Raw genomic sequence first — 65441 nt, forward strand, 5'->3', positions numbered from 1 at the left:
AAGCACTATCAATGCTGAACAGTATATAAAGGTTTTAGAACAACATATGCTCCCATCCAGACAATGTCTCTTTCAGAGAAGGCCTTGCATATTTCAGCAAGACAATGCTAAACCACATACTGCATCCGTCACAACAGCATGGCTTTGCAAAGGAAAAGTCCAGGTGCTGAACTGACCTGCCTGCAGTCCAGACCTTTCACCAATAGAAAACATTCGGCGCATCATGAAGTGAACAACTGGGCAAAGAAGACCCAGGACTGTTGAGCAGCTAGAATCCTACATCAGACAAGAATGAGACAATATTCATTCCCAAAACTCCAGCAATTGGTCTCCTCACTTCCCAGACATTTACAGACTGTTGTTAAAAGAAGAGGGGATGCTACACAGTGGTAGACCCGGCCCTGTCCCAACTTTTCTGAGATGTGTTGCTACCATTAAGTTCTAAATGAGTTAATGTTTTTCAGGAAATGGTAAAATGTCTCACTTTCAACATCTGTTATGTTCTATGTTCTATTGTGAATTAAATATGGGTCTATGAGATTTCTGTTTTTATTTACATGTATTTACATTTTACACAGCGTCCCAACTTTTTGGGAATTGGGGTTGTATATACAGGACAAATAAAATAAAAATACAATAAATATAAAAAAGAAAAAGGAAAAAAACAGGAAAAAAAAAACAACTTGAGATCTGTTGTGAGCTTTCATTTCTCAGTCCTCCACATTACTGTCCTAACTGTCATTTCTCTTTTTTGTTTATTTTGGTGCCTTTGTCTCACAGACATACTTGAATTTTTTCTCCTCTACATCACAGAATCCATCCTGTAAAAAATATCTGTTGATGTTTAGAACCATCACAGCACAGTCCTCTCCTTCAGGATACTGACTGTTCCCCCCTTTCCAGTTATCAGGCTCCTTTCCAGTCCAGAGTCTGAAAACAAGAGAACAAAATAAATTACTCTAATTACTCTTCACACAGTGTGTCATTCTTAAAAATACATGTGAAAAGCACTGAAATAAATATCTAAAACTTTACTATAATGTTAAAAATGAAAGTCAGAAATCAGATCAGTGGTGTTTTACAGTCTGAAATGGATCTACTTTGGTGTCTGACTGAGTCGTGTTCCGTCTAACCAGCGCCAGTCTCCCTCCTTCACAGCATCAGTCAGACCCACCCAGTAGCGCTGATCATAAACACCAGGTTTTGATCTCTTTATAAAATCCTGTAACCAGAAACATCCTGCTGTATTTTAACTGTATAGAAAAAGTTAGACAACATGAGTATTATAATTATACAATAATACATATTGTAATGCTATGACAATATATACATTTTTATTTAATTTTATTTTTTATTGCTGTTAACACATTTAAACATTTAATAAAAGGAAATCAATAAACGCATTACTGAGCTTTATCACTTGACTATAAAGCACTTTAAGCTGCTACCTATTTAAATAACACTCCATAAATAGTTATTATGGTGTTGTTAAAGAAAATCGTCTTGGGTTTTTCTTGACGCAGTAACATACATCTTTTTTTACAAGATAAGAAGTCTGTTATGTCTTTGATTTAGTGCACTTCAGTCAGTGAGTGTTATGGAGTTACTCATTATATCTGATCATCATACCCAATCCTCTGTACTGCTGATAATCACTAAGTCTCCTCCTGCATCCACACAAGCATCTTTACTTGCTGTCCAGGTCTTCTTATTAGCAGAAAAGTAGTAGCACTTCCCTCTGAAGTACTTCCAGCCCTCAGCACAACAAGCTAGAGATGATAAGATCAGAACACACATCTGCAGTCATGTATTCTTTTTTAGGAGTTCTGTAAAACATCATATCTACATAATAATAGAGAATACATTATACAGGTGAAGATCTTACACCAAGGATCACAGGTCTCTTCTTCTTTTTCTTTTTGGAGCTGCTGAATGATCTTCTCATTCACTGGAAAGTCATAATGTCATGTAAGTGAAGGTCAGATTAATAACAGTAAACACTGAACACAGTCTAACATAGTTAAACAGAAACAAGCACACAAACAATTTAATTAATAATTATTCATAACAGTACTGACAGCACATTCTCATTGAGAAAGTTCTCAATAATGCATTTAATGGTCAGATTAGGAAATACAACAGCTTCCGTAAACAAAAGCTGCTTTGCAGTACAAGTTCTGTTCTTGGCCACATCATTTGGCCCCCTTGGCCCCCACCTTAACACATGGAGGCACATTTCCCTGATAACAGCAACAGAATGAAATGTACACATATTGACAATATCTGTCAGACTACTATCTTATTATGTGAAATTTTAAGGAGTAGTGTCATGGAAACCCACTGTTGGATCCCTAAACAACCTGTTGTTGGATAAGATCTGCAAGTGTGAAGGACTAATTTAAGTTTAATAGAAAACAGATCTTGATTTCTACTTTTGAAGCTGTTCATAATTCCTGGTAATAGAGAGAAATTAAGATATCAGTAACTAGTCAAGTCTTAATCATGAGTTTGCGCTATAATTAGTAATAAATAATGACCACTTTACTGGGAAGGACACAAAGTAGTAATTAATTAATAGCAATAAATCCGTAGATTAATGAAGAGATTAACAACACTAACTCATAAGCACTAGTTTGTCTTTATGTTACTTCCTTATGAGATTAAACACACTTATCAGTTCATTAGCAGTGTAATAATCAGCAGTCAGTACAGAGTAAATAAGTAATTAAGCTATGAACTAAAAACAAACTAAACTATCAGTTGACAGAGTATCCTTCCAAGTACTAATCAATAAGTAATAACTAATGTTTAATAAACTCATAAATCATGACCATTTATTTACTTGTTATCCATACAATTGTCAACTATAGTGTAAAAATGTGCTTTTTGTTTATTTGCCTGTTCAGTGCACTGCATTCTATGTAATATAGTTGTGCTATGCAATGAAGGAACTATATAAAAATGGCTGTAGTTCCTAAATGGTTAATGCAATATTTTTGTTAAACCACTTGAATTCAAGCCGAAGGTCTACACTTCACATTTTGACAGCTTCATTTCAAATCCATTGTGATGGTGTACAGAGTAAAAATTACAAAAATTGCATCACTATCCAAATACTTACAGACCCAATTGTATTGATTAAAATGAACAAATACATAATGTCAGTGTTGGGATAAAACCATTTTATTTTAGTTAATTAATTAACTTATTTGTCTAAATTTAAAACTCATAAGTGACCTGAGAGGCCTTTACCAAATTACCAGCCAAGTTAGTAATAAGCCAGAATTTCATCCTCTAGATTACCCTACTTGAAGACCATATCAATAATAGAGTTAAAGAACTACACACTGATATACTTTGGATTCTTATTTTACAGTTAATGGGCCTCATTCATCAACAAAATTGGTTCTTAAATTGGTTTTGAGAAAGGTCCTAAGACAAAGTATACATCAGATTTATGACTTGTTCTTAAACTGCAGAACTGTTTGCACCTTTGTGCTCTTGAGTGAGTGTAGATTATGTTCTTACCTAAGAACAGATCCCAAATAAGGAAACATTGGTGAAAGTTGGAATCTTCGTGAAAACTGCATAAGTGGGTTTTAAGGAGAAATTTCTTCTCAAGAATGATTGGTGAATGAGGCCCATTGTTACTAATTATCTGATGTGCATTAGGGCTGTCAAAGTAGGCCAAACATAATGTTGGATTTTTCCTTCTAAAAAACACTATTCAAATATATATTTTTGTGCATCATGTCCATAAGAGCGCACACCAGGTGAACAAGAGTGTTTCATCAGATTCAATTCCCCTCAAATTCATGCTCCCCTTCAGAAATTAAGTCTCCAGAAGCACACATTCACTGAGAAGAAATCAGCACCAAACAACACTGCAACTACAGAAAGTGATAAAAGGTTTGAGAATGGTGTAAATCTTCACTTTGCCACCAACTGGATTATTAAATTGAGGCATAAGACGTTCAAACGGACACGTATGCGAATTGTTGAATTGTTCATTCATTTCAGTTGGACCTTAAATTCATTTTAAATCATGAAAGTGACATTGCGTAACTCCTGTCAGTCATGCAGTGCATTTAGTGCAGCAGCCCAGGGCCACGTGCGAACTTGCAAGGCAGACATCTACAGTAATGCATTGAAGCTGAATGTCTATTTTTTATAATTAGATTATATAATTGAATTTAAAACATTTGTTGACAGCTCTAGTGCCTAGTGTAATAGATAAAAGTATACTATGCAGCATATTATGCATAAGTGATTTCTCAAGGGAACTACTGGGGTTTGGGGGGGGGGGGATCAGTGATCACTGTGTCTTTTCTTGTTTCAAATTTTTATCGTTATATTTCTCACTTCATTTTGAATCTGCTATGTGTACTTACTACTAATATCATCCTGTAAGTTGTTCTTCTCCTCCAAGATTGCTGTGTAGCTCTTCCTTGTCTCAGTTAGATTATTTTCCATCCCTGAAATACAAATGTACAATTATGAATCATGCACACCCAATTTATTCAGCAGTTGTTTTATATTATATTTCATGTTTAGCATTTTCTGTGATGGACTGGCAACCTGTCCAGGGTGTGTGTTTCTGTGTGTGTGTGCGTGTGTGTGTTTAGCATTTTATAGACATAAAATGTATCTTACATTGAAGTTCACTGGAAAGGTTTTCTTTTTCTTCTTCACACTAAAGTGTGAAAATTTAATCCCAAATAATAGACAGTTTATATAAGTGTGTGTGTGTGTGTGTGTGTGTGTTTGTGTATGTGTGTGTGTGTGATCATGGTGTCTTTTCTTGTTTCAAATTTTTAGGATCTATGAAAAGCCCAGTAAAGAAATTCCTTGTTGTATATAGTGAAATCTACTATTTACCTTTATGCCAAAGTGAATCATTTAATATATTTCTCCCTTCATTTTGAATCTGCTATGTGTACTTACTACTAATAATATCCCGTAAGTTTTTCTTCTCTTCCAAGATTGCTGTGTAGCTCTTCTGTATCTCAGTTAGATTATATTCCATCCCTGAAATACAAATATACAATTATGAATTCTGCACACCCAATTTATTCAGCAGTTGTTTTATATTATATTAAATGTTTAGCATTTGCTGTGATGGATTGGCAACATGAACAGGGTGTGTGTGTGTGTGTGTTTAGCATTTTGTTGACAAAGAAATGTATCCTACATTGAAGTTCACTGGAAAGGTTTTCTTTTTCTTCTTCACACTAAAGTGTGAAAATTTTTTCCCAAATAATAGACAATTTATATAATTGTGTGGTGTGTGTGTGTGTGTGTGTGTGTGTGTGTGATCATGGTGTCCTTTCTTGTTTCAAATTTTTAGGATCGATGAAAAACCCAGTAAAGAAATTCCGTGTTGTATATAGTGAAATCTATTATTTACCTTTATGCCGGAGTGAATCGTTTAACATATTTCTTACTTCACTTTGAATCTGCTATGATGTGTACTTACTACTAATAATATCCTGTAATTTTTCCTCCTCTTTCAAGATTGCTGTGTAGCTCTTCTGTGTCTCAGTTAGATTATTTTCCATCCCTGAAATACGAATATACAATTGTGAATCATGCACACCCAATTTATTCAGCAATTGTTTTATATTATATTAAATGTTTATGCATTTGCTGTGATGGACTGGCAACCTGTCCAGGGTGTGTGTGTGTGTGTGTGTGTGTGTGTTTAGCATTTTGTAGACAAAGAAATGTATCTTACATTGAAGTTCACTAGAAATGTTTTCTTTTTCTTCTTGGAGCTTCTTCATACTTCTCTCAATCTCTGAAAAGTCAACATGTTACATTAGCATACCAATACATGCAAATTACAAGGTGCCATATATATATATATATATATATATATATATGAAGTAACATTTACATAGTGGTTTGCAGCTTCTAGTTCACATTAATCACATTACTAAATAGATGTCACACTGCTTACTTTTCCTTACTATGAACACCTAATCTCAGCTAAGAGCTTACTGGCCACAACAGTATTATAGCAGAAATCACATGCTCAAAGTCCGCATTTATAAACTGCTCTCAGAAATCACTTTACAAATTTGTGATGAGAAAATGTATGCACATTCATGTACATATTTGACCGGTGTGGGAGAGTCTGTGGGACAAAGACACTAAGAATTTTATGATTTCATAAACTCCATATCCAAAAAAGTGGATGCTGTGTAAAATGTAAATAAATCTGAATGCAATGATATGTAGATCATTTCAATGCTATATTCAATTAAAATAGTACAAAGACAAGATATCCGATGTTAAAACTAAGAAATTTTATTGTGTTTTGAAAAATAAATGCCCATTTTAAATTTGATGCCAACAACACATTCCAAAAAAGTTGGGATGGGGCATGTTTACCACTGGGTTGCATCACCTCTTCTTTTAAGAACACTCTAAGTGTTTGGGAACTGAGGAGACCAATTGTTATAGTTTTTCCTGCTTGATATAGGATTTCAGCTGCTCATCAGTTCGGGGTCTCCTTTATTGTATTTTTCTTTTCATCATGTGCCAAATGTTTTCAGTGGTGACAGGTCTGAACTGCAGATAGGCTGATTTAGCAGCCAGACTCTTTTACTATGGAGCCATGCTGTTGTACATTTGATACTGTCATGCTGAAATAATCAAGGCCTTCCCTGAAAAAGACACCACCTGGATGGCAGCGTATGTTGCCAAAACATGTACATATCGTTCAGCATTAATGGTGCCTTCACAGATGTGTCAGTCACCCATGCCATGTGCACTAATGCACCCCTATACCATCATGGATGCTGGCTTTTGAAAACTAGTCATGTGGCATTTAGTCCAGAGGACGCAGTGCCCATGATTTCCAAAAAGAATTTGAAATTTTGAATCTAAGAGGCCACATGACAATTTTCCACTTCGCCTCAGTCCATCTTAAATGAACTCGGGCCCAGGAAGGTAGCGCTGGGTGCAGCGATGAACTGTGTTCACAGACAGTGTTTTTCAGAAGTGAACCCATGCAGTGATTTCCACTACATAATCATGTCTGTTTTTAATGCAGTGCTGCCTGAGAACCGAAAGATTGCAGCTTTTCAGCCTTCTCCCTCACATCAAGGTTTCTCCCGATTCCCTGAATCTTTTAATGATATTATGTAAACATAGACGAAAAAATCCCCAAGTTCTTTCCTATTTTATGTTATGTTGAGAAACATTATTCTTGAATTGTTTCACTATTTGCCCACGCAGTCTTTTACAGAGTGGAGAACCCCTCTTTATCTTTACTTCTGAAAAACTCAGCCTCTCTGGGATGCTCTTTTTATACCCAATCATGTTACTGACTCATTGGCAATTAACCACCAGGTGTTTTTTTTTTAGCATTACACAACTTTACCAGCCTTTTTCTGCCCGTTCAAACTTTTTTGAAACCTGTTGCTGGCATCAGATTCATAACGGATACTTATTTTTCAAAAACAACAACAATTCTCAGTTTTACCATTTGATATGTAGTGTGTGCTATTTTTAATTAAATGTAGGGTTTAAATGATTTGTACATTGTTGCATTCTGTTTTTACGTAACGGTGGCAGATGGAACCAGATGCTGGCAGAAGAGGCTTGAGTTAAGAACTTTAATGTCAAAGGGATTATCCAAAATCCAAGTTGAAAAAAGAAACAGAAAGTCAAGAACCAGAAATCTAGAACTGAGCAAAGGAGCAAGGCAAAAATCAAGGTCATAAATGTAACATAGGACATACACGGAAAAGAGATAACAAAAATGTGAGAACCACTCGGTATGCACAACAAAGTGACAATACTTTGCAAAGTGTGGTTACAAACAGGCTGATTATACTCAGGGAGAAAAAGGTGTGTGTGATTAGAAGTTTGGAGAAGCAGAGCACTGATAGGTGGATCGGTTATCCTGAGTCACGTGATTAATTGAGGGATTCTGGGAACTGTAGTCTAAGGTGGCTGCATTGGCTGTAGTTTCAATTTGTACACATAATGAGCCAGATTCATAAAACACAGTGCCACAGTGCTATGACTTTGACAGCAAACAGCGTGGCGGTAACACATTTGCTCAGTCATATGAGGATTACTGGCCTGTTGTGCTATGTAAGGCAGCATAAGGAATGGCAGCTCGTTTGCTGAATTTAAATATGCTGATTCATATCAGACATAGTTCTGCAAATAATAACACATGAACCACTGATGGTAATGTTCCCTGATAAGCAGCCAATCTTGATTAAATTATATTTTCTACAGTCTTCCCAAACGTTTGACCCCATATTCAACAATCACACACACACCCACACACACACACACACACACACACACACTCAGTTGATTAACCAACAGCATGTTTTAATCTATTTGGACTGAACATCATAGCAACCTTCTGTCGCAGGAGTACAAGAGGAAAAAAAAAGCAGGATTTTAGATTGGCAGTTTTAACTAACACCATACTGTACAGCCCCTGTTTTCTGCATACAATTTTATGTTTGATTAATCTAATTTCATTTTCATATGTGTAAACTGAAATTCTAGTTTAATTGTTTCATGTTTTTGTTTCTTTTGGCAGCCTACTGGTGCTTCACTAAGTGGGTCAATAATATGTATATGTTCATTTACATGTGGATTTTGATTGGCTTCTGCCCAGGACACTGTGAAAATAGTTTTAAAAACACTGGTGCTTTTTTCCCGTATCATATATAAGATCTATATGAATCTGCAGTTACATAGTAAGGGAGGATTGCTAGGTTCTGTTTAAAATTAAATTTAAAACTCAAGGAGTCCACTTCAGTCAATGAGTGTAACAGCTCTGAGGAAAAAGCTGTTGTCTAATTGTGCTGGTATTGATGAGCCTGAATCTTCCAGGACACCAACTGCTCAACTTTCTTTCTACAGGCAGATTCATCACCGATGGTTATGTGGCTAGCCATGGAGGTGTCATCTGCAAAATTCAGGATCTTCACAACAGGAAACATGGAGACACGGTCATTGGGGTAGAGACTGAAGAGAAGGAGTGAGAGTACCCTTGTGGCCCTCCACAATTAAGGGGCTGGGTGTCTGACAAGTGTTTTACTACATGCACCTGCTGTATCCTGTTTGTCAGGAAATCCATGATCCACTAGCAGACAGTTTGATGGAGTTAAAAGACTAGCTGAGGTCCACATAAAGAACTTTAGCATAGACCCCTGGATCATAGCATGACGTGCAGGGGCACGTTGCCTGAAGTTAGGTTGCCTGAAGTTAGGTTGTTAACAAAAATATGATGTTTCGTTTTCAAAAAAATTGATTCAACAAAACCACTTCAAATAGTTTGTTTGACAATTTTAACTTAGGAGAAAAAAAGATGTCTTGGTTTGTTTGCCAAAAAGCTATGGTAAAAATTCTGGTCACCAAGCTTGGCCAGCTGTTTACAACTTGATGGTCTTGATTATATTTCTAGTACTGTCTATGATGGAGGAGTGTGTTTTTAAATGCAGAAGGGATTCCAGGTGCCTTTGAAGATCACAGTTCAGAAAAGGGATGATAAAGTTTTCAGACAGACTTATTCTGTTAGCAAATTGTTGGAATAGTAGTTTAAAACCTTCATAGTGTACCTCAGTGGTGAGTATATGTATTTCTGTATTTTTAACATTATGCTTATTTGTTGCTGTCCTCTTCCCATGCTTTATAGTGAGGGTAACAGCACCTCGTTTAGCTCGAATACATGAAACTGGCAATTCTTTCCACATAACTTTTCTGGCTGTATCATTGTACCTGTGAATATCGGCCACATACAGTCACTGGTATCTTGTTGTTGACTTCTATTACTTGTCCAATGATAGCTAAGCTAATGTATAGTTTAGTTTAATGGAACTATTTTTCCCTTTCCAAGGGTAATATTTATTTTTACCACATCTTTTATATTCTTCGCACATGAAACACATGCTAAAATCTACATGCTTAATTGGAGTTTTTTGGCAGACATTTAAGCCACGCTAAATTGCATCAAACTTATCAGCCTAACAACAGGCTTGGCCCAATAAGGAGGCAAGAGGGTGGGACAGGGCCGACCAGCAATGGGGATTGGAGTGACAGGAATCTGGTCAGGGTAATGGCCAGGGACGAAGCACTGGCCTGGTAGTGGGGGGGCAGCTGAGTGGACTACTGGGAAACCAGGGTTTAAAAGTTTAGATTTGTCAGGGATAAACATAAAAAGTTTTGTGTTGAGCTGTGTTTTTACACCCAGTCTTTAAGTACATGTTATCCCAACCATAATGGTGTTTAGTGTTCCAGTGAACTAGTCTATTTACCGCCTTCTCTGTTGTCTTTATGGAGACTGATATTAGTGAATATCACCATTTCAAGTTCTCCTAAAGCAGATTTTCCATTTTCAGAATTTTACACTGTTTTCCATTCAGACACTAACCTGTGAGCCGGTGCAAGGTTTCTTTATGTGAAACGTTGCCAGAGATGACTGGTGAACAGAAACAGAAGATCCACAGTTTTCATATTCAGAAAAAATTGAATGAGAAGTTACAGTGAGTGTCTTTTCTCCTGACAGCAGCACAAGTTCATAAAGCAATGGCAAAAACAAGAAACTTAAATAGTAACACATTTTTTTATATATATTAGAGTTTAGACTCACAGAGCACTCCGATGATGAGGGCCCCAGCAAAAAGGAGAGCACAGAGAGAAATCCACAGTATTCTCTCTTTTGCCTGTCCAATTGTCACAACCTTTGACTCTGGCTCAGGTGAGGGGTCAGCAGGGTCCTCTGGTCTATGCAGGTCAGAGTGGCTAGGGCCAGCTGCCAGAACAGAAATGGTTTATAAGGAACATCATTAATGAAAGCCACTGACCAGATATTTCTTTTGGCAGTGGACTGTTGTCACCGCAGACGTTAGACATTAGAAAAAAAAAACAAAACAAAACATTTTTTAAGTAAAGTAATTAAACATAGAAATAAGATTGAATTTAAGACTGAAGAATGTAACGATGGTTTAGAAATTAAACGATGACCTATGTACTGCCTAAAGAAAGCCTGCAGGCCAAACTGATTGTTCAGTGTGGAGTTCAGAGGAAAATTTGTTTCAGCACTGGGGTGTAAAGAACACAAGGCCTAACGAACAAAGATAGAGATGACAGATTTAACACTGTTTGTCCTGTAGCCATGGAAGTAGATTCTTTAATTGTTGCTAGCTTGAGGCCAAGAATATCAGGACAAACTGCAAGTATTGAGAAATACTTAAATTGCTGTAAGATCAAAACCAAGTTGTAGAACTCAAAATTGCATCCCGACCAGAAAAATGTAGTCCCATTGAAGATAAACACATATTTCAGGACTGGAAATAGCCAAGAATGCTCAGATATTAGCAGGAAACAAGAGAATCTAGTGAATACTGACAAATATAGCCATATCCAAGATCATGCAGAGGTACCAGAACTTGAAGCAAATCAAAAAATTGGTAGCATGATTGCTGATAAAGTCTGGTCCAGCCTTAAAATCACATTTGTTAAAAGTAGACAGGACAGGCAAAAAAGACATATCATACAAGCACTCACTTTTCACTGAGTCATTTATAAATTAGTTAGGGTCTGTTAGAACAGGAGAAATTCAAACTTGTGTGTGCATGCAGGTTTCAGAAGGGGCTGGCAACCATGAGACCAAAGGTCTAAAATCCCTTTAACAATCATTTAAAATAACAAAATGTCTATTTTTCAAATATTAAACAACACTATGTATACGCCATGTCCATCCATCAATCAAAAGAGGCCAGCATAAGACCTTGACTGAGCAGATATTTTTTTGTCACTTCTAGGCCAAGGGCATAATGTGGTCTAACACTGAGGGGACCACAAGGGCTAGGGGATGGCTAACACAAATGACAATTGTAAAAAATAATAATAATAAAAAAATGATATATGTATTGTAATATATATTAAAGTTTCTAACTCTATGTCTACAAAGAACCAACTGGCAAAGAAAGTGTTTCTAACAAAGTGGCGTGTTACTATACACTTAACTAGCTTACACTGTGTAAACCTGCCACAGTGGTGGATCACCCATAGTGCACTGCGTTATGACATTATATTCCCAAGCTTGATTCTGCTCAGTTAACTTCACTTTTAAATCCTTGTCATGCTTGAATATTGGAAAAGATGAGCTAGCTCAGTCTGCTAAAGTAAAGATGCATATAAGAGGACGTGCAGACTGCATTTCTCTTTCAGCGCAAGGACATAAAGCTGCACTGGAAAATAGTCATCATAAGATTTAAATCACAATCTTAAAAAAATAATATAGTTTGAAATTAATAATAATAATAATTTTGTCACATTTAAAAAAGAAAAAGAAACAAAGACACAAGATGCGTTGAGCAGAAAATTTAAAGTGTGACAACATGACCCCCCCCCCAGCTTTCTCTGCTCATGGATGAAACTGACCAAGAAGATGTATGAATAGTTACACAGACTCACCTTCTGTAGAGAATCTCACTGTGGAGTAGATTAAATCCTCATTTTGTGCAACAGCTGGTAAAACATCAAAAAGAATGTGCAGTACAAACGGTTTAAAAGTTTTTACCTTATGGCAGTATATACCGATCAGCCATAACATTAAAACCACTTGTTTTTACAATCACTGTCCATTCTATCAGCTCCACTTACCATATTGGTGCCCTTTGTGCTGCTGGAGTTTTTAAACACCTCAGTGTCACTGCTGGACTGAGAATAGTCCACCAACCAAAAATATCCAGCCAACAGTGTCCTGTGGGCAGTGTCCTGTGATCACTGATGAAGGACTAGAAGACAACACAAAAACAAACTGTGCAGCAACAGATAAGCTATTGTCTCTGACTTTACATCTACAAGGTGGACCAACAAGGTAAGAGTGTCTAATAGAGTGGACAGAGAGTGGACACAGTGTTTAAGAACTCCACCAGCACTGCTGTGTCTGATCCACTCATACCAGCACAACACACACTAACACGCCACCACTACATCAGTGTCACTGCAGTGCTGAGAATGATCCACCCCAATAATACATGCTCTGGTGGTTGGTGGTGGTTCGGTAGGGGTCCTGACCATTGAAGAACAGGGTAAAAGGGGGCTAACAAAGTATGTAGAGAAACAGATGGACTACAGTCTGTAATTGTAGAACTACAACATGCTCCTATATGGTAAGTGGAGCTGATAAAGTGGACAAAAGAGTGGAGAAACAAGGAGGTGGTTTTAATGTTCTGGCTGGTTGGCATATGTGTTTTTAAAACATTTTATAACATTAGAATGTACATAATAAATGTAAATACAGTAAGAATATACCAACAATCCATTGTTTTCAGCAACATTATTGACATCTTGGTTAGAAGAACTTCTTAATGTACTCCAGTCACTGAATGGATTTGTTAAAATCCATCAGCAGCACCCATGATTTAATGTATTGATAAAAAAGTATTAATTATTTAATGGTAACTGTGAAGGAGAGGTTTGGAAATGGTTAAGCTAACACACTCACATCAAATCACTATGTACTCTTGTGTTTATCCTAATGTTATTAGGATATGTTATTAGCTACCGTGAAACCCCAGTTTCAAACCCAAAACTACTTTTAATCAATCAGGGACGACAAAGCATATCCAATGTGTGTGGAGGGGGCAGTGCATTCACAGTCTTAGTAACAAACACTATAATCTTATATTGAATATTGCAAGTGAACTGGAAGCCAACTGAGGGATGCTGAAACTGGGGTTATATGATCCCTCATCTCTGCATGCAACTGCAGTCTACATTCTTAACAATTAAAGTGGCACCAATAGGTTCTGTAAGTGATGCCACAGAAGAACCACTTCTGGTTCCCAAAAAACATGCTTGAAAAGGTGATTACACACACAAACCTTTTAAAAGCTTAGGTAGTATAAAAGTTAACAATTTATTGTGTATTTGCATCACACTCACATCTCCTTTACAAAATGGTTTCTTAAAGAACCATCCTTTTAAAGGTTCTTTAGGGGACTTAAAGTGGTTCTTCTGTGGCAATGCACAAAGAACTGGTTCTGGTACTTTTATTTTTTAGTGTAGCTCTAGCATTTTCAACAAACTGAAGGCATGCAAGACTGGCTAATGCTGAAATACTTTTTACAAAATACTTTTTCAATAATTCAGGCAGGATGAGCTTAAAATATGAATTACTTTATGTATATCTTTTGAAGTAAGAAATTCTATAATTTAGGTGAATCTTCTGATGACTTTGCATTTTTGCACATTTTACTTCACTTTAACAATGGTAGCAGCTAGACTCACTGTATCAACCAAGTACGGTATACTGTATATTGCTGCTCTGGTTCCTCATACTCTCAGTGCCCTGTACTGCCTGTGTTCTGTTTTGTATTTATTGTAAGTCTTTCATATTTATTTATTATACTGTATTGTCTGCTCTGTGTATATTGTATTTTCTCGCACTCATGTTCCTGTGTTACACCATGGCCCTGGATGAATGTTGTTTCGTTTCACTGTGTACTTGTATACAGCTGAAATGACAATAAAGCCTGACTTGAGACTTGTTATTATAAGAAAGCTAGCAGATTATTCAATTTGAATGATCTCTTTGCCTCACATTTTACTCTTAATAAAACAATGTTAAAGCTATGAAGCTTTCAGGAAACTCACTTTGTGTTTTTAACACATGCCACCCTTGTGTGGTACTTCACACATCCACTGAGATCCAGCTCAAACCACAACATGATCACAGAATTGCATTGTCCTTTATTGTACTTACTTTGCTTATATGACTTTTAATTGCATCAGCAATATTGTCTTTTCCGTTCTTTACAAACAATCTTTACAATCACGTATATTTTCTATTATTTTATTCTATTAAGTTATTTCCTGCCAGTGAAATCTTCACACTGCACTTAAAGTCTGGGACACTCTGCGAATTCTAACTTTAAGTGAAACAACACAAAATGTAACTACACTTTAGGATCACAACTCAGCAACACAATTCAACAGGTTTACAGCATGCATGACATGACATTAATGGCATGATATAACAAATACAACCCTGTTATTCTTGTCCCGTAAATGTTTTGCATTCATTAATGGAAAAAAAAAGAAATTCTAACTCACCTCTGGAAGGTTCATCCTCACCTGCCTTTCTTGTCCCACAGTTTTTAAATTTCACATTACAGTAGATGGCTGCCATTTATGTCGTGAGAATGTGTGTTTAGAAGATGCACTTACTGTAACTCAGAGTGAGAATACATAGACTAATTCTGATTCTCATTCTTTGAGAACGTCCAGTGAAGTGTGACACTTCTCCTTTCTCACATTTGGTGTGCTTTCAAAGACATACATGACATCAGACTGTACTGATAGCAGAGCACGGTCAACTAGTTTGTATCACATACAGAACACAAGAAAAAAAAAGAAGTGTAACGGTTGGGGTATGTTTAAGTGCGCCTTCCTGCACCACTCAGATATGCTTGTTCCTTTTTTCTATTTTTGTAGTGCTTCTGGTTCCTTTTTATATTCTGGAAAATAAACAAATTTAATTTTCCCAGAAGCTCTGTGTAAGACTACTGTATGACTTCGACAGAGTGCCACTAGTGGTTAACTCAGAGTGATAAAGGGAGTGATAAGTAATAGAAGGGAGTGCCAGAGTAGTAAAGGGAGCAGGTTCTTAGGTTGCTGAGATATGAGTTGCAATTGTTTTCTGCTTTCTGTTTTTTGCTGTAATCTATTCTATAAGAGCAATTATTTGGAGTTCATCTGGACTAAATTGCTTGAGCTTCTGATGGTGTGCTTAGTCATGTTGTTTTAGCTATCCACTGAAGGATGGCAGAGCAATGCTGATACTGAGGGTATTCCCCCAGAATCCTCCCGTCTTCTAGATAAACAAATTAGCTGGGCAGTGACTTCAACTAACATATCCAATTTTAATCTCATATAATTCCCAAGAGCTTCACTGTGGCTGAAGTTGGCCAGGAGAAACAATAAATGCCTAAATGCTGTGGCTCTTAAGGACAGGAAAATGCTTCAGGGACCCATGATCATTTTACTCACTTTTTTGATATAGTACTGTATATAAGCATTGTTTCAAAATGTACTATTCACTCACACGTCTATACAGTCTTTATATAGAAACTAAGCTGTGAAAACAGCCTATTTTGAAATCATTGGGCCTCATTCACCAACTGTTCTTAAGAAGAAATTTCTTAAAACCCACTTATGAAGTTTTCACGAAGATTCTGACATTCACCAGGGTTTTCTTACTTGGGATTTGCTCTTAGGTAAGAACAGAATCTACACACACTCAAGGCCACAAAGGTGTGAACAGTTCTGTGGTTTAAGAACAAATCATGAATCTGAACTTTTTCTTAGGATCTTTCACAACAACATATTTAAGAAAAAAAAACATTATTGATATTGAATATATTGGTGAATGAGGCCCAATGTTTTTGTGATGTCATGAAAAAGCCATTTACGTATGTCCACATATTCAGCCTACAGCAGTTTAACACTGCCCATTCACACTGAAGTTATAAAGATTGTTATAAGGAGGCACAGTACAATGATAGAACCCCACTACACATATCAGTCTTAAAGGCACAATAACAGAAACAATTTGTTGAAGAAATGGTCACATAAAAATAAATTATGACTTTTTCCTATGTAAACCCACACAAATGTTATAAGTGGACCATATATATATATATATATATATATATATATATATATATATATATACATTTAAAAAAAATTAAATATGAGATTAAATATGAGTAAAAATGATCTGAGATCCAGCGATCTGTGTTAAGAACCTAAATATACAGTATGAACTTCATATCCTCTTCAGGCCTCTCTAGACCTGCTGAAATGATCATAGCACAGCAAATATGAACCCAAAATAGTCAACTTAAAATGCTCAAGAATGAATTATGTTAAAAATACAGACACTGAAGCGTTTCACTGAAGCTTTGCTGTTAAATATCTAGGGGTCCTGACACACCATTGGCCATCATACACCATCATTGAGCGTCAGTGGCTCATTGTCACCCATAGTTTGTGTGGTATGTTAAGCACTGTTGGCTCTAGTTGGCTGTTGTCAGCTCTGTTTTGGTCAGTTGAGCATGTTAGATCAGTGTCAGCGGTCAGCCATTAGAAGGTTCTGAATCAACGCATGAGGAAAGAAGTGAAAGAGATCAAAGCAGGCAAACGGGATGATCAAAACTGCACGTGCACAGAGCAGCATGATTGTTCAACACCACTCAGACATTGTTGTCATGAGTTTTTCAGCTTGCAGGTCTGGGTCCTAATGGTCAGGATCAATATTGGCTGAGTTACAGTTGCAGTTCTATCAATAAAAGAGATTCATTCATAGTATCCAATTTTTTGAAAGTCTCTCTAGTTTTTGTCTTTTAAAACAAAACTTGAGTGCATGATCTAAACCACAATAGCCCTGCCTCCTACCCCTCTAGACTATTTTTAATAAGAGGAACCTGCTGCAGAGATTGAAGGCCTGATATGAACTTACTCAAGGGGCTCAAGTGTGGTTAGTGCCTTCCTGTGTTCAGCAAAAATATTTCCCATCTAGTAAGCAAAAATAGATTTGTCTGACATCTGTATATTGTCAGTTACATTGCATGACCTATGCTATCATCTATAAACAGTTGCATGCAAACGTTTGAACATCCCTGTTTTATGTTTGTATTTATACTACATTTTGCGTTTTATCCCTCCCCCCCTGTTAAATTCATCATCATCATCATCATCATCGTTGACCTCTTAGTCCAGCTAGGGTCACGGTAGCAGTTGGGAGAGCAGAGAATCCCAGACAATCCTGTCCCCCGCAACTTCCTCCAGCTCATTCCCGGGGACCCCAAGCCGCTCCCAGGCCAACCTGGAGATATAATCCCTCCAGCGCGTCCTAGGACGACCCCGGCGTCTTGTCCCGGTAGGCCGTGCCTGGTTCACCCCCACCAGGAGGCATCCAGGGGGCATCCGGATCAGATGCCCGAACCACCTCAGCTGGCTCCTCTCAATGCGGAGGAGTAGCGGCTCTACTCCGAGCTCCTCCCAGATGGCCGAGCTCCTCACCCTATCAAATAGAGTGTAGCCTGCCACCCTGTGAAGAAAGCTCATTTCCGCCACTTGTATTCGCGATCTCATTCTTTCGGTCATTACCCATAGCTCATGACCATAGGTGAGGGTCGGGATGTAGACCGACCGGTAAACAGAGAGCTTTGCCTTACGGCTCAGCTCCCTCTTCACCACTACAGTCTGGTACAGCGACCGCATTACTGCTGCTGCCTGTCCCAGCCTGCGGTCGATCTCACGATCCCTCTTCCCATCACTCGTGAACAAGACCCCGAGATACTTAAACTCCTCCACCTGGGGCAAGTCCTTTCCCCCTACCTGGAGTGGGCATGCCATCCTTTTCCGGGCTAAGACCATGGACTCAGACTTGGAGGTGCTGATCCGCATACCAACCACTTCACACTCAGCTGCAAACTGCTCCAGTGCGCGCTGGAGGCATCCATGTGATACAGCCAAAAGAACAACATCGTCTGCAAATAGCAGAGACGCCACCCTTCGGCCTCCACACATAATGCCCTCCTGACCACGGCTACGCCTTGACACCCTGTCCATGAATATCACGAACAGGAGTGGAGACAGGGCACAACCCTGGCAGAGTCCAATGCTAACACTGAAAGAGTCCGACTTAATGCCGAGTAAGGAACACAGCTCTCAACCCGGGAGTACAGAGATTGAATGGCCCGGAGTAGCAGCCCCGGCACCCCATACTCCCGGAGGACCTCCCACAAGATATCTCGGGGAACACGGTCGTAAGCCTTCTCCAAATCCACAAAACACATGTAGACTGGGTTGGCAAATTCCCTGGTCCATTGTTCCACGGGCGGGAAGGAATCCGCATTGTTCCTCCTCAATCCGAGGTTCAACTACGGTCGAAGTCTCCTTTCTAGCACCTTGGCATAGACTTTCCCAGGGAGGCTGAGCAGTGTGATACCCCGATAGTTGGCACACACCCTCCGGTCCCCTCTCTTAAAAATAGGGACCACCACCCCGGTCTGCCAGTCCAAGGGTACCATTCCCAAGGTCCATGCAATATTGCAGAGGCGTGACAGCCACGACAGCCCCACAATATCCAGAGCCTTAAGAATCTCCGGAGAATATCCTCATTTGAAGTCAGAGCTTCCCCACCCCTCCCGAATTCAGCTTGGGCGCAGCCACCCCGACCGCTCCTGAGTCACCGGACAGTCGTCCAGAACCTCCTTGAGGCCGACCGAAAGTCTTTTTCCATGGCTTCTCCAAACTCCTCCCACGCCCTGGATTTGCCACCGTTGCGGCTGCCACCTTTTTCGCCTGTCGGTACCTATCTGCTGAGTCGGGAGTCCTTTGGGCCATCCAGTCCCTAAAGGCCTCTTTCTTCAGCTTAACGGCCTCCCTCACCCCCAGTGTCCACCAGGGGGTTCTTGGGTTACCGCCCTGACAGGCACCAACAGGGGTTTTGAACAGGTTCAGACTCCATGTCCCCTACCTCCTCCGGGACATGAGAAAAGCTCTCCCGGAGGTGGGAGTTAAAATCTTTCTGACAGTCGTTCCCAGCACACCCTCCCTATTCGCATGGGCCTACCGGGTCTGACCATCGGTCTTCCCTGCCATCTGATCCAACTCACCACCAGATGGTGATCTGTTGACAGCTCAGCACCTCTCTTCACCCGAGTGTCCAGAACATATGGTCCCAAGTCAGATGAAACGACAACAAAGTCGATCATTGACCTATGACCCAAGGAGCTCTGGTACCATGTACACTTATGAACATCCTTGTGTTCGAACTTGATGTTCGTTATGGACAAACCATGCCTGGCACAGAAGTCCAATAACTATTCACCATTCGGGTTTAGATTGGGCAGGCCGTTCCTCCCAATCACGCCTCTCCAGGTCTCCCAGTCATTGCCAACATGAGCATTGAAGTCCAACATGAGCATTGAAGTCAGGACCCTTTCCAGAACCCCACCCACTTGCTCCAAGAAGGCCGAATACTCCGACCTGCTGTTTGGTGCATAAGCACACACAACAGTCAGAGTTTTCCTCTCTGCGATTTTAATTTGCATTGAGGCGACCCTCTCGTCCACCGGGACAAACTCCAACTGCACGGCTGCCAGCCGGGGACTCGTGAGTATCCCCACACCCACCCGGCACCTCTCACCCTGTGCAACCCCGGAGTAGGAGAGGGACCAACCCCTATCAAGGAGTTTGGTTCCAGAGCCGACATTGTGGGTGGAGGTGAGCCCAACTATATCTAGTTGGTACCTCTCAACCTCCCGCACAAGCTCCAGCTCCTTCCCCCCCAGTGAGGTTATATTCCACGTACCAAGAGCCAATTTCTGCCGCAGGGGCCTAGGCCACCAGGGGCCCCCCCGCAATCTCCCACTGCCTATACGGCACTGCACCACTCCCCCATGCTGGACCTTGCGGGTGGTGGGCCCACATGGTCTCCCCACGTTGCCTCTTCGGGCTAAGCCCGGCCAGGTTACGTGGGCTGCCCGGCCACCAGGCACTCGGCCTGGCTCCAGGGGTAGGTCCCGGTGACCCTCTCCCGGGCAGGGTACACGATTGTCTGTGTCCATTTTTCATAGAGGATTTTTGGATCGAGTTAGTCTGGGTCTTCACTCCAGACCTGTTCGCCCTGGGAGACCCTACCAGGAGTATACTGCTCCCGATGACTTAGCTCTGAAGATCCCTAGACCACACAAGCCCTTCCGCCTCGACAAGGCCCGATCCAGAATTATTATAAATTATACATACACTGATTATTTTTAATACTTGGATGCAAATACTTTGCAGTCAATGACTGCCTGAAGTGTGGAACCCATGGACATCACCATATGCTGAGTTTCCCCCCTAGAGATGCATTGCCAGGCCTTTACTGCAGCCGCCTTCAGTTGTTGCTTGTTTGTGAGTCTTTCTACCTTCAGTTTTGTGTTTATTAAGTGAAAATCATGCTCAGTTGGGTTGAGGTCATGTGACTGACTTGGCCATTTAAGAACATTCCATTTCTTTGCCTTAAGAAGCTCTTGGGTTGCTTTTAGCTGTATGTTTTGGGTCATTTCCATCTGTACTGTGAAATGCCATCCTATCAGTTTTTTTGCAGCATTTCACTGAATCTGAACAGAAAGTAAAATTCTGTACACTTTAGAATTCATCCTGGTACTTCTGTCAGCACTCACATCATCAATATACACCAATGATGCAGTTCCATGGGCAGCCATACATGCCAATGGCATAAAACTGCCTCCACCATGTTTGAAAGATGATGTGGTGCTTCAGATCATGAGTTCTTTCTTTCCTTCTCCATAAGCTTCTCTTCCCATCATTCTGGTACAAGTTAATCCTGGTTTCATCTCCACAAAGAATCTTGTTCAAGAACTGGGCAGGATTGTTTAGAAGTTTTCTAGCAGAGTCTAATCTGGCCTTTCTGTTCTTGAATGTTTCCTGTGGTAACATCTTGAAGTAAACCATTTGTCTTTATGTTCATGAAGTCTCTTGTAGACTTGGACAATGATATACCAACCTCCTCCAGAATGTCCTTGATTTGACTACATGTTGTGAAGGGGTTTTTCTTCACCATGGAAAGAATTCTTCACTTTAGTTGTCTTCCATGGTCTTCCAGGCTTTTGGTGCTAAGCTTGCCAGTGCATTACTTCTTTTTAAGAATGTACCAAATTGTTGATTTGACCACTCTTAAAGTTTCTGCTGTCTCTCTGACAGGTTTGTTTTGTTTTCTTCAGTCTAATGACAGCCCTCTTCACTTGCATGAACACCTCTTTGGCCTGCATATTGAGAGTTCCCCATGACCAGCTACCAAATGCATATTCATCACTTGGAATTAAGTCCAGACCTTTGATCTTCTTAATGTGTCAAGAAATACTGAGGGAACAGACCACACCTGGCCTTGCAACTGTTCAATAATGTTTGAGCCTGTGAAAAAGGAGGGACTATGTAAAAAATGGCTGAAATTCCTAAACGGATAATGCAATATTAATTATTTAAACCATGAATTAAAGCTGAAAGTCTACGCTTCAATCACATCTTGACAGCTTCATTTTAAATCCATTGTGGTGGTTTACAGAGCCAAAATTATGAAATCTGTCACTGTCTGAATACTTATGGACCTGACTATAAATCCTTGATTTTTTCAAAGTTGGTCTAAAGAACATAACTTTAATCTTTTTTCATTTCAACAATATTGTCTCATTGAGATACATTACAGAATGTTCATAAACTGTAAATATTCTGATAGCAGAAGCTGATGATGTCATAATGGCTCCTTCTCCTTCTCTCATTTAATCCATTATGATGTAATCAGCCTTTAACCTCATTGGCTCCACAGGTCCACATGGATAAAAAGCACTGAACACTCCTCCTCTGAACTGCATGGCAGTTTGTACTTCTTCACCAAGTCCTCAGTTAACACTAGTTAATAGATAATAGTTTCAAACTATCATTTTACTGCATTTGATTGAAACAACAGCCTCTAAGTAACATTTTATCTAGTAACAGCTAACTAATCCATACACAGTGTCTGAGTCTTGATGACCTGGAGCTATAGATGTTAGCTTGATGATCAGAGCTGTACGTGAAAATCACATCACACAGCATTTAAGGCTTTTAGCTGCAATATCTACACCAAAAAGTTGTGAAGTCATGATTTTGCCTGAAGGATGGTATAAATATTTAGTGTCTGACTCAAGTTAAAACAGTTAATGTTGTCCAACCTTTTTTGAGTTAGTAAAGAGTGAACCTGAACTTAGCGAACACTTACGTACTACTGGCCCAAGCACTCTACAGTAACACTATAACCTACCAAAATCAACCTACAAACCTACCATATCAATCATTATCCTTCATTCTTTCTTCAGTCATCTTTTATTCCTTTTTCCTCATTTACTTCCAACTTGTACCATGTTTAAAGTCTCTGAAGTCCTCAGTACAACACTTTCTACTGCCAATGTCCATGAAGATTGCATGGCTGTTTGATTATGTACTCTTGTTAGCAATGAATGTGGCTGAAACATCCGAACCTCTTTGGTTGATTAACACCTATGATGTCATAAAACGTCTCTCCTGTGATGTCATGAAACACATTTAGGATGCAGGTGTGAGTTAGGATGAAACTGCCAGGGTAAGGAGTTATAGTGGCTTTATAAATAACTGACAGATTGAGTCACAAGCCCACTTCATGTTGGGGGGCACTGAATATGAAAAGTCAGCGAGGAGCATTTAAAAGGTAATACAAAAAAGTATTCCGTTACTACCCCAATGATAAAATGTCCATACATATTCCACATTACTCTTATCCAGTCTGCATTGAAACATCTAATTTGATACATTTGATCAACACTTATGGGTTCTTTAGTGAAGAAATTGGTTCTGTATAAACCATGAACACTCAAAAAAACTTTTATATGATTAAGGGTTCTTTACATAGTATAATCGTTCTTCAGATTGATGGAGAATGTGCTGTAGATATAGAATCTTTTTGAAAAGGGTTCTATATAGCACAATGTTATCAAAATGTTCTTCTTTTGTGACAAGCTTGACATCGGAACAACAGAACCTTCTGTGTAAAACTGTATACATCACATTCTCCATCAATCTGAAGAGAATTTATCATTATTAATTACCACAACCCTTTAATCATTCAAATGGTTCTTTGAGTGTTCATGGTTCTATATAGTATACAGTACAGAATTTTCTTTACCAAAGAACTCTTGAAAAACCATCTTTTTAAAGAATGTACATTTAAAAAAACATCACAAATATCTAATCAGAACATACCTTTGTTTTTGGATTTGTTTTGTTTCATGACCTGTGAGTGAGTGACATCACTGGACTCATCGGCAGCATCACCTGATACAGAGTACAGTTAGTCAGTGCAAGACTGTAGGCGGAGTTAAACATATTTAACATGAAACAGTTACTTTTGCCACTGTTACCTGCTCTTTCAACAGTGTCATAAAATTGTACATCTCCTACACAAAAGAAGAACAACAGAAAAATATTGAACTCCATAAATACTTTATTACTGGACACCATGCATTTTGCAAAGTGAATCATTTTGGTTTAATAGGTTAGGACACTAAGTTGAGTATTCCATGAGGAAAAATACAGTATATAAAGAATTAGTCATATGTGAGAACAAAGTGACAATTTTAATTTTGAGGCACCACAGCAGTATCAGTAAGATGATGAACAGCACAGCAAAACTCACTCCTACAACCACTCCAACCAGATTAGGAGGAGATTCAGCAGCAGAATGTGTAAACACTAAAATATTCAGCGACATAGATACAATGTTAAACTAATAATTTAAAATATTTTATTGTCTTATTAAATCAGTTTTATAATAAACAAATAACATCATAGGTTTCTTACCTCTGACTGAGATCCAGCTCTGTGGTGACTCTCCTTCCTTTGGTTGTTTACAGTGGTAGAGACCTTCATCTGACCTTGAGACAGTATGGACGATCATCTCTCCTGTAGTCTGAGTCTGGAGGAATAATCCATCTTTATAGAACTCAGCTGTGAGGATTGAGGGTTTTGTGTAGTGATATAAACAGCGTAGTGTCAGAGGATCTCCCTCAGTCACAGAACCATCGAAGGCTTCAGAGATCTGCCTCAATAAACACACCTGATAGATTCAATATATTAGCTACTTAGCAAAGCTTCCGAGAATTCACTTCAGAATGTTAGACGAGATAAAACACTTATCTCTGCAGAGCTGTGACCTGCAAGGAAGCCAGTTTGCAAGGCTTGGTCTAACACAGTAGACACTACATGTAGACTCACTGTGCACTGTGATGTTGACAGGATTACTGCTCTCTCCAGATTCAGACTCACACCAGTACACTCCAGTGTGGGATGTGCTGAGGGAGCTGATGCTGCATGTAGATCCTGTTACTGATCCCCAGCCTGATGAACAATCTGACACCTTCTCACTGTGTGTGTATCGTCTCACTCTCCATCCAGTAGAGTCACTCTGTCCCTCACAGCTCAGTGAGAGAGAATATTAAAGTGTTGAGTTCTGCTGGGACTGACCATCAGAGATACTGGAGGAGAAACACCTTAGATACAGAAATGAACATTCAGTATGATTATTGTTGTCCTGATTAGTTGGCAAAGAGCCAAATTCTTAGGTCTAATCACTTCTTTAAAGATTAAAACACCATTCAATACTGCATTTATTATAATTTCTACTGAGACAAATTTAAGAATAATTAATTTAAGTTTTCTGCTCAGTTTAATTCATTTAAGTGATTCTTCATTTATGCAAATGTTTGCCGCAACTCAGCACTGTTGTAGCTATATTTCCTCACCAGTGATCCATAGTGGCTCTGGATTGCTTTGTGTGTAATAGGCTGTTTCTTCTCTTGTTGCTCTGCACACATAAACTCCTGTGTGATTAAGAACAGCAGGGCTGAGTGTGTAGGAGCTTCCAGCTCCTCTGCTGCTGTCTGAGAGGAGCTCATATTTATCTCTGTACCAGCTGAATGTCCAGCCTGTAGAGGAGCCTCTGACCTCACAGCTTAGAGACACTGAGTCTCCTTCAGTCAGCCAGCTCTGTGGAGAGACTCTCAGTACTGCCCGAGCTCTGTCTGTTACACAGAAACACAGTGTTAATTTACTTAGACACAATAACAACCTCACCTGATGGAATGATATCACAAAACAACCCACAGACTCACCTGATACAGTCAGTGTAACAGCATCACTGATCTCTGATCTCTGAGAGTCACTCCTCCTCTCTCCTCTACAGGTGTGTTTACCACTGCCAGACTCTGTAACATAGCTGATTATATTCTGCTGTGTTGTGCTGAGTGAGTTGTAAGTATAATCATCCTTATTCCAGCTGTAGCTCTACTCAGTGTCTCCTCCTCCCTGTATGTCACATCTGAGAGTGACAGTCTCTCCTCTGAACACTTGGTTATCACACACACACACACACACACGTACATAATCATTGCAATTATAGTTATAGAACTGCAATTTATGGGAACAAGTGTCAGTGGTACCTGAAGTAAAAGAAGTGAGACATAATTTTATCTGCAGTATTTATAGACTGTGAATTGTTTCACACACCAGTAACAGTAATCCAGAGTACATCACTGTAGTGAGTGTAGTAGACTGGGTCTCCTCTCCCAGCTTTGCACCAGTACTGTCCTCCATCAGAGACACTAACTGAGCTGATTTTGTAGGAGTGTGTTTCAGTCTTGATCTCATTCTCAGGGTTCTGTGTGTGTTTGGACCAGTAAAACCTCCATCCAGCAGACTGATCCAGCTTACAGTACAGAACCACTGGATTTCCTATCAGTGCAGCTTCTTTATGGCTTGATGTGAGTTCAGGTTTAGGTTTTTCTGCTGTTGGAGATGAAGCACACAGTTCAGACCATGAAGAGTTCACACTCTGATCTCAGAGTCACAGTAATTACTCACCTTTAACAGAGAGATCCACTCTGTTACTGTTCTGTGATGATGAGGGTCTGTAATCTCTCTCTCCTCTACACCAGTACTGATTCTGATCCTGATCTGCTGCTGATCTGATGGTGAAGGTGTTTGTCTGAGACTGATCAGTTCTACTGCTGCCTTTATACCACTGATATCTCCAGTTACTGTAAGACTCTATCTCACACTTCAGAGTGACTGACTCTCCAGTGAACACAGGACTCCATTTGGGTTCTACAGTCAATGTAGCTCTGGGTAAAGCTGTGGCATTAAAAAGAGAAATATTGTGACATAAGAGCAAAATGTCTGCATAGCACTTTGAAAACAAAATGTAAGAATTATTAACTTAGTTAGTTAATATTTAGCGCTGATCAAACATGAAATGACAGTGAGCTCACCATGTACAGTGAGTATAAGAGAGTTACTGTTCTGTGATGATGTGAAACAATGTCAATCTGCTCCATCCTATGCTATAAAACCTGATCTGCCTCCTGTCATATTTTTATAACCTATTTTTTGAATTTACTCGCCAGAGCAACATAACAAAAATGAAATTCCACATTGCAATGTACAATTATGCATACAGTTAAAAAACAGCAATAACAATGTTTAAAAAATCCCAGCCAAATTATTGTATCTCCAAATGACCTCCATCCATAGGCAATAATGATTTGTGCATAAAAAGTGATGATTTGTGCTATTAGTGAGAAGAATAGTGTAAAATCCCCAAGAAAGAAGCCGTACCAGAAAACATTTTTGGAAACTGTGTATAGCTCTACACACTCAGTAGATAATCAGAGAACTCAGCCCCACCCATGAAGCAGCAGCTAAAGCTAGCTGGCTAGCTATTTTATGACACAATCCAATGTGTAGTGCATAATGATAACACAGAACAGGCTAATTGTTGCTGCATAGCTAATATTTATATCATCAGAGCACGAGACAAGGGCTTATGGGAAAGCAGAGAAGACAGCATAACACAGCATTCAGCATTTCCCTATCATTGTACATTACAAAGTGTTTCTATATCTTTTCTAGACGGACATAAGACAGTTTGTTAATAGAGAGGAGCAAAGGCACCTGTATGTGATGCTATAGTGAGAATTATTGTTTGTCATAACATCTATGTTGCTTTGTGTCATTTAAAGGTGGAAAAATATTAACAGGGAAAACAATAACATGTAGAACATTATTTTGTTTAGTATCACATTTCATGGTTTATTGTAACTGCCTTTGCTTGGACTTATTTCATGCATTTGATCTTATGATAAATAAGCTCCTTGAGGTTGTTGGCCAACACTAAAAACACTGCAGTTTTTTTCTTCTGAATGCTTGAATATCATATTTTTAGCAGGTTGTATTAATAGACCAGGACTATTATATTTAATAGAGTTTGTTAGTTAATGGTAGTTAATGCTAATTAATAGCAAGACCTCTTGCAATGAAATCTGATTTTGTCAAAAAAGAGCAACATATTATCTCAGGCTGAGCCCGGGTGTTTGCATTGAGGCCTGCTCCTGATTAAGGTGAATAATAGATTAATACACTCACCTGATACAGTCAGTGTAACAGCATCACTGATCTCTGATCTCTGAGAGTCACTCCTCCTCTCTCCTCTACAGGTGTATTTACCACTGTCAGACTCTGCAACACTGAAGGAATACCCTTTTCTCCAATCAGAGGAATAAACTAGATGGTTACTGTCACCATCTTTATACCAGCTGTATCTCCACTCAGTGTCTGTGTGTCCTTATATGTCACATCTGAGACTTACTTTCTCTCCAATAAACATCTGTCCAGTAGGTATCAGGATCAGTGAAGCTTTTGGTTAAATATTACTGTAAACCAGCCAAATACACACTGCTCTGACAATTAGAGATTTATAAATGAAATGCTTACAGTAATTGATTATATTTCACAGTTCACGTTAAAAGAATACTAGACCAGACATGTACCTGTTACTGTGAGAGTCACTTCATTATCGAAGGAGAGACTCCTTGGCCTCCTTTCCCCAAACCATAACAATAGCATTTCAGACTGTGATGCATTTTTATGTCTCTTATGATGTAATAGTTTTCATCTGAGGAGTGAAGTTTCACGTAATCATTGTCCCAGCTGTACGTCCAATCAGCTACACTCTCTCCTGGAATGGTGTGACGGTCTCTCCACTGAATATTTGTGGCCGATCAGGCTGCACAGTCAGAACTGGCTCATACTGCCCTGTAGGGGTGGGAATCAAATTCTCATGATTCGATTCGATTACGATTCAGAGGGCTGCGATGCGATTATAAAACGATTATCGATGCATCTCAATGCATCTTTTTTTTTTTTTTCTATACAGCGTTTCTAAGCTCACTATACTGAGGAGCACATTGCATGTTGTTTCGTTCAGACTGATTCGTCCTAGCAAAAGTTATTACAGAATATTCAGAGCCTTTCGAGTCAATCTCCCTGTAGAAGGCGCATTCACTGCTCTTGTTCAGAGCAGGAGACGCTGCTGCCACTCATCTGCGATAAAACGCGCAGTTACGGTGAAATAAGATCCAGTGGTGATGTCCACGCAGTGCGTTACAGCCGTCCTGCCCGTTTATTTCAGTGATTTTATGACTTCGGTTTTGGTCTCGTTATAGAGACGGGTGTCAGTAAAATATTTTCGAGACGGGTCGTGTGCAAAGCCCTGTTTCGCAACGTGCAGACTGCAGCTCACATAGTAGCGATGCGTTATTCGCATTTATAAGCAGCGCAGTTGGTTTCCTGGTCCGTTAACAATCAAGCAGTACACACACATCTATCACTGAACAGAGCTCTTATTCTTCAGAACACTTTATGAACACAGTATTTCAGCTCTCCAGGAAATGAAACAAGCACACACAATATGATGATTTCACTGTTTATAAATCACCTTGAGCATGTCCAGCTTGAACAAGTGAAACCAACACTAAAAACAGGGAGAGAAACAGAAACATGATGTCAACACAGAAATCATTCCTTTCTTCAAGAAAATGCACAAGAGCAGCACAAGTCAGACTATAAAGGAAGCGTTAAAGATTAAAAAATGTTTTCACTTCATGAGACTATATGTGTAATGCAGTTCTGACAAATCACTAATATTTGCCTGAAACACACACAGGCTGATACATGTATTTAAAGTGTGATTTGATTCATATGAAGTTTTATCTGCTGATCAAGAGCTGATTTTTTACCATTAATAAACAGCATCAATTCTAGTTCAGCTGCTGCTTCATCTCCCTCATTATTCCATTGTGGCTTACAATAGCATTAACTTTTGAATTATGATTGTCCAGATTGAGCACAAAAAAAGTTCTTAATGCTGCAGCAGCAAGAATCTAAACTCCAACAGCAAACAGTGTATTTCAGTCAAGTGTGATTAGTTTCTGTAATTTAGCAGTGAATTGCTTTAACCCTCCTGTTGTGTTCGTTTCGGCTAACACTCATAGTGTTCCCGGTCACTTTTGACCGGGATCATTTTATTCCATTATAAATCAACAATAATACATATATTATCACCTAATGTTGTGTTAGATCTTTTTATGAACTTCAGCTCTTGTGAACATTATAAGTTTTGAACTTGTATTTGCTGTTTATGTCCTGCAGGCCTCATTTACCTGAGCTCATACCGCCCGTTTTTAGAGAAAAAAACATTACATACATATTATTTTGACTATAACGAATACTAAGATGAAACCTATTGTAGTGTTTGTCACAGAGTACGTCACTGAAATGTTTATCAAATTCACTTTTTTGAAACCAGTTAAGTTTTCTAAACTGTGGCACAAAATAACAACTTTTGTGTTCCCGGTCAAAACTGACCGGAATGATTTATTTATTAACAACAAAAGCCCAAATGTACACAGGGAAAATTTAAGAGAAATGCTTGAACCATACACTGTATGAACATATTTACAATTTTCTATTGTACTCTGAAAAGACAGTACCATAATGTTATCCTTATGTTCCTCAGTTTTGTCCTCTCATGAGCATGTGGGGCAGTATACTATGGTCATTGCATGTTCTTTGCATATATATACACCGCATCTGTGGCACACAAAGCTAGTTTTTTATCTCCTGGTGCACACAGTTGGCACCTCTTTCTTTTGACTCCTCCTTCTCTGGTTGCTGTGGATGTGCTTGATATGTGCTTGAACTCTTTTATACACGAATTGTAGTCTTATAGATTCATTTCCAATAACTGGTCATTTTTGACCGGGAACACCAAGAGTGTATACAAGTTCCATAAAACACACACATTTTTATAAAAATATTTCAGATTTGTTTTCGGTGTTCAAATACCATGTGTGAACAAAGTCATGGAACCTCATGACAAACAGATGAGAGAGCAATATGCTGTACTTTTTTTGTCACTTTGCCATAGAAGACCAGCATTCCACACAACAGCCGAAAAAAACAGTGAGTGAAATAAGTGCATGTGGAAAACAGCAGTTTCTTCAGACTGTTCTATGCAGTTTCACTATCATATCTCTGACTATACTGTTCCACTCTGACTGCCGAAATAATATTGTTCTAATGTACAGCTTGTATGTGCTGTAATGTGAACCCACAGCCTTCAGAGGACCCACAGTTTTACTACATTGTGTAGTACAGCATGTATAGATGTGCAGATCTGTCTAGTGAGCTTCTAATAACATCTCTTCATGGATGGCAGCTCACCACCTGAAGCTCAATCCTAGCAAGACTGAGCTGCTGTTCATCCCTGCAACTACAGGTCCTCATCATGATCTTGCCATCTCATCGAGAACTCTTTGATTGTCCCATCTGTAGAGGCAAGAAGTCTTGGTGTGGTTCTGGATGGCCAGTTATCGTTCTTGACTCACATTGCGAACCTAACTCGGTCATGCAGATTTCTCCTGTACAACATCCGGAGGATCCGACCCTTTCTCACTCGAGAGGCCACCCAGGTGCTAGTGCAGTCTCTTGTCATCTCAAGGCTTGACTACTGCAACTCGCTCTTGGCTGGTCTTCCAATGCAGGCCATCAGGCCTCTGCAACTCATCCAGAATGCAGCAGCACGACACGTCTTCAATCTCCCCAAGTTCAGCCACATCACCCCACTGCTGCGCTCCCTTCACTGGCTTTCTGTAGCTGCACGCATCAGATTTAAAACCCTTATGCTTGCCTACAAAGCCAAAAATGGACCAGCTCCTCCCTACTTGATGGCAATGGTGAAATCTCGAACTGTACCACGAGCCTCGAGCTTTGAGTACAGCTCGGCTTGACACGGCATCCTTCAAGGCGCGTGGAAGGCAAGCATCAAGACTGTTCTCTGTGCTGGCACCCAGGTGGTGGAACGAACTCCCACTGGCTGTCCGTACAGCAGAGTCTCTCGCTGTCTTCAAACACAGACTGAAGACACATCTGTTTATACAGCACTTAAATGAGCACTGAATTAAGTATTGATTGTAATGTATTTTACAGCACTTATGTATTGTATTGCACTGCTCTGTGTTTAACTCTGTTCCTTTTTCACTAGGTGTCAATGACTTTCTGATTCTAGCAGTATCTGAGCTCAGGACTGGCTTTCTTTTTAACCTATTGGTAACTAGCAAAGATACTTTCTCTGGAAAGACAAAGCACTTTTTGTAAGTCGCTCTGGATAAGAGCGTCTGCTAAATGCTGTAAATGTAAATGTAAATGTAAATGCTTGAATGTTCATGCAGAAAGTTACACAGTTAAGATTGTTTATCAATCACACCATGAATTTACCATCACATTACAGCAATTACTGCACTGATACCATCATTAAGACTGCAAAGACTGCAGTTATCAAATATCTATTAATTACAACATTACAGGATGAACTACTTACTGAAACACAAACACCAACAAAGTAAGAATAACAAAACAATACGAAATACATTCAAATGTGTAGTTTGTGGAATAGAATATTAAAACAAAAATGCTGGGAAGCCCTGCTCCCCGTCACTACAATATTCAGAGACAGGCTGCTCTAGACTGAACAAAGTACCCAGCCACTTTTGCAGTATGCAAAAAGTTAATAACTGTAAAATCCAACACTTTAACTTCTTCGATGATAATCTGGACCTCTTTCTCCCAGAATACAGTAGATTACTGCAGAAGATCCACTAAATTAACATCAGTTCTTTACAGAGTACATAATCACACCCAACCTCATCATTTAGATTGAATATTAGTACCTTCATACAGCAGCTCTCACTCTGCTGAAGACATAATGAGAACATTTACTCACAGAGTATTACAGAGAGTGACCTGAACTCCATACTGTCCCCGCAATGACTGACTGACTGAACAATGCTGTTCTGCACTCATCACTTAGTGGGAGAGAGAGAGAGAGAGAGAGAGAGAGAGAGAGAGAGAGAGAATGAATAACACTACAGTGTTGAAATGAACCAGACATCTGAAGTTTCTAATGTTTCTATAAGTTACCTCACAGAAATTTATTACAGAAAGTTTTACATTTTATGATAATTTTAGAAAAAAAGCTAAAAATCATATTTTTTAAAATACACTCACGGCAGGGAGGTTTAACAATACATTTGAAACTCAGAAGATGTTTAAGGATGTTTAGGAAAGCTGTACATTTGTGTTGTACACATTACAACACCTGGCTCCTTTCACAACCACTGTAAAGAAATTCCAAGTCAGCATGTTTTACATTTACACACTAAATTACATTACTTACATCTCAGTTATTAAATTACAGAGAATTTCTAACAAACTTGTGGAATTCCTCTTTAATTCAGTTTAGTCATTGCTTATTGTAGTAAAAATGAGTTAATTAACAGCTACTAGAATGAAAAAGTTTAAAAAGAGTGTTATAGGGCCTTATACTGACCCCCTGTTCAGTGCAGATAGAAGATAAAACTAACTCACCTCCAATTTATCACCTCCTCCGTCCTTCTCTGTTAAACCCACACAGCTAAAACGGAACAGAAGCCAAACCACAACCACACACACATCTCTGCCCTCTCTCTTTGTGAGGTCAGACACTGATGATGGACGAGAGGGCCTCGCCTGCAATCTCCGTTCTAGTTCATCCCAAAGGTGTTCAGTGGGGTTGAGGTCAAGGCTCTGTGAGGGCCAGTCAAGTTCTTTCACACCAAACCTGCCCAGCCACGCCTTTATGGACCTTGTATTGTGCACTGGGGATCAGTCATGCTGGAACAGAAAAGGTTCTTCCCCAAACTGTTACCACAAAGTAAGAAGCATACAAATGTCCAGAATGTGCTGAAGCATTAAAATTTCCCTTCACTGGAACTAAGGGGTCTAGGCCAGCCCCTGAAAAACAACCGCATAGCATTATCTCTCCTTCACTAAACTTTACAGTTGGCACAGTGCAGTCAGGCAGGTAATGTTCTCCTGGCATTTACCAAACCCAGATTCGTCCATCAGACTGACAGATAGAGAAGCGTGATTCATCACTTCACAGAATGCGTTTCCACTGCTCCAGAGTCCAGTGGCAGAGTGCTTTACACCACTCCCCCCTCCCCCAGTTTGGCATTGTGCATTTTGATCTTAGTCTTGTGTGTAGCTGCTCAGCCATGGAATCCCATTTTGAGAAGCTCCTAACCTGCAGTTCTGTGGCTGATGTTGCTTCCAGAGGTAAACTGGAATTCTTTAGTGAGTGATTCAACAGAGGATAGATACCGTGCGCTTCAGCACTCGCCGGCCTCACTCTGTGAGTTTGTGTGGTCTCCCGCTTCGTGGCTAAGCTGTTTTGCTCCTAGATGCTTCCATTTCACAATAAAAGCACTTCCAATTCACAGGGGCAGATCTAGCAGGACAGAAATTTCACAAACTGACCTGTGGCAGACGTGACACCCTATTAAAGTGCCAAACTTATTGTCATTAGGAACACCTCCTTGTGTCTACATTCACTGTCCATTTTACCAGCTTCACTTACTATATAGGTGCACTTTGTAGTTCTACAATTACAGACTGTAGTCCATCTGTTTCCCTGCATACTTTGTTAGCCCCCTTTTACCCTGTTCTTCAATGGTCAGGACCCCCACAGGACCACCACAGAGTAGGTATTATTTGGGTGGTGGATCATTCTCAGTACTGCAGTGACACTGATGTGGTGGTGGTGTGTTAGTGTGTGTTGTGCTGGTATGAGTAGATCAGACACAGCAGTGCTGCTGAAGTTTTTCAACACCTCAGTGTCACTGCTGGACAAAGAATAGACCACCGACCAGAAATATAGCCAACAGTGTCCTGTGGTCAGCGTCCTATGATCCTTTCTGTACAGGATTTCTGTTTTCTCACTGTGTGAGGACTCGGTAGTTTTAAAGCAAAGTATTTGCAATGATCCATAATGCATTTACTTCCAATATCTTTTATTAATAAAGCAAATGGAAGTGATCAAGAAGACTCATTCGCTGCCCTTGTTTGAGACGCTGCTGCCACTCATCTGCGATAAAATGCGCTGTTAGGGTGAAATTAGATCCAGTGATAATGGATGTCCACGCAGCACGTTACAGCCGCCCCGCCCATTTAATTCAGTGATTTTATAACTTGTACTTTTTTTATATAAGGTTTTGGTCTCGTTATAGAGGGGAGGCGGGGCGGTGTCACTGTGTCAGTAAAATATAAGCAGCTACATTCGGCGCCTCAGGCAGAATTTAAGGTGGAACGGGAAAATTCGAAAAAGAAGCTGGAGAATGAGAAGCGACTTCAGCCTCGTAAAACAGATGAAGGCTGAGAGGCATTTTACAGTAAGCTGCTCTACTTCTGAGGAAAAGTTTTCTGATGGAAAGGGGAGGAAAGCGGCTGTAGCTGAGCTAAAGCTTGAAGCAGAGCAAAGTAAATCTGCGCTCTCGTTTATATTTTAGCCTATACTAAGACATCAGCGCACCCTGAGACATACTAGACATTAAATGTTGAGGCTCCCAAGCTGGTTTGATTTTTGCTGAAAGGACAAAATGGCTCTTATTATCATTTGTGTTGTGACTCCTGATCTAACCTGGCTTTAATGCACAGGGTGCCGGTCGGATTTCTCGCTCATCAAGTAGTGTTTTTGTGCCGCTACAGACTGTCCGGGCGCTGCACTTACCCATTTCCAAGTTCCGCATTTTGCGTTCTGTCAACATTATGGAATAAATAAAATATTTAAAAAATTGATTTTTGACATTTATGAATCGATTCAGAATTGTTCACGTCCGCATCGCGATGCATCTAAGAATCGAGTTTTTCCCGCACCCCTAGTGCTGAACATCCCAACATGACCAAAGAATCTCTGCTTCCTTTAAAGTAAACTATTTTTTATTTAATGTAAAATGCTTGTATACAGTGATGAGTAAGAATAATGTGTGAAATTTAAATTGGAGAAACTGTGTAACTTTTGTAAAACATATCTACATTTTCCACATTTACAGTGACTTTTCAAACATTTATTTATTTTGTTGTAGCGTCCTGCTACAGGATCACATGACCGTGGATGTGCGAAGACTCATGAGAAGCGCTGGACTTACAGTAAGAGAGACTTAAATCTTGTGAATAGTTGTGACTGTGTGGACATTATGTGTGCAGCAGGGTTGGTTGTGTGAATCTGTGCTGGGCTGTTGGTAGTTTGGGGATTGTTCATGTCTATCATATTAGGGAGATGTATGGCTGTTGCTTTTCAGCCAGTGCTGGCGGCTGTTCTCACTGCCACCATGTTCAGTAAAAAAAGTGTTATTTTTCCTGCCTCTCATTATATGAGGAAGTATTTGCAAATTTATGTTAAAAAAAAAAAGAAATGACAATAAGATAAGTGAAAATAAAAAAATCACATTGCACAAAATCTGTACAGATAATATCATACAGTGAAGTGGTTCTGAGCTTTTCTTCTACATGAAAACTTCTGCTGATTAAAGCTAAAACATCACTTTCTAAAACTTATTTGAAAGCATTTTTAACAAACAGGTGGATGTGATTCTACATTTAGTTTTCTTTTATATCCTCATTCTTCTGTGACTGCATACTGACTTTGATCTTCATCAATCTGAGCTGTAAGAAAAAAAGAAAAAAAAAACAAAACAAAACTCTGATTAAAAATGTTACACTGCCCTCATCTGGTAGTTTTTCACTTCACATTTTCCTAACATGGTAAGCATGTTTTTAAGCACAAAATTATGTAAAAATAAGTAATAATGACAGTTGTTGGTCAGTGGTTCTCAGTAAGTTGCAGTAAGAACATTATAATCTCCTTATTCTGTTTAAGTTAATAATCCTGCTCCTGTCAGTCACATTTCAAATGACATGCAGTTATGATTATAGAATAAATTCTGTGATAATATTAGGGGTGTAACGATTGTCCAAATCCATGGTTCGGTTCAGACCCCCTTTGTTTTTTTGTTTTTTTTTTGGTCTATTGTCAAGACCAGTCAAAGTAAACAAAAAATAATATAAAATAAATAAAAATACAATCTTCTCTGAAGTTCAGTCAGAAATAAATAGTGATTGGTGTATTCATTTAAGGTTAGACTGGACCTGGATAGTCATGTGATACACACACAGTTGGAAGACGATACAATAGCTGTAATGTGTAATATTAACAAAATATACAGCTTGACCCTGACTTTAAATAGAATAATAATTTCATTATTTACATGTGTTACAGTGTTAATTGTGAAATGAAAACTGAGTTTTGCTACATTAGTAATGTAATGAGAGCTAAACAGGCTGCACTAGCAGTGGTGGCAGTTTGTTGGAGTTATGGGGAGAGTGCACGTTTATATCGCTGTTTCAGTCTAAGTTTCAGAATCGTTTCACTCCTATAATAGACTTAATGTTTCTATTAGGCTATGTGTCACTTACAGTCACACTGAAAGAGTTCTTACCTCGAGCTCTGTAGCATTTGACCCCCAGAACGATGGACGCCAGCAGATACGGAGACACTGCCATTAAACTACTGAGCAGACTGAACACTGAGAATGAAGCTCCTGAATTAGACACACCTGAAACACACACACACACACACACACACACACACACACACATTACAGCTGTAACCTCCAGCTACAAGCTAGAAAGAATGACTCCACAGAGTTACACATTACTGTATGGGACAGAAAACTGGCAGTGCCTCATCCTGGGATGACCTAATGCAACTTTTGGGTTCCTTTCAGACCAAAAACTGATTAATATGTATCTTTGTACTCAGTTACTTTCAGTGATGCAGGAAATAAGGAAATCTTAGTCATCACTTTTTCCCTTCACTGTCACTGAATAATTCACTAATTCATTAATGTGTTGACTCAGTGATAATCTACTAACTATGATGAGCAAAATTGTATCTTCCACAGCAGTACTTTACCACAGCATGCGAGGGCTGTGAACTGGCTGTTCAGTGCAGCAGGTCAGGCGCTTCTCTAGTAGCTCCCGTGTGCCAAAATAAAAGAGAAACTTTTCATGAATTGAACCGTCACTGACCTGTTAGTACCTGCCTCTACATAAAAACCGTGTTATACCCAAGGTTTCTGGAAGACTCTTATGCTAAAACGTAAACGTGGTACAAAACAATAACACCACTACTTTAACAGAGTGTACTCAGCCAAACAGCTTCTCTAACCTGGATTTTCTTTTCCTTCTCACTCTTAACTCCTCCCCTCTTCTTACAACAGCAATCCACAGGTTAGAAATTATAAAATAAATTAATAAAATTAGAAAATGAAAAAAACAAAATAAATAAAAGTTCAAAACATAAAAAGACAGTGATGAAATTGCATTAAAGATACGGCTGTATTGAAAATTCTATAACATGGTTTTTAAGTTAGTATATTATTATATACTTTTATATATAATAAGTGATTATATATTCAGTAAGTGTTAGTCTTATTTCCTGATCTGTGTTGTCTCTGTTATTTGATAAATCTGAGCTTCACAGGCTATTTCAACAAATCACACCAGACACTGCTGAAATGCTCCATTCACCACCTCCTAAACACTGTACTGTCTAATACAAACCCCACTGTTAATGATTTAAACACTGCATTTTGATTATATCTGTATTTCTCACCTCTGACTGAGATCCAGCTCTGTGGTGACTCTCCTTTCTCTGGGTGTTTACAGTGGTAGAGACCTTCATCTGACTTTGAGACAGTATGGATGGTCATCTCTCCTGTAGTCTGAGTCTGGAGGAATAATCCATCTTTATAGAACTCAGCTGTGAGGTTTGAGGGCTTTGTGGGGTGATATAAACAACGTACAGTCAGAGGATCTCCCTCAGTCACAGGATGAACAGGACTGTCCAGGATCACATTATTATCTAGAACAGAGAAAATATTCTGGTAGCCACACCCTGCTGGTCAAAGGTGGTGTAACATTCTAAATAGCCAATATTGTTTTATACTGTAGTGTAAAAAAATTGTAAGGTAGAATTTTTTTCAGGTTTACATGCCAGATGCTAATATTTCTAGTGATGCTAAACAGATTTTGTTGGCTGTTTTTGGAATGTAATACAGGCAGAAAAAATAAATAAATGTGGGTAGACTCAGGAACACACTTTCAGTTATTTTTATCTTACCCTTCAGTGCTTCTGTATTGCAGCCTATTTTGCAAAGACATTTGAAATAAATCACTGTATCTATTATACCTCTCAATTCCATACAAACAGAGCAAAGTCAGCATGCACAAACTTTGTTACCACAAATGGCAGCTTTTATCCTCCATCTTTTTAGTGTGTTCACCTGTGTAGGTGCAGTGGTTGTGAATGTGTGTGTGGTTTGAATGTGAGTTTGAGAAATTGGTTTGTGAGATCACTTCGTCCCTCACAGTGTACAGACAACCAACCAATAAACAACCAATAAAGCTAATCCAAAAATATAGTCAGATACAACAAAATCAGGCTCAAAACTACACAGTGTATGTCTGGCTAAACTCATGTGTCAGACTTCAGTGCTCACCAGCCAAGGATCCCATTGTATAAGGTTTGGTCTAACACAGTATAGACTACATGTAGACTCACTGTGCACTGTGATGTTGACAGGATTGCTGCTCTCTCCAGATTCAGACTCACACCAGTACACTCCAGTGTGGGATGTGCTGAGGGAGCTGATGCTGCATGTAGATCCTGTAACTGATCCCCAGCCTGATGAACAATCTGACACCTTCTCACTGTGTGTGTATCGTCTCACTCCCCATCCAGTAGAGTCACTCTGTCCCTCACAGCTCAGTGAGAGAGAGTCAGTAATAAAGTGTTGAGTTCTGCTGGGACTGACCATCAGAGAGACTGGAGGAGAAACACCTTAGACACAAAAATGACCATTCAGATGTTTTATGCCTGTTTCATTCTGGTGCTGTCTTGTAATAGATCAGTTACAGGGAACAGATAGTTAAACATCAGTTTTGCTTTGGTTAAAGAACACTAGACAAATAGATATTCTTAGGTCTAATCATTTCACAATCACAAAATGAATACACCATCCAATACCACCATTATATTTTTTTCTTATTGTGACACAATAAAAAAATAACAGTTGATTTCTTTTCACAGTTGCATTAATATGAAACTTATTTAGTGACAGTCTGTCCTATGAAAACCTCATCAGACTTTATGGACACAGCAGCTTTAGGACTGCAGAACCACAACAGATTATTATTATTAAAAAAATGCACTTTTCTGCAAGGATGATGTCACACACAAAATGATGAAAATTCTTACTTCAGTTTATCTGCAGTATTTATAGACTGTAAACTGTTTCACTCACCAGTAACCTTTATCCAGAGAGCATCACTGTAGTGAGTGTAGTAGACTGGGGTTCCTCTCCCAGCTCTGCACCAGTACTGTCCTCCATCAGAGACACTGACTGAGCTGATGCTGTAGGAGTGTGTTTCAGTCTTGGTCTTATTCTCAGGGTTCTGCGTGTGTTTGAACCAGTAAAACCTCCATCCAGCAGACTGATCCAGCTCACAGTACAGAACCACTGGATTTCCTATCAGTGCAGCTCCTTTATGGCTTGATGTGAGTTCAGGTTTAGGTTTTTCTGCTGTTGGAGATGAAGCACACAGTTCAGATCATAAAGAGTTCACACACTGATCTCAGAGTCTTTATCACAGTAATTACTTACCTTCAACAGAGAGATCCACTCTGTTACTGTACCGTGATGATGAGGGTCTGTAATCTCTCTCTCCTCTACACCAGTACTGATCCTGATTTGCTGCTGATGTGATGGTGAAGGTGTTTGTCTGAGAGTGATTGACTGCAGTTCTACTGCTGCCTTTATACCACTGATATCTCCAGTTACTGTAAGACTCTATCTCACACTTCAGAGTGACTGACTCTCCACTGAACACAGGACTCCATTTGGGTTCTACAGTCAGTGTAGCTCTGGGTAAAGCTGTGAGAAGAGATGTAGTACAGTGTTTTAAAGTCAGTGTGAGATTAATAATTTAAACATATACACTGGATGAACTGATCTAATGCTGAAGTTAATTCATTAGTGGGGTCAGTGGTGTGCCTTGACCTTGACTATAGAGCTACAGCTCTGTGTAGATTTCATTAACTTTTTGGTCTTTTTTTTAGTGTAAACATTTGCATTACAAGGAGAATTCTGTGTAAAATAATTGTAAAATATTAAGAAGATTTCTCTCATCAGGACGAGAGTGTGAAACAGTGTCAATCTGCTCCATCCTACATGTAACCCCCTACACATTATTTTCGTTATTTAATAGAATTAGTTTATTCTAACCAACAAGTAGGGTGCGGTCTTGCGTCATCAGCTAAGTAATACAAGGCTCTGCCTAAGGAAGAGAGAGCCTCCAGTTTCCAACAACGTGCTGAGCAGAAACGGCTGTTGAGTTAATTGGGAAGAGAAACACTGTTTAAACAATTAGCTGCTAAAGCTAGCTGGCTAGCTATTATATGACACATGCCACAGTGCAGTGTATAAGGATAACACAGAACAGGCTAATTGATGCTGCATGGTTAAAGTTTATTTCATGAGAGCACTAGACAAGGCCTTATGGGAAAGCAGAGAAGACAGCATAACACAGCATTCAGCATTTCCCTATCATTGTACAGTACAAAGTGTTTCTAAATCTTTTCTAGATGGACAGAAGACAGTTTGTGAATAGAGAGGAGCAAAGGCACCTGTATGTGATCCTGTAGTGAGAATTATTGTTTGTCATAACTTCTCTGCTGCTTTGTGTCATTTAAAGGTGGAAATATATTAACAGGGAAAACAATAACATGCAGGATATTATTTTGTTTAGTATCACATTTCATGGTTTATTGTAACTGCCTTTGCTTGGACTTATTTCATGCATTTGATCTTATGATATATAAGCTCCTTGAGGTTGTTGGCCAACACTAAAAACACTGCAGGTTTTAACTTCTGAATGCTTTAATGTCATGCATTTTTAGCAGGTTGTATTGATAGACCAGGGCTATTACTTTAAACAGAGTCGATTACACACACACACACACACACACACACACACCTTCTAAGCCGCTTATCCTTCTGTGTCGCAGGGGGTGCTGGAGCCTATCCCAGCAGAGTCGGTTAGTTAATGGTAGTTAATGCTAATTAATAGCAAGACCTCTTACAATGAAATCTGATTTTGTCAAAAAAGAGCAACATATTATCTCAGGCTGAGCCCGGGTGTTTGCATTGAGGCCTGCTCCTGATTAAGGTGAATAATAGATTAATACACTCACCTGATACAGTCAGTGTAACAGCATCACTGATCTCTGATCTCTGAGAGTCACTCCTCCTCTCTCCTCTACAGGTGTATTTACCACTGTCAGACTCTGCAACACTGAAGGAATATTCCCTTTTCCAATCAGAGGAATAAACTGGATGGTTACTGTCTCCATCTTTATACCAGCTGTATCTCCACTCAGTGTCTGTGTGTCCTTGTATGTCACATCTGAGAGTCACTTTCTCTCCAGTAAACATCTGTCCAGTAGGCACCAGGATCAGTGAAGGTTTTGGTCTCTCTGTACAATTATATCACATAAATATTACTGTAAACCAGCCAATCAAACACTGCTCTGACAATTAGAGATCTATAAATGAAATGCTTACAGTAATTGATTATACTTCACAGTTCATGTTAAAGGAATACAAGACCAGACATGTACCTGTTACTGTGAGAGTCACTTCATTACTCGAAGGAGAGACTCCTTGGCCTCGTTTCCCCCAACCATAACAACTGTATTTCAGACTGTGATGCCTTTTTATGTCTCTTATGATGTAATAGTTTTCATCTGAGGAGTGAAGTACGTAATCTCTGTACCAGTTGTACGTCCAATCAGCTACACTCCCTCCTGGAATGGAACATGTGAGTGTGACGTTCTCTCCACTAAATATTTGTGGCCAATCAGGCTGCACAGTCAGAACTGGCTTATACTGCCCTGTAACAATCAAGCAGTAAACACACATCTATCACTCAACAGAGATTTTATTCTGCACAACACTTTATGAACACAACTTTTTAGCTCTCCAGGAAATGAAATTAGCACACAATATGATGATTTCACTATATATAAATCACCTTGAGCATGTCCAGCTTGAACAAGTGAAACCAACACTAAAAACAGGAGGAGAAACAGAAACATGATGTCAACACAGAAATCATTCCTTTCTTCAAGAAAATGCACAAGAGCAGCACATGTCAGACTATAAAGGAAGCATTAAAGATTAAAAAAAATGTTTTCACTTCATGAAACTATATGTGTAATGCAGTTCTGACAAATCACTAATATTTGCCTTAAACACACACAGGCTGATACATGTATTTAAAGTGTGATTTGATTCATATTAAGTTTTATCTGCTCATCAGGAGCTGAATTTTTTTACCTTTACTCTAATAAACAGCATCAATTCTAGTTCAGCTGCTGCTTTATCTCCCTCATTATTCCATTGTGGCTTACAATAGCATTATATTTTGAATTATGGATGGCCAGATTGACCACAAAGAAATGTTTTTAATGCTGCAGCAGCAAGAATCTAAACTCAAACAGCAAACAGTGTATTGCAGTGTATTCAGTCAAGTGTGGAATATTGTGTTATAGCAGTGAATTGCTTTAAAACTATCAGAAAAAAAAAAACTGAGAAAGCAATATGCTGTACTTTTTTTGTCACTTTGCCATAGAAGACCAGCATTCCACACAACAGCCAAAAAAAAAGAGTGAGTGAAATAAGTGCATGTGGAAAACTGCATGTGTTTCTTCAGACTGTTCTACGCAGTTTCACTATCATATCTCTGACTATACTGTTCCACTCTGACTGCTGACTGATATACGCACAATCACACTGTAAAAATGTAATATTAATATAAAATTACAGTAATTTACTGTTTAATTTACTGTTCTAATGTACAGCTTGTATGTGCTGTAATGTGAATCCACAGCCTTCGGAGGACCCACAGTTTCACTACATTGTGTAGTACAGTATGTATAGATATGCAGATCTATCTAGTGAGCTTCTGATAACGAATGCTTGAATGTTCATGCAGAAAGTTACACAGTTAAGATTGTTTATCAATCACACCATGAACTGATCATCACATTACAGCAGTTACTGCACTGATACCATCATTAAGACTACAGAGACTGCAGTTATCAAATATCTATTAATTACAACATTACAGGATGAACTACTTACTGAAACACAAACACCAACAAAGTTAGAATAACAAAACAATATAAAATACATTCAAACATGTAGTTTGTGGAATAAAATATTAAAACAAAAATACTCATGTAAAATGAACAGTAGATGAAAAAATTAGAGGAAAAGGAATGCTGGGAAGCCCTGCTCCCTGTCACTACCATATTCAGAGACAGGCTGCTCCAGACTGAACAAAGTACCTGGCCACTTCTGCATTATGCTTTGCCAACAGTTAATAACTGTAAAATCCAACATTTTAACTGCTTAGATGAGAATCTGGACCTCTTTCTCCCAGAATACAGTAGATTACTGCAGAAGATCCACTAAATGAACATCAGTTCCTTACTGTGTACATAATCACACCCAACCTCATCACTCAGATTAAATATTAGTACCTTCATACAGCAGCTCTCACTCTGCTGAAGACATAAAGAGAAAATTTACTCACAGAGTATTACAGAGAGTGACCTGAACTCCATACTGTCCCTGTAATGACGGACCGACTGAGCGATGTTCTGTGTTCAACACTCAGCACTTCCTGAGAGAGACAGAGAGAGAGAGAGAGAGAGAGAGAGAGAGAGAGAGAGAGAGAGAGAGAGAGAGAGAGAGAATGAAGATGTATGTGTCTAGAATGTTTAACTTCTCTTTTACTGCACAGTCCTGAGATGCACACAAACAGAACATAAACTTTCTATGTAATGATCTCATGATCTGTAAACCGTATCAAGTAGTTGGTAGTTAACTCATCACTACTTTATTAAGCAGCACAAACAAACAAAAAACAAACAAACAAACAAAAAACGCTTCAAAGAGAACTCCACCAATTTTACAAAACATCATTGGTGTAGATGTAAATAAAGTCATTCAGGGTGATGTTAAACGTGCTGTTCTAGAGAAACACACAGTCTGAATTGTTCACTGTGGTGTTGAAATGAACCAGACACCTGAAGTTTCTAATGCTTCTATAAGTTACTTCACAGAAATCTATTACAGGAAGTTTTACATTTTATGCTAATTTTAGAAAAAAGCTAAAAAACATTTTTTAAAATACACTCATGGCAGGGAGGTTTAACAATACATTTGAAACTCAGAAGATGTTTTAGGACAGCAAATAAAAACACTGTAAATTTGTGTTGTACACATTACAACACCTGGCTCCTTTCACCACCACTGTAAAGAAATTACAGGTCAGAATGTTTTACATTTGCACACTAAATTACATTACTTACATCTTAGTTATCAAATTACAGAGAATTTCTAACAAACTTGTGGAATTCCTCTTTAATTCAGTTTAGGTATTGCTTAATGTAGTAAAAATGAGTTAATTAACAGCTACTAGAATGAAAAAGTTTAAAAAGAGTGTTATAGGGCCTTATACTGACCCCCTGTTCAGTGCAGATAGAAGATAAAACTAACTCACCTCCAATTTATCACCTCCTCCCTCCTTCTCTGTTAAACCCACACAGCTAAAACGGAACAGAAGCCAAACCACAACCACACACACATCTCTGCTCTCTCTCTCTGTATATATATATATATATATATATATATATATATATATATATATATGCACACGCACACACACACACCCTTTGCAGCTATAAGAGCTTCCATTCTTCTGTTCTTGTGGGAACAGTTTTGGAGTGTGTCTGTGGGAATTTTTGCCCATTCATCCAGAAAAGTATTTGTGAAAGTTTATATAAACACTGATGTTGGACGAGAAGGCCTGGCTTGCAATCTCTGTTCTAGTTCATCCCAAAGGTGTTCAGTGGGGTTGAGGTCAGGGCTCTGTGAGGGCCAGTCAAGTTCTTTCACACCAAACCCGCCCAGCCACGCCTTTGTGGACCTTGCTTTGTTCACTGGGGATCAGTCATGCTGGAACAGAAAAGGTTCTTCCCCAAACTGTTACCACAATGTAAGAAGCATACAAATGTCCAGAATGTCTTGTTGTGCTGAAGCATTGAAATTTCCCTTCACTGGTACGAAGGGTCCTAGACCAACTCCTGAAAAACAACCGCATAGCATTATCTCTCCTTCACTAAACTTTACAGTTGGCACAATGCAGTCAGTGCCAAACCCAGATTCGTCCATCAGACTGACAGATAGAGAAGCGTGATTCATCACTTCACAGAATGCGTTCCCACTGCTCCAGAGTCCAGTGGCATTTTTGCTGATGTTGCTTCCAGAGGTAAACTGGAATTCTTTAATGAGTGATTCAACAGAGGATAGATACCGTGCGCTTCAGCACTCGCCGGCCTCACTCTGTGAGTTTGTGTGGTCTCCCGCTTCGTGGCTAAGCTGTTTTTGCTCCTAAACGCTTCCATTTCACAATAAAAGCACTTCCAGTTCACAGGGGCAGATCTAGCAGGACAGAAATTTCACAAACTGACCTGTGGCAGACGTGACACCCTATTAAAGTGACAGACTTATTGTCATTAGGAACACCTCCTTGTGTCTACATTCACTGTCCATTTTACCAGCTTCACTTACTATATAGGTGCACTTTGTAGTTCTACAATTACAGACTGTAGTCCATCTGTTTCCCTGCATACTTTGTTAGCCCCCTTTTACCCTGTTCTTCAATAGTCAGGACCCCCACAGGACCACCACATAGCAGGTACTATTTGGGTGGTGGATCATTCTCAGCACTGTAGTAACACTGACGTGGTGGTGGTGTGTTAGTGTGTGTTGTGCTGGTATGAGTGGATCAGACACAGCAGTGCTGCTGAAGTTTTTCAACACCTCAGTGTCACTGCTGGACTGAGAATAGACCACCGACCAGAAATATAGCCAGCAGCGTCCTGTGGGCAGCGTCCTGTGACCACTGATGAAGGACTAGAGGATGACCAACACAAACTGTGCAGCAACAGATGAGCTTCTGTCTCTGACTTTACATCTACAAGGTGGACCAACAAGGTAGGTGTGCTAAATAGAGTGGACAGTTTGTGGACAGTCTGTGTTTAAAACGTTTGTAAACTATGTCAGGTTTCCAAAACATATTTCTGAAGGCAGCACAAGACAAACAACTTCCCATTACCTAAAGACATCTTTGGGGCATTTTTACAGCGCAACAAATCCAGAATGGTCATCCCCAAGACGTTTATAGTATGACTAACCTCCAAAAGGTTTTTATTGTAATATTTTTTCCATACATAATAATGATGTGCTGATTTAGTGTATTAGTGTGTTTATAGATTTTATATGGACTCTAGTTTGATTCTGCAGTTACTGCTGATCTTCGTGTGCTGATCTTCGTATGCCTCTACTGGCAGTAAAGACTATTTGAGGGGTCAGTAAAGCTCAACTGTCATGAGCTCAGCAATCACTTCAGTTTCACTGCAGAATTTAGGAGAGTCGCTCTGAATTACGGTTTCAAACACACTGAAATAAACAGAGCTCCAGATCCTGACTTGATTCTGATCATGTTTCTGTGCTGATTTGATTTACTTCTCAGTGATGATTCAGTCTGATTCAGAGGATTTTATTTGTGGTTTAAACTGAGATGAACAGAAATGATCTGTGGAGATCTCACAAGAGTTCCTCAGACAGTGAAGCAGCAGCCAAAGTAAACTATAAACTACTGCCTGGAAAACACGGTGATCATAAGAAGCAAAATAATTAAGTGATTGTATTGAGATTTTAGAAAATATAATATCAGCAACAGTAATTCACTTGTTTATTTATTTATTTATTTATTTATTTATTTCTCCTGTCTGCATAAAAGCTGGAGTCTATTTTAAACCACACTCAATAATTGATTTAGTGCTGAACATCCCAACATGACCAAAGAATCTCTGCTTCCTTTAAAGTAAACTATTTTTTATTTAATGTAAAATGCTTGTATACAGTGATGAGTAAGAATAATGTGTGAAATTTAAATTGGAGAAACTGTGTAACTTTTGTAAAACATATCTACATTTTTCACATTTACAGTGACTTTTCAAACATTTATTTATTTTGTTGTAGCGTCCTGCTACAGGATCACATGACCGTGGATGTGCGAAGACTCATGAGAAGCGCTGGACTTACAGTAAGAGAGACTTAAATCTTGTGAATAGTTGTGACTGTGTGGACATTATGTGTGCAGCAGGGCTGGTTGTGTGAATCTGTGCTGGGCTGTTGGTAGTTTGGGGATTGTTCATGTCTATCATATTAGGGAGATGTATGGCTGTTGCTTTTCAGCCAGTGCTGGCGGCTGTTCTCACTGCCACCATGTTCAGTAAAAAAAGTGTTATTTTTCCTGCCTCTCATTATATGAGGAAGTATTTGCAAATTTATGTTAAAAAAAAAGAAATGACAATAAGATAAGTGAAAATAAAAAAATCACATTGCACAAAATCTGTACAGATAATATCATACAGTGAAGTGGTTCTGAGCTTTTCTTCTACATGAAAACTTCTGCTGATTAAAGCTAAAACATCACTTTCTAAAACTTATTTGAAAGCATTTTTAACAAACAGGTGGATGTGATTCTACATTTAGCTTTCTTTTATATCCTCATTCTTCTGTGACTGCATACTGACTTTGATCTTCATCAGTCTGAGCTGTAAGAAAAAAAGAAAAAAAAAACAAAACAAAACTCTGATTAAAAATGTTACACTGCCCTCATCTGGTAGTTTTTCACTTCACATTTTCCTAACATGGTAAGCATGTTTTTAAGCACAAAATTACGTAAAAATAAGTAATAATGACAGTTGTTGGTCAGTGGTTCTCAGTAAGTTGCAGTAAGAACATTATAATCTCCTTATTCTGTTTAAGTTAATAATCCTGCTCCTGTCAGTCACATTTCAAATGACATGCAGTTATGATTATAGAATAAATTCTGTGATAATATTAGGGGTGTAACGATTGTCCAAATCCATGGTTCGGTTCAGACCCCCTTTGTTTTTTTATTTGTTTTTTTTTGGTCTGTTGTCAAGACCAGTCAAAGTAAACAAAAAATAATATAAAATAAATAAAAATACAATCTTCTCTGAAGTTCAGTCAGAAATAAATAGTGATTGGTGTATTCATTTAAGGTTAGACTGGACCTGAATAGTCATGTGATACACACACAGTTGGAAGACGATACAATAGCTGTAATGTGTAATATTAACAAAATACACAGCTTGACCCTGACTTTAAATAGAATAATAATTTCATTATTTACATGTGTTACAGTGTTAATTGTGAAATGAAAACTGAGTTTTGCTACATTAGTAATGTAATGAGAGCTAAACAGGCTGCACTAGCAGTGGTGGCAGTTTGTTGGAGTTATGGGGAGAGTGCACGTTTATATCGCTGTTTCAGTCTAAGTTTCAGAATCGTTTCACTCCTATAATAGACTTAATGTTTCTATTAGGCTATGTGTCACTTACAGTCACACTGAAAGAGTTCTTACCTCGAGCTCTGTAGCATTTGACCCCCAGAACGATGGACGCCAGCAGATACGGAGACACTGCCATTAAACTACTGAGCAGACTGAACACTGAGAATGAAGCTCCTGAATTAGACACACCTGAAACACACACACACACACACACACACACACACACATTACAGCTGTAACCTCCAGCTACAAGCTAGAAAGAATGACTCCACAGAGTTACACATTACTGTATGGGACAGAAAACTGGCAGTGCCTCATCCTGGGATGACCTAATGCAACTTTTGGGTTCCTTTCAGACCAAAAACTGATTAATATGTATCTTTGTACTCAGTTACTTTCAGTGATGCAGGAAATAAGGAAATCTTAGTCATCACTTTTTCCCTTCACTGTCACTGAATAATTCACTAATTCATTAATGTGTTGACTCAGTGATAATCTACTAACTATGATGAGCAAAATTGTATCTTCCACAGCAGTACTTTACCACAGCATGCGAGGGCTGTGAACTGGCTGTTCAGTGCAGCAGGTCAGGCGCTTCTCTAGTAGCTCCCGTGTGCCAAAATAAAAGAGAAACTTTTCATGAATTGAACCGTCACTGACCTGTTAGTACCTGCCTCTACATAAAAACCGTGTTATACCCAAGGTTTCTGGAAGACTCTTATGCTAAAACGTAAACGTGGTACAAAACAATAACACCACTACTTTAACAGAGTGTACTCAGCCAAACAGCTTCTCTAACCTGGATTTTCTTTTCCTTCTCACTCTTAACTCCTCCCCTCTTCTTACAACAGCAATCCACAGGTTAGAAATTATAAAATAAATTAATAAAATTAGAAAATGAAAAAAACAAAATAAATAAAAGTTCAAAACATAAAAAGACAGTGATGAAATTGCATTAAAGATACGGCTGTATTGAAAATTCTATAACATGGTTTTTAAGTTAGTATATTATTATATACTTTTATATATAATAAGTGATTATATATTCAGTAAGTGTTAGTCTTATTTCCTGATCTGTGTTGTCTCTGTTATTTGATAAATCTGAGCTTCACAGGCTATTTCAACAAATCACACCAGACACTGCTGAAATGCTCCATTCACCACCTCCTAAACACTGTACTGTCTAATACAAACCCCACTGTTAATGATTTAAACACTGCATTTTGATTATATCTGTATTTCTCACCTCTGACTGAGATCCAGCTCTGTGGTGACTCTCCTTTCTCTGGGTGTTTACAGTGGTAGAGACCTTCATCTGACTTTGAGACAGTATGGATGGTCATCTCTCCTGTAGTCTGAGTCTGGAGGAATAATCCATCTTTATAGAACTCAGCTAAAAAAAATGTAAGGTAGAATTTTTTTCAGGTTTACATGCCAGATGCTAATATTTCTAGTGATGCTAAACAGATTTTGTTGGCTGTTTTTGGAATGTAATACAGGCAGAAAAAATAAATAAATGTGGGTAGACTCAGGAACACACTTTCAGTTATTTTTATCTTACCCTTCAGTGCTTCTGTATTGCAGCCTATTTTGCAAAGACATTTGAAATAAATCACTGTATCTATTATACCTCTCAATTCCACACAAACAGAGCAAAGTCAGCATGCACAAACTTTGTTACCACAAATGGCAGCTTTTATCCTCCATCTTTTTAGTGTGTTCACCTGTGTAGGTGCAGTGGTTGTGAATGTGTGTGTGGTTTGAATGTGAGTTTGAGAAATTGGTTTGTGAGATCACTTCGTCCCTCACAGTGTACAGACAACCAACCAATAAACAACCAATAAAGCTGATCCAAAAATATAGTCAGATACAACAAAATCAGGCTCAAAACTACACAGTGTATGTCTGGCTAAACTCATGTGTCAGACTTCAGTGCTCACCAGCCAAGGATCCCATTGTATAAGGTTTGGTCTAACACAGTATAGACTACATGTAGACTCACTGTGATGTTGACAGGATTGCTGCTCTCTCCAGATTCAGACTCACACCAGTACACTCCAGTGTGGGATGTGTTGAGGGAGCTGATGCTGCATGTAGATCCTGTAACTGATCCCCAGCCTGATGAACAATCTGACACCTTCTCACTGTGTGTGTATCGTCTCACTCTCCATCCAGTAGAGTCACTCTGTCCCTCACAGCTCAGTGAGAGTCAGTAATAAAGTGTTGAGTTCTGTTGGGACTGACCATCAGAGAGACTGGAGGAGAGACACCTTAAACGCAGAAATGACCATTCAGATGTTTTAGTATGCCATTTAATTCAGATGTTGTCTTGATAAAGTTGTAAGGAACATATTTAATCTGAATAGTTAAACATCGGTTTTCGAAATTCTTTGGTTAACGAACACTAAACGTACAGCTGTTCTTAGAACTGATCATTACATATTCACATTCTTGAAAGTATGATCTCACACTTAAAATGATAAAAACACATTGTTTATTTTATCTGCAGTATTTAAATACTGTAAACTGTTTCACTCACCAGTAACCTTTATCCAGAGCCCATCACTGTAGTGAGTGTAGTAGACTGGGTTTCCTCTCCCAGCTCTGCACCAGTACTGTCCTCCATCAGAGACACTGACTGAGCAGATGGTGTAGGAGTGTGTTTCAGTCTTGATCTCATTCTCAGGGTTCTGTGTGTGTTTGGACGAGTAAAACCTCCATCCAGCAGACTGATCCAGCTCACAGTACAGAACCACTGGATTTCCTATCAGTGCAGCTACTTTATGGTTTGATGTGAGTTCAGGTTTAGGTTTTTCTGCTGTTGGAGATGAAGCACACATTTCAGTCCATGAATAGTTCTGATCTCAGCTTCTTCATCACATTAATTACTCACCTTCAGTTGAGAGATTCACTCTGTTACTATACTGTGAAGGCCTGTAATCTTAATTACATCATACTAGTTCACCGTTTGCAGTGAGGGTATAAAATCTAGTATCTTTCACTAGAGTAACAGGATTGCTGTGTTGTGATGATGAGGGTCTGTTATCTCTCTCTCCTCTACACCAGTACTGATCCTGATCCTGATCTGCTGCTGATCTGATGGTCAAGGTGTTTGTCTGAGACTGATAGACTGCAGTTCTACTGCTGCCTTTATACCACTGATATCTCCAGTTACTGTAAGACTCTATTTCACACTTCAGAGTGACTGACTCTCCACTGAACACAGGACTCCATTTGGGTTCTACAGTCAGTGTAGCTGTAGGTAAAGCTGTGAGGAGATATGTAGTTAATAATTTAAATATATACACTGGATAAAGTGATCAGAGTGAGAATAATTTTGTTAAATCCCTCAGAATGAAGCAGTAATTGGGTAATTAAAGCTACATGGGTAATGTTTACACCATGAAAGCTTTGCAGCTTTTTACATTAAAAAGTGTCTCTATATCTTTTCAAGACAGACATAAGTTTTTAAATAGAGAAGGACAGTAAGGAACATGTATGTGATCTTGCAGTAAATATTATCGTTTGTCATAACATCTCCATTGTTTTTTCATTTAATGGTTCAAATATATAACTTGAAATTATTATTTTGTTTCGTATCTATGGCATGCGCCTCTTCCCCAGCCCCGATGATGGTCACAACAGCCAGCAAGAAGGCGGGGCCTGAACTCTGAGCGAGGACGAACCTCGGCAAGGACAGCTGGGGGAAAGCCGCAAGTGAGTGGGGGCTGGCACACAAATCCCGAGCACCGCCAAGGCACGCGAGTGACGGTGGGAGGAGGACGTCGGCTGCCAGACAAGAAATGATAACGATGATGGTCACAACAGGCACAAAGGCAGGAAGCGAGTCCCGAACTCCACCACACAGGGCCGCTTCACTACACATCACGTTTGATCCAGGTGGCTGAGCTGCGGAGCAGTGGAGGTGACAGGGAGGCGGAGCAACCAAATTTATCCAGAAATATTACCCATGTTAAAACTACGAGGCTGAATTTAGCTTCTTTTTTTGCGAGCTTCTTGTTTGAATGTTTCTGTTCCACCTATGGTCAGGGTTGGGATAGCTACTGAAAAAATAGTAGTTAGCTACTTTGTAGCTACTTTCCTAAAATTTGTAGCTAACTACAATTTAGCTACTTTTCCAGAAAGAGTAGTGGCTACTTTCAAAGCATGATTGTCAGAATGTTTGTGAATCTCCACCTGACACATCAAACAAGCCCAACTGATAACGTGAAAAAGACACTGCATTTAATCATGTGCCAGAAAGAAACAATTGAAAAACTGCAAATATACAAAAAGATCACCAAAAAGTGTAACCAACAATCAAAATTACACACCCAAAGGTGTGATATCTAACATGAATTAAGACTAAATGCAAAGTCAATTATTCCAGGTTTTTCCTAACAAAAATCAACAAAACTAACTGAATACAAACCAGAGAATTTTGTGCAAAGCATTGTCAACTGTTAAAACTGCTCTAATTCAAACATTTCAGCAAGATACACTGATCAGGCATGACATTATGACTTATGACTTGATTATCCTTGTTTCTAGGCTCATTGTCCATTTTATCAGCTCCACTTTCTGTATAGATGCACTTTGTAGTTCTACAGTTACAGACTGTAGTCCATCTGTTTCTCTGCATACTTTGTCAGCCCCCTTTTACCCTGTTCTTCAGTGGTCAGGACCCCCATGGAGAGCAGGTACTATTTGGACAGTGGGTCATTCTCAGCACTGCAGTAACGCTGACGTGGTGGTGGTGTGTTAGTGTGTGTTGTGCTGGTACGAGTGGATCAGACAGCAGTGCTACTGGAGTTTTTCAACACCTCAGTGTCACTGCTGGACTGAGAATAGTCCATCAACCAAAAATATCCAGCCAACAGCATCCTGTGGGCAGCGTCCTGTGACCACTGATGAAGGACTAGAGGGTGATTAGCTCAAACTGTACAGCAAGAGATGAGCTATCGTCACTTTAGCCTCAAAATTCTCATCAGTGACTCTGGCTCTGTTTGGGGTGAGAATCGGGCCTGAATAATCTCTCCTCTGCTGCAGAGCTGCTGCAGCTCCACAGCAGAACTAGATTTTTAGGTAAAATAACATTATAATCCCCCTTTGCTGTAAAATCGTTATAACACAGTTTTCACAATAAATGGTCTTAAATGCTTAAGTTAATGTAGAACTGCTAATTCACCAACATTTAACGTTGAAGACTGACGCGCAGATCGCCGGACACACAGCAACGCAGATAATGAAACGGAAAAGAGAGATTTGAGACGAACATCGATAATCTGGAGATGAACGAACTTATTTACATTTATAAACCACTCAGCTCTTTTCTTCATACATTTAATCTGCAGCAGCTCGCGAAACTGAAGTCAGCTTCTCTTTCTTCTGCTTCTCGTTCAAATTGTCCCGTTCCACCTTAAATGGCGCAGCAGTACAATCTTGTGTACTGCTGCGCCATTTAAATTGTGTTTATATTTTCAGCCTGAACTCTCAGCACATACTGAGATATACTTACAGCCAAGATGGTAAAACGGACATAAATGCTCCCAAGGTGGTTTCATTTTTGTTGAAAGGACAAAATGGCTCTTAACATTTCGGTCGCGACCCCCGAGTTAAGCCTACAAGTAAAGAGTGATCAGCGCGTGGGGCGTGCGCGTGCCCGTTTGCTGGAGCTGTCTGGGCTCAGTCATTACTGCACAATCGCCACCAGCCCAGTTAGCGTGTCCTGTGGTTCAGATTTTGTGCGGACTGCCTAAAGCCTGTAGCGAAACTGTAGCGAAAATTTTCGCTATAGCTACACACAAATTTGTAGGCGCTACAGCTGCGTTCAATAACACTATAGCAGCTACAGCTTAAGCTCAATTCAGCTTCTTTTTGCGCTGGCTGCTTGTTCAAATTTCCCCGTTCCACCTTAAATGTGCGGCAGTTCATTTGTGCTGCTGTAGATTTAAAGTGGAATGAAAAAAGTCAAAAAAAAAGCTGGCCAATGTCCCAAAAAAGTGTCCTCACAAAATGTTACCAGCATTAAAACAACAATCAGGATATTTTAAAAGCCTAAATCAGCTTATCAGGGGGTCAGCAGTGATGTTAAGCTGAGTCTGTACTGAATTAGCCTGAGTGCAGGTACGTTTGTACAGGCTGTCAAATCAAGCTATGTGCAGATCTATCGTGTTTCAGTGAGTATCAGGTGAAGAAAAGACAATTGCAGGGAAACCTGCTGATTTTGTTCTGACTTCTTTTCATCTGCCCTCAGTCTGTACATGGAAACGTACACTGAGAAAACCTGCTTAAGGAGGCTGCCAGTCTAATGACGTGAATTCAGTACACAGTAGCATTAGCAATATTAGCAATATTCATATTTCAACTCTTTAATGCCCTCATAATTCAGAGGATCCAGTGATATTCAAAAGAAGAATGTTCACAGGACAATATGTATCGGGTTCTGAACATTTTCATTAAAACTCTATTCATTCTGGCCATAGAGAAATCAGGCTTAGACCCGGAGTTCCTGATATAGGCATAAGAGCATGGCGCCCACTACAAAATGACAACACGACTACAGTGGTCCATGAGAGCCAGCTGATGCTGATCTGGCTGACAGCGTGAGTGCCTTTAAAACAGGCAGAGAGGAAACAGGGAGAGAAAACAGGGACGAGCAGCAGCAGCAGAGAGTGAAGAGTTGACCAGCTTAGTTTAGAGAAAGGGCTGAAAAGTCTGTAGTTTGAAGCCACTGAAAAGTAGCCAGCATAGGTTTGGATTTATTTGTTTTGTTTTGTAAGTTTGGAGTGAAAATTAAAGTAAGATGGCTGCTGCAAACCTGAACCTTGCCTCAAGGGTCCTCCTTGAGCCTGGGGTAGCGCATGACGTGCTACAGTATTGTTTCATGGTTTACAGTAATCGCTTTTGCTTAGACTTATTTTGAGTGTTTTATTTTATGGAATGTAACCTTCAGGTTGTTGGCCAACACTAAACGCACTGCATTTTTTTTCTGAATGCTTTAAAAACGGTCAGTTGTGTTTGTGTGATTCTATGAACGCCATGAATTTTTAGCAGGCTGTACCAATGAACATACTTCTTTACAGAATATGATAACATTTTGGACTATTATATTTAATAGACTCTGTGCTAATGATTAATGATAATTAATATAACAGCATGGCCTCAAGCAGTAAAATCTGATTTACCATAAAATTTCATAGGGGATATAATTTCAGGCTGAGCCCGGCTGTGTGCAGTCGAGTTACGTCCCTGACTGAGGTGAATAATGAGTGAAAGGAGTGAAAGATCAGACGTGTACCTGTCACTCTGAGAGTCACTTCATTACTGAATTGAGAGCTTCCTCTGATCCATTTCAAAGAACCAAAACATCTGTATTTCAGACTGTGATGCCTGTTTATGTCTTTTATGACATAGTAGTTTTCATCAGAGGAGTGAAGTTTTTTGTCACCGCTGAACCAGTAGTACTTCCAGCCTGTTACTGTCTGTCCTGAAATGGAACATGTGAGTGTGACGGTCTCTCCACTGAATATTTGTGGTCCTTTAGGCTTCACAGTCAGAACTGTCTTATACTGAGCTGAAACAATCAAGCAGAAAAACACATTTATCACTATACAGAACTCAAATTCTTCATAACACTTTATAAACACAACTTTTCAGTTCATTAATTAGTTAAACAACAAACACAATATAAACATTTCACTATATATAATTCACCTTGAGAATGCTCAACTCGAACAAGTGAGATCAACACTAAAAAAGGGAAGAGAAACAGAAACATGAGGTCAGCACTGAAATTATTCCTTTCTTCAAGAAAATTCACAAGAGCAGCACATTTCACACTATAAAGGAAGCATTAAGGATAAAAAATGTTTTCACTTCATGAGACTGAATTTTAAAAGTAATTCTAAGAAAAACACTAATATTTCCCATCATGCAAACAGGCTGACAATAAACGTATTTAAAGTGTGACGTGGGTCACATGAAGTTTTATCTGCTGATCTGTAGCTGAATGATTTCATATATTTCATTTTGTTTTACAGCACATCAGAGGACTGAAACAACACTGTTAACCCACATAACTGACACTGAGCATCTCTTTAGTGGGAGTAACAGAGCAGTTTGTGTTTCCTCTGTCAGCACAAAGTATGAATAACACCTTACAAGAAAAATCTGATTAGACCCTTTTTTATGTGTGTTGTTTCTGTCCTTTGTGTTTTGTTATCATACACTTTGTAAAAGTTATAGTGATGGTTGTTACAATTCAGTAACAACCTAGGGGCCTGATGAGGTCCCGGGTTCAAATCCCGGACAAGCCCCCAGTTCTGTTACAGCCAGGTCCAGGGTCAGGCCGTATCAGAGAATGAGAGTGGGCTCTCTCCCCAGACCTCCTGCCAGACCAGACACTGGACACCATATAAACCAGAAAATGACAGGTTTATTTTCTTCAAAAGCTCAAACAAGTTGAGGTGATGGCTTCAGGGACAAGCATTTGCCAAAATAACAAATAAAAATACTATTGATGAAAAACTAAACCTAGAAACAAAAAAAGACATATAGCTACCCAAACTCCCTGCTGTGTCTGATCCACTCATACCAGCACAATGCACACTAACACACAGCCACGTCAGTGTCACTGTAGTATTGAGAATGATTAATCACCAAAGTAAAACTTGTGCTCTTTGGTGGTCCTGTGGGGGTCCTGACCATTTGAAGAACAAGTTGAAAGCAGACTAACAAATTATGTAGAGAAACAGATGGACTACAGTCTGTAAACTGAAGAAACAGACTAAAGTGCACCTCTATCATAAACAGAGCTGATAAAATGGACAATGAGTGTAGATATAAGGTAGGTGTTCCTAATAAAGTGCTCAGTGAGAGTCTATACATTTTAAAAATAGCTGTTAATTGTGATAGTGAGGAATTATTGATTCAATTATAAAAGCCATTCATAGAAGGAGAAAAAGAAGGAATTATGATGTATTCATTCTGCAAAGTGAGCTTATAGTCAGTAATTTTTTCTGACTGTTGTGTGGTAGCTAACTCTGCCAATTTTAACAACATAAGTTATCACTATTTTGTCTTTCTTTAAATTGTATTATTAAAGAAATCAGATCTGATTATTATCAGTAATTTTAATACAGCACCAACCCCAGTAATTGATAAACTATTCCTTGTTATGTTATGATCCAAATATGTAAAAACAAACTGGCATTAACAAGACAATAAAGTGATAATCTACATGTGTCAGGCTCCAGTCCTCTGAGGCCAAAACACTGCAGACTTCAGCACACTGTCTCATTAAACACACCTGATTCAGCTGATCAGCGAATTAGCAAGACCTTCATGAACTGAATTCAGAGCTATAGATGAGGATAAACATTAATCTCTGCTGCACTTCGATCCAGAAGGTCCCCAGTTTGATATGCCTGTATCAAATCAGTATCAGTAGATATATCAAGTAGATTTAAGATTAATTCACTTTAAACTGTTTGCAGTGTAGGTATTTAAGCTACTCAGGACCTCAGCACCTCACCTAATTTAAAAATGTGCATCCAGGGAGCCTCATTGTTGTCTTTTTCCTGGAGCCCCTGAATCACTAAATCCACCCCACAGTACTCTGTTTCTAAATACAGCTGAATATAGTTTTTTCCTGCACCCCTGTATTTTTAATGTACAGCTCATATGTGCACCCTCAGATTTACTATCTTAAGTAGTACAACATGTAAAGATATGTGTAAAGAAATCTATCTATTGAGCTTCTGATAGCAAATGCTTGAATGTTTGTGTAAAAAGTTACACAGTTAAGATTGTTTATCAGTCACACCATGAACTGAACATCACCTTACAGCAGTTACTGCACTGATACAAAATAAAAGCAAATTAAATAAAACTATTAATGATGAAGCTCCGCCTTCATCACTACAATATTCAAAGACAAGATGGCATAAAGTATGGGTTACTTTCCCAATATGTCTTGCAAATTACAGCTAATTTCTTAAAAATCCAACATTTGAACTGCTGTGATGAGAATCTGGACCTGTTTCTCCCAGAATACAGTAGATCACCTTTAAATTAACATCGGTTCTCTACAGTGTAACTAATCACACCCAACCTCATCACTCAGATTAAATATTAGTACCTTCATACAGCAGCTCTCACTCTGCTGAAGACATAAAGAGAACATTTACTCACAGAGTATTACAGAGAGTGACCTGAACTCCATACTGTCCTCGTAATGACTGACTGACTGAACAATGTTCTGTGTTCAACACTCATCACTTCCTGAGAGAGAGAGAGGGAGAGAGCATAAACATTTCCTGTAATGATCTCATGATCACTAAACCTTATCAAGTAGTGGGTAAGTAACTCATTATTACTGTATTAAGCAGAAAAAAACCTTTCCACCAATTCCACCAATTTTACCAAACGTCATTGGTTTAGACGTAAATAATCTAATTCAGAGTGATCGGGTTTAATGTGCTGCTCTAAAGAACCTCTCATAGTCTGAATTGTTCACTGTGGTGTTAAAATGAACCAGACATCTGAAGTATCTAACGCCTCTAAAAGTTATCTCACATAAATTTATTACACAAATTTATTACATTTTGTGAAAGTTTTGAGAAAAGCTAAAAAAAAATACAGGTTCAACATTACATGTGAAAACTCATACGTAAAAAGGAAAGCAAATAAAAGAGCTATATATTTGTGTTGACCACTGGCTCCTTTCACCACCACTGTAAACTGCATTATTTACATCTCATTTATAAAACTGCACATACTATTTAGCAAACTTGTGATAATCTCCTTTAATTTAGCTTCTTTGAGTAAAAATGAGTTAATTAACAGCTACTTGATTGAATAAGCTTAATAACAGTGTTATAGGGCCTTATGATGTCCCCCTGTTCTGAAGTGCAGATCAAACTATAAGCTAAAACTGATCTCCACTTTAACACTTCCACCCCCTTCTCTGTTAAACCCACACAGCTGAACTAGAACAGAAGTCAAACCACAAACACACCCCCTAATCCGACACACACACACACACACACACACACACACACACACACACACACACACACACACACCCTGAGAACTGTATTATGAACACCTCCTTGTTTCTACTCTCGTTGTCCATTTTCCATTACCACATAGGTGCAATTTGTAGTTCTACAATTACAGACTGTAGGCCATTTGTATCTCTGAGATCACAGAGCAGGTATTAATTGGGATAATGAATCATGTTCAGCACTGCAGTGACACTGATGTGGTGGTGGTGTGTTAGTGTGTGTTGTGCAGGTCTGAGTGGATCAGACACAGCAGTGCTGCTGGAGTTTTTAAACACCTCAGTGTCACTGCTGGACTAAAAATAGTCCATCAACCAAAATATCCATCCAACAGCATCCTGTGACCACTAATGAAGGACTAGAGGTGCAGCAACACATGACCTGTCAACTTTATATCTACAAGGTGGACCCACAAGGTACATGTGTCTAATAGAGTGGACAATCAATGGACATTGTGTTTAAAACTTTTGTGAACTATGCCAGGTTTTCTAAAACACATTTCTTAAGGCAGCTCAGGACAAACAACTTCTTATTGTGGTTCACTTGCAGCACAACGAACCCTGAATGGTGATCCCCAAGACTTTTATGGTATGACTGACCTTCAAGAGGTTTTTATTGTATTTTTTTCAGACATAAAAATCAATGTGTAATTGAATGTATTGGTGTGTTTGTAGAGTTTTTTTTATGAACTTTATGTTACAACAGTTACTGCTGATCTTCACTGCTGATCTGCAGAATTTAAGGAAAGCTAATCTTGAGAGCATCCTGAACAGCAGCATTACTGCGCGGTTTGGGAATTGCACCGCCTCAGACCCATGACCCTCCAGCGAATAGTGAGGACAGCAGAAAAGGTCATTAGGGTCTCTCTTCCCTCTACCACGGACATGGATTGTGGCATCCGAAAAGCCACTAACATTTTGTAGTTATTGTAAGTCTTTTGTATTAATTGTTTTGTTTCTTATGATCACTGTGTTTTCCAGACAGTAGTTTACAGTTTATTTTCTGCACTTTGGCTGCTGCTTCACTGTCTGAGGAACTCTTGTGATGATCTCCACAGATCATTTGTGTTCATCTCAGTTTAAACCTCATATAAAATTCAAAGCTGAAGTTCAAGTTTAAGAGGCTTTTTAAGAGGCTTTATTGTCATTTCAGCTAGCTGGACCATTGATGCAACACAGAAACACAAGTGCAAAACAATACAATAAACACAGTGCAGACAATTTAGTGCAAATAAATGATTGTATTTAGATTTTAGAAAATATAATAACAACAACAGAGATTGATTATTTTATTTATTTCTCCTGTCTGCTTTAAAGCTGCAGTCTATTTTAAACCACACTCAATAATTAAGTGCTAAACATCCCAACATGACCAAAGAATCTTTGCTTCATTTAAAATAAACTTTATTTTTTATTTAATGTAAAATGCTTTTATACAATGATGAGTAAATATAATGTGTGAAATTTAAATGGGAGAAAATGTTTAACTTTTGTAAAACATATCTACATTTCTCACATGTACAGTGACATTTTAAAAATGTGTTTATTTTGTCGTATTATCCTGCTACACTGTTCTCACTGCTGCTGTGTTCAATAAAAGAGATTTACTCTTATTTCCGCATCTTATTCTATGATGAAGTATTTGGGATTTTATACTTTAAAAACAGAAATTACAATAAAATAAGTGAAAATACCAAATCACATTAGACAAAATCTGTACAAATCATATTATACAGTGAAGTGGTTTTGAGCTTTTCTTCTAAATGAAAACTTCTGCATTTTTATTATGTAACGAAAGTGATTAAAGCTGAAACATCACTTTCTAAAACTTATTTGAAAGCATTTTAAACACACAGATTCAGGTGATTCTACATTTAGTTTTCTTTTATATGCTCTGTTACGTGCCTGCGATGCACGTATGTTTTGTTTTTCTTTTTTTTTCTTTCTCTCTCTCTCTCTCTCTCTCTGTTTTCTCTTTCACCCAACCAGATCGTGGTGCAGGTGTGGATAAAATGGCTGTGCTTTTCCCTCTACCAATCCGGATGGCTGCTTTCTGCAAAGGGGTGGGCCTTGGCAGATAAAAGGACTCACTTGAGTCTAGTTATGGAGGGGAGCATTTAGCGTGCATGAGACTTGTGGTGTCGAGCTGTGTTACTTTAGCCGTGAATATGTAACCAGTAGTGCTAGTCTCCTGTGCTCCCTCTCTAGTTCTCTCTCTACTGTTTTCTCTCTCTCAGCGCATGTGTGGACAGGCAAGTTGGGCGCGCCTATACATATGCATACAGAATAGTGGTCAAATTGTTTAGACACATCAGGTAAGGGGCGAGTGCCACCTGCTGTATTTTGGTGAGGATTAGACTTGGCTAGGCAGATTAGACTTTGGTTTTCTTTGTTTCATTTCTTTGGCACCGTCCTCCGTCCACCCTTGCAGTTGATTGGGTCCCCTTAGTCAATGTTCTTGCATACTTGGTGGTTAGTTAACTCCTTTTCTTTTAATCTATATGCATTCAGGTCAGCTTATTATATTAACCCTCTTTCCTTGCAAATATATTGTTCCTGTATCAGACACTTTTGCAAGTGAGAAGCAAACTAAAGACTTGATTGCAAACGCCACTACTGTGTCCTTCCCTTCCATCTCCATCACATGCCATGTTATTTCCCCTCCACCCCTAGCTACATCTGAGGGGAACGTAACATCCTCATTCTTCTGTAACTGCATTCTGACTTTGATCTTCATCAGTTTGAGCTGTAAGAAAAAAAGAAACTCTGATTAAAAATGTAACACTGCCCTCATCTGGTAGTTTTGTTCACTTCAAATTTTCCTAACATAATAAGCACATTTTCACACAAAAGTATGTAACAAGTTATGTTGGTCAATGATTATAACAATCTCCTTATTCTGCTTAAGTTAATAATCCTGCTCCTATCAATCACATTTCAAATGACATGCAGTTATGATTGTAGAATAAATTCTATGATAATTGTGGGGGTGTAACTATTTTCAAAATCCATGGTTTGGATTGTTTTCCAGAAGATATGGGGAAATTCTTAAGCCGGTATACTAAGAGATGTCAATGGGCAGGTGATATGAGATTATACAAAAATAAAACAAAGATAGAAGGAAGACACAGAAGATGAAGTCAGACCGGCACTGAGATCATTGCCAAAAAAGGGAAGCAACAGGAACTTATGACACTGCAACAGAAATATTTCAAAATTCTGAAGAAGATTCAGTTAAAATATTGACTTTATGCCAACTTATTATTAACTTATGCCAACAAATCTAGAAACCGGCCAATGGCAGGGAGATGGGAAGAAGTCAGTTTTATATCCTAATATCAAAGACAGGAGACTAGAAAGAATGTACAAATATTGTACATTTAAAAACATAAAATCACACACCAGTAAAATTATGCTCAAGATCCTTCAATACAGACCGGAGTCTTATATTCAAGAAGAACTGCCAGACATACATGCAGATTTCAGTGAAGACAGAGAAACAAGGTATAAAAATGCTGATGTACGTTAAATAACTGAAAAAGAAAGGAAATAATGAAGGACATAATTGTGTTTCGTTGACTACATTGTCACCTTAAATAGTTCAGTCAGTTTGCATTGAATTCATTGTAGTAACTAAATAATAAATCTTAGTAGTTAATAAGCCTGGGGTTTTAAGGGGTTAAAGCCTTCGACTGTGTTGACCACAAAAAATTATGGAATGTGCTCAGGGAAATGGGCATAGCAGAGCATTTCATTATTCTAAAGAGCACCCTGAACACTGATCAACAAGCTACAGTCATGACAGAAAATGAACAAACACATTGGTTCCACATCAGCAAATAAATTAGGCAAGGCTTCATACTGTCACCATAAATGATCCACCTGTATGCTGAACAGTTAATAAGTAAAGCAGGATTGGAATAAGATGAATGAGGATTCAAAACTGTAAGAAACATCAATAACCTTCAATATATGGATGACAACACACACAGCAGAAAATCAAGATTTGAAGGTATTAGCAAGAGAAAATATCAGACTTTAGCTTAATATGAAGAAAACAAAAGTCATGACAATGAGAAAGACAGCTAACTTTACCATTTATGGTAAAGATGTAAAAGTGGTCAACAGATTTTGCCTATTTGGAAAAATAGGCCAACTCTGAACAGCTGAACGTAAAAGATGAAGAGGATGACCAGCAATGAGATGGATGGAGATAATCAGGTGAACCATGAACCAGCCTTTAAGAAAACCCAAACAGAGGACAGGATATTCTAGAGAAACACTGGCCATATGGTCCCCAGGAGTTGAAAAGGACTTCAAAGCACTTAATGGTAATAGTTTTCTACCTTACGTGAAATTGGGCTGAAATCTAATAAGTGAGAAATCTTAGTCAATGATGACCTTATAATAGCTTATAAGCATAAAACTTAAAACACACAATCATTCATATCACAGATATGGATTCACTGATAAAGCTGAACACGCAGGACAGAAACTGTACTGTTCCACTCTGACTGCTGACTGAAACACACACAATCGTCCATCACACACAACCTCATCGCTTACACACTCAGATTAAATATTAGTGCCTTCATACAGCAGCTCTCACTCTGCTGAAGAACACTTACTCACAGAGTATTACAGAGTGTGACCTGAACTCCATACTGTCCCTGTAATGACTGACTGACTGAACAATGCTCTATGTTCAACACTCATCACTTCCTGAGAGAGAGAGAGAGAGAGAGAGAGAGAGTATATATATATATATATATATTATATATATATATATATATATAATGTCCTCTGAGCTGTTTAACTTCTCATCTCCTGAGAAGTTTTTCTCCTTCCTATTTTCAGGAAAAACTCACATCTTCTTCCAAAGGCAACCAGACTCGTGTTACTACCCCATGTTTTGTCTTGGGTGCGTGGGATCTGTAACATGTGGCATTAAAAT

At 38.9% G+C, this 65441-nt stretch overlaps 2 protein-coding genes and 1 pseudogene across 2 annotated transcripts; all 3 read right to left on the minus strand.

Moving 5' to 3' along the window:
- Nucleotides 1-8831: 8831 nt before the first annotated feature.
- Nucleotides 8832-31765, minus strand: LOC118800364 (annotated as a pseudogene).
- A 4695-nt stretch (nucleotides 31766-36460) lies between these two features.
- Nucleotides 36461-44595, minus strand: LOC118800358 (Fc receptor-like protein 5). The gene is made up of 12 exons (XM_036560559.1): nucleotides 44563-44595; nucleotides 42997-43032; nucleotides 42584-42856; nucleotides 42158-42439; nucleotides 40205-40484; nucleotides 40024-40075; nucleotides 39799-39865; nucleotides 39467-39745; nucleotides 38519-38767; nucleotides 38102-38110; nucleotides 37341-37439; nucleotides 36461-36507 (listed from the first exon to the last, which is right to left on the minus strand). The coding sequence occupies exons 1-12, from the start codon at nucleotides 44591-44593 to the stop codon at nucleotides 36461-36463; spliced, it is 1704 nt and encodes a 567-aa protein (XP_036416452.1). The 5' UTR covers nucleotides 44594-44595.
- A 7358-nt stretch (nucleotides 44596-51953) lies between these two features.
- On the minus strand, nucleotides 51954-59707 carry LOC118800359. The gene is made up of 4 exons (XM_036560560.1): nucleotides 59617-59707; nucleotides 57139-57174; nucleotides 56723-56998; nucleotides 51954-52240 (listed from the first exon to the last, which is right to left on the minus strand). Exons 1-4 carry the CDS (start codon nucleotides 59645-59647, stop codon nucleotides 51954-51956), a joined length of 630 nt encoding a protein of 209 aa, XP_036416453.1. The 5' UTR covers nucleotides 59648-59707.
- Between the last annotated feature and the right edge of the window lie 5734 nt (nucleotides 59708-65441).

Source organism: Colossoma macropomum, unplaced genomic scaffold (genome assembly GCF_904425465.1).
Source record: "Colossoma macropomum unplaced genomic scaffold, Colossoma_macropomum, whole genome shotgun sequence".
NCBI classification, from domain to species: Eukaryota; Metazoa; Chordata; class Actinopteri; order Characiformes; family Serrasalmidae; genus Colossoma; species Colossoma macropomum.

Coding starts and splice junctions, on each gene's coding strand:
- LOC118800358 (XM_036560559.1), bottom strand. CDS start 44,593: ATGGAGTTCAGGTCACTCTCTGTAATACTCT. Junction 39,866..40,023: donor AGGTTTTCATAGGACAGACT/GTCACTAAATAA, acceptor CTATTTGTCTAG/TGTTCTTTAACCAAAGCAAA. Junction 38,768..39,466: donor TGTCAACATCACAGTGCACA/GTGAGTCTACAT, acceptor TCTCTGTTCTAG/ATAATAATGTGATCCTGGAC.
- LOC118800359 (XM_036560560.1), bottom strand. CDS start 59,647: ATGGAGTTCAGGTCACTCTCTGTAATACTCT. Junction 57,175..59,616: donor GTCACTCTCTGTAATACTCT/GTGAGTAAATGT, acceptor TCCCTTTTTTAG/TGTTGATCTCACTTGTTCGA. Junction 56,999..57,138: donor TCGAGTTGAGCATTCTCAAG/GTGAATTATATA, acceptor TGATTGTTTCAG/CTCAGTATAAGACAGTTCTG.